The sequence below is a fragment of the Equus quagga genome, chromosome 3, assembly GCF_021613505.1.
Source record: "Equus quagga isolate Etosha38 chromosome 3, UCLA_HA_Equagga_1.0, whole genome shotgun sequence".
In the NCBI taxonomy this organism is placed as follows: Eukaryota; Metazoa; Chordata; class Mammalia; order Perissodactyla; family Equidae; genus Equus; species Equus quagga.
The window spans coordinates 99,543,195-99,615,283 of record NC_060269.1 but is presented as its reverse complement, the minus strand read 5'-3'; the positions used below and the strand labels follow the sequence as shown (position 1 = coordinate 99,615,283).

General features: G+C 37.0%; 1 protein-coding gene across 1 annotated transcript; it reads right to left on the bottom strand.

Moving 5' to 3' along the window:
- Positions 1-31,030: 31,030 nt before the first annotated feature.
- GC (GC vitamin D binding protein) lies at positions 31,031-66,099 on the bottom strand. The gene is made up of 13 exons (XM_046655594.1): positions 65,889-66,099; positions 55,297-55,366; positions 54,364-54,496; positions 51,609-51,820; positions 50,316-50,448; positions 49,911-50,005; positions 46,488-46,617; positions 45,040-45,242; positions 44,154-44,283; positions 43,593-43,690; positions 41,510-41,642; positions 35,376-35,430; positions 31,031-31,199 (listed from the first exon to the last, which is right to left on the bottom strand). Exons 1-12 carry the CDS (start codon positions 65,986-65,988, stop codon positions 35,401-35,403), a joined length of 1,467 nt encoding a protein of 488 aa, XP_046511550.1. The 5' UTR covers positions 65,989-66,099; the 3' UTR covers positions 31,031-31,199; positions 35,376-35,400.
- Positions 66,100-72,089: the final 5,990 nt, after the last annotated feature.

The following is a 72,089-nucleotide window of genomic DNA, read 5'->3' as shown; positions in this document are numbered from 1 at the left end:
CTTAGACAACTATTCAAGATGTATTTGTGACTAAATACTAAGTCTTTAAAAGGCTCTCAGGAAAAGAGGTGTTAGCATTTGGGGTTTTAAAAGATATAGTAAAGGTAGTTTTTCTTGTCCTTTTCTTAAATTTCTTAAATTTGCTTTTTGAGTCTTGCCAACTCTAAGAATAATGTACAGTGGGGGAAATGAAAATGGTGGTACTCAAAATAATGCTTAGATTGTTTGATTCCCAAATTCAAACATTTGAAATTTTATTTTTCTTATCTTGGTTCTTTTTTGTTTAAGAGAACTTTGTCCTCTACCTCTCCTGCCCCTCCCTGCAAACAAACAAAATTTCTACCCTCTCTTCTCTCATCCATACACTTCTATGACACACTCCCTTATTCAGACCTAGACACATCATTCTGGTTTGTCTCCATTATTTCAAAGTGAACCATATAAAAACCCAGGGGGTGAGACAGGAAGCTGGCAAGACAGAAAGCTTCTTCTTGTTGCTGTTACCCAGGAGCTGTACCCAAACTCTGCCCCTGTTATTAACGTCTGCTCCAGACTTTTCTGTTTGCTGTGACCCCTTACATCCTCTGAACTGACTTTTGACCCCTCATAAGCCAATGTCTACTGGAGTTAATTCATGCTCCCACTGCCCATGGTTCACATGATTCCAGATCTACCTTAACTTATAGGCTCTGAGCCCCTTTCTGAGTCTAACGCACTTTTACATCTACTTCTCATGTGGAGTCCTAAACCTTGTTTCAGCTATTCAAGTGATCTTATGTCCGTAACCAGCATCTTTCTTTAAAAGTTTATGAGCAAGCAGCTATGCCATGTCAGAAATTTCAAAAGTTTAGAGAATATATAATAATGTTGTTGTTCCAATGAAAGCTTAACAATAAAATTAAGTCAACACCTTTAATTATATGCATGGTGTTTGTTGTGCTAGGAACATTTTATTATTTATTTATTCATTTATTTTAAATCCTCACATGTATTTTAAACACTTTTTTTTCCTTTTTTTTCCCCAAAGCCCCCAGGTACACAGCTGTATACTTTTATATACATGTTGTGGGTTCTTCTCGTTGTGGCATGTGGGACGCCACCTCAGCATGGCCTGATGAGCGGTGCCATGTCTGTGCCCAGGATCCAAACCGGTGAACCCCAGGCCACCAAAGTGGAGTGTGTGAACTTATCCACTCAGCCATGGGGCCGGCCCTGGAATAACATTTTAAAAGTAAGCTATTCATTTAAATGAAAAGAGTAATATTTCCACACAGCTAAGATAAATAGAATAATCTGGAAATTGGTTTAGAGATGGGGGAATACAAGTCTGTTACTTTAGGCTTCTCTCCTCTTGATCAATTTATTCTTCCCCAAATCCCAAGATATTATTTAGAGACAATTTTTGTCCACACTCAAGCATTTACCTTGAAAACTTAAGATAATATAAGAAATCATTATCCACCTGTTCTAAATTTCCAAAAGTTGGGATAGATAAATGAGTTAACTAAGGACTAAAATATTAAGATTTCAACTATGCTCGGTTTAGTTTTTTAAGAATAAAAGAGAATAGTCACCTTAGAGAAGCTCATTCAGGTGATTAGCAAGCTAAGCTTGTAGCTGATCAAGAAGAAGGAAAAGAAACAGCTTGCCTATTTGAGTATTTTTTTTTTTAAAAAGAATCTACTTTAAAAAGTAATATTTTCATTTTTATTGTAATTCCAAATTATTATAGCAAAATTAGAACATACAAAAACAAAAAGGAAAAATGTCATACAGAGACTACTACTGCTGTGGGGGAGTTTCAATCTTACAATTAAAGGTTAAAGAAGGAGGTGACATTCCACAGGGAAATAAAGATGCAATCCAAAGCTGCAGGGCACAAAATAGCAACATTTTCACAACATTGTAACATTATCATTTCATCAGACTGCTGTCCTAAAACCAGCTTAAAAAAATGGCAATGCGGCTGAGTAAAGAGGTAATCTTGGTATGTGGACAGAGCGCAGGATTAGGAGATTTTATGGAGAGAACCATGAAGGTGCCAAAGAAGGGAGCCTGGAGACCCAAAGCAGCGAAATCAAAATTCCCCTATTTGGGCATGTTGCTTCGTACTGTAGGCTTGCTCTGTAGTCTTGCTTAGACACGTAGACATTTAACTCTTTTCAAGTCAGTTCTTATACTTCCTTCTCTTTCTAGTACCCTCTCCTACCCAACTCTCCCACACCCTTGGCTCTCACAGGAATAATAATAATAACAATAATAATGATAATAAATGCCAAAAGAAACTAAAGTTTATATAGCACATTACAGCTTATAAATGCTTTCATGTATATCATCTCACTTAGTATTTGTATTAGCATTCATTCATTCAGCTAATATTTAATGACGGCTGGCTAACTTTCTAAGTGAACAGAACAGGCCTAGCGAGTTAGGTGTTATAATCCTCCTTTATACATGAAGTAATAGTGCTTAGGAAGTTTAGGAAGCTTTCCCAAGAGGATACTGCTTTTACTGAAATCCAGGATTCAACTCTAAGACTGCTCACTCTAAGCACTGTATTTTTTTCCATGGTACCTTGAATATTGAGCTAAAGGGTCAGTGAGCTTGAGTTTTTGTAACCGGATCCTTAGTGCTCTATAAAAAGAATTTGTCTCCGACAGATTTTAAGATCTGTCTGTTTAGACCTAATTTTTAGCGGATACTATGTCTTTTATTCATTTTCAGAGAAATATCTTATACTGATAGAAAAACACTGAAGAATTTCTTTTATTCAGACATAATATCTTGCTGTATAAAATCCAAGGAGCTTTTTTAAGATTCATGAAAGAAAATAGTAAATATCCTGCAACAAACTTCGCGTCTTAAGTCCTTACTCCTTATTTTTGAATATACTATATGTATATGTAAATTTCATTAGAGTAAAGCTTTTGTGTTTTGCTCAGGCTGTGTTCCCAATATCCAGAATAGTGGTCCATAGAATATGTTCAATAAATATTTGTTGAATGAACGGAAGCACATTGCTCTTGTTGGTAAGGAAGTAAAGATGAATGTAAAGAGTTTTGGATACATCATTCATTCAACAAGTTAAGCACCTGGCTGGCACTATGCTAGGAACTGATGATGAAAGATAGATTATGTCCTGGTCAAATGATTTTGTAAGTCAGGACTTTTAAATTGTAGGTGATGGAAATCCAATAAACTTACTTAAAAAGAAAAATGAAGTACATTGGCTCAGATAACTGGAAAATTTGAGAAATGTGGCCTCAGGCATGGCTAAACCAGGGGGTTCATGAGCTAAAAGAGGCATCTGCTTCCTCTTTACTTCTTTATTCTGATTTTATTTGTGTCACTTTCATTTTTAGGTAGGCTACCCTTAAAGGACAGCAAGGAAGGGACATAGTACCCCTGCACTTTATATCCCTGGCATACTTTCAGCTAGTGACTATAGCCTCTTTCTAGAGAGTTGTTGTAATCTAGATGAAAGGTGATGATCTGAACTAGGTTAGTATCAATGGGAATAATAAGAAGTGAACTAATTTGAACAATATTTATGAAGTAGAACTGACTGGATATAGAGGAATAGGAAAAAGAAGAGCCAAGGATGACTCCAATTTTTCGACCAGGGAAACCAGTGAATGGTAGTGCCATTTACTGAGACTGGGAACACTGATTACGGGCCAAATATTTTGAAGAAGGTAAGTTTAGTTTGATATATGTTGAGTTTGAGGTTTCAATAAAAATCTTATAAAGGAGTGGGCATTCTGATCTGAAAACTAGGAAAGAAGGTGAGGATGGAGACATCTAGTTGGAAGCCATCAGCATGAAGATGGTAATCAATGCCATGGGAGTAGATGAATTCACACGGCAAAGGTTAAGAGAGTGTGAGCAGAAAAAGTCTTAGTACAGAACCTTGAAGAACACTTATGAATAAGGGAGGAGGAGTTCACAAAGGAGACTGAGGAAGAATAACCAAAAACTTAGAATGCAGTGTTATAAAACTCAGGGGAGAAAGAATCGAGAAGGACAGCATTACCAATATTATCAAATGTTGTTGAGAGTTTAAGAAATGTAAGGACTAAAACATATTTGAAATAGGAGTGGAGGTCTTGTTGAGAGCATTGGGGATCTTGCCAAAAGCACTTCAGTGGCAAGGTGGGTGTGAAAAGCAGATTGCAGTGTGCAGAGGTGCAGTCAGAAACGAGGAAACAAGTGGAAAACTTCCAAAGTATTTTTCTGTAAAGGAGAAGCAAAAAGTAGGATAATGACTGGAGCAGGACATGGGATAGAGGAAAGACTTGTTTTTAATTAGGAGAGATTAAAGAATATTTGAATGCTGATGAAAAGGAGCCAGTAGGGAGAGGGAAGTTGGAGAGACAGGAGAGAGGGAATAACAAGGCAAAGTTGAAAAGTGGAGAGGGCGAGAGGAAATGGGTCCACAGCATAAGCAGAGGGATTTGCCACTGATGGAAGGGGCAATACCTTTTTCACTCTAACAGGAGGCAAGGAAGAAAGAATGGGTGCAGATATGTGTGGGCTTATTTCAGCTTGGCGATTGGAAACTGAGGGATTTTCTATATGACTAAAGTAACTATACATCCTAATTTTCCTGGGAAAATCTTGGTTGATACCTATTGTCCTGGTGTAATTATAACAGTATCCCCCTTCACTCTCAAAATTGTCTCAGTCTAGATGAGAAATTATATAGTCACCCTACTTAGGACGACTTTTTTTCAGTAGCATTGGAGGTGCGATGTAAACACAGGTTTGAGGGGAATGAAAAGGTATGAAATAGTAGCTTTGGAGAATGAGACAGCAAGTTGATTAGAGCAAAAGAGGCTGTAAGATGATATTTCAGGTCCAACTGAGTTGGGATTTTGATTTTCTAGAAGCACCACTTTATAGCTGTCACCACAAAGATTCTCTAAGACCTGTATTAATGTGCTTATTTACAGGTAAGGAAACTGACTCAGAGAGGTCATATAACTTGCTCAAGGTCACAGTAACGAGGTAGAGCTTGGATTTGAACCCAAGTTCTTCTGATTCCAAAATCTGTACACTTAACTACTACTTTGTGTTGCATGAAAGCTCTTGGAATTTTAGGTAGTACAAAGCACTACCAGTGCTCTTGACTGCCATGCTGTATTATATAACCTTTCCTCATTTATGATTAGAGTTGTTATTGCTTTGATTATATACATATATGTGCCTTATATTCCAAATCTGTAAATTACACTTTTGGGAAATACTCCTTTCACTCTCCTGTCAGTTTGAAAATAACGCTAGGAGAGTGAAGACCTTAGGTTATAATTATTGTTTTGTGCTCTCAGCTGAAGTGTCACAACACACTGGTATGGACCACTGGATGTGAGGAGAGATCACCCTCAATACGTCACTAATAACAGTCATCACAGGGAAGTTTGCATATGACTTTTTAAAAACTAAGAAGAATTAGAGAATATTCAAAGTCATCTTTGCATGTGTATGGCGGGGCGGGGGCTGGGGAGGCATGACCTTTGTGATTCCACAAACATAAATTTTCTTCTTCTCACCTTCTGTTAATGGTGGGTTGGGAAACACTTTCCACTTTTAAGGCTGCTGTGCGTATGCAAGGCAGAAAGTGGATGAGGAAGGCGGAGAACTGATCTGAATTCTTTGAAATGTTTAAGGAAAAAAACCTGGAACTTCAAAATTTTGCTGGCACTTTGTGTTGCTAAAGATGATTTCCCTATCACCTTTGAGATAGAAGGAGTTTTGATTTTTGGAAGTAAACATTTGCATGAACCTTTGTTTATGCAAAGGTAAAGTAAAATCCTATTCTGGAATGCAGCATTTGGAATAAAAGAAATCCAAGCGCTCTACAAAGCAATGTAAACAACTGTGTTTTCTGTGGTCAGAACAGCTAGGAGAACAGTTATGAGTTAACTGGTTTGATTTCTTCTAGGCAGCTAGAGCAAAGTAAAGATGGGGTTTTCTCAGTGGGAAGAGTGAAAGGGTCCTAGGAATTTAGTTGAGAGCTGAGGAATGACTGATGATTTTAGGAGTAGGATTTCCTACTTTTTTTGCCCTGTAATTACCTTATGTTTCCATAAACTTTCCATTTATTCAAAGGCCCTTACTGAGCAGTACTATGTGCCAGGCAATACTTGAGGTATTTGAGATACATCAGTGACAAAACAGACAAATATCCCTAACTGAGCATAGCTTATATTATAGCAGAATTCCTTTAGTGACATCTTTTGAAGAATAAACCCTTCTATCAGCTGTATTTTGGAGAAAGGAAGGTGGTGTCTAGTTTTGGAATGAGGCCGAGCAGAGACAATGTCACCAGCATGGAGAGTTGTTATGAGATAGCAGCGGTGGGAAAAAATGGCGGGAAGCCTGACATAGCCACACCCAGGAGAACATAAGCTCTGTTTGCAGATTCCCAGGACTTGTGAAGGGGTCTGGACTTTGTGTTGTCACACATATGGAGAGCCAGATAGTAATTATTTGCGTATTAAAGGGAAGGAAAATCCCAGAAGTTAGTAGGCTCTTGTATTGTGCCCAGTATTTGCAGCTTCCCCCGAAAGCAGTTTCCCTCCACAGCTAAGTGGCAGTAAAGGCAATTTTGCCTAAAAGATAAAATAATTGATTGATTGACAGTTCTGTTTTCATTTGGTTACAAATGGTTTTCATTGGGTTCATATGATTTTCATTTGGTTGCAAATATGCATCTTAGTATTTGGATGAAACTGATACCTCTCTTAATGAAGAAATTTTAGTGAAAAAAAGAAAAAAATTGCAATACCAAATGAGGAGACACTCAACAAGCAAAACAAACAAACAAAACGTATAATACTACGAATGAAAGATTTGGAAGACAAAGTGCTTAGGTGACAATCGACAAAATGAAATCAGTTCTTCACACAGTATTGCTGTGAATCTAACCACATTTAAATATTCGAATATTTGTATTCAAATATTTTGTATTTTCGTTTTTCGCAGTCCTTTTAACATTGTTGTTAACTTTTCATGTTTCACTATGTCGTTTTTAATGTCCCTCTTTTTATTTTTCAAGATTTTATCTTTTATGGCAAAATTCTCTTACAGCCAGTTAGTTGTGAGGCAAAAATGTTTGTGGCGAAACTGCTTGCAGCAAAGATGTAGGGAAAACACCCAGAACCTCTTGTGTTATGCCTGTAATAACATGAATTAAAGTCTCAAACTGTCCACTGCATTACGTGGAGTGGGAGAAAAAGAAGTGGCATCAGAAATACTCTACAGGGAATTGAGTTTAAATCTCATTTATGTCCATTGCGTATTTGAATGCCATCATCTCTCTTAAGCGCCCACTGTGGAAGAAAGGTTGAGAATCATTAGTCCAGCTGTTCACCAGGAATACACATAGTAACATGGAGTAAAAGTGACTTGTCAATGTAGTTTATTGAAAAGCAACATAGACATCCTCTAACAGAATCTTCGATTATATTTTTCATTAGCTATTGCCAGATGGAGATGTTTTTATTTTCAACCCAAAGGTATTGTCCTTGTAAATATTTCTTCCATCCACCCTATATGGTTATAATTATATAAGTAATCAAATGATTACTTGAAAAACACAAATTGTGTAAGAATAATTTTGGTTATTATGGTATTTTTCTATCCATTATTCTATTTTCTTTCCAGAGTTTTTCTCCACTAATAAAATTATATTCATTTTATTCCAGGTACATCAATAAGTAATGCCTTTTTGTGTTCTCTGATTACATTTATCACATTAAGATGCACTTCCAAATTCAATTTAGGCTTATATTTTATAGTATGTGAAGCACTCGTTGGTTTCCTGACCACACAGAACACCAAATGGACTTCTAATCCAACCTCATGCTTATGGAGTTATTGACCTAAAACAGTTATTGACATTCTGGGTAATATTAATGAGATATGGAAAATTTATAAGAACAAAATAAAAACATTTCAACTTTCAATTATATATAAATAAGTTTTCTCTGGCCTATGTGTGAAACCCTTCTTGAGCTTCAGCTTTGTCTTAAACATCTCAATATCTTTTTCGATTCCACGTCAGATTCTTAAAATTCATCAGTTTGTAAGGTCTGCCATGCTAGGCACGAAAATGCCCCATTCTCTCAAAGATGTCCACATCTTAATCCCCAGAACCTTTGAATATGTTGTTATATAGCAAAGGAGAATTAAAGTTGCAAATCAGCTGGATTTAAAATAGGGAGATTATCCTGTATTATCTGTGTGGGCCCAATATGATCACAGGGCTCCTTAAAAATGGAAGAAGGAAGCAGAAGAAAAGTCAGAGGGAACTACAATTAAGAACAAAAGGCACATGGAGATGCAATGTTGCTGGCCTTGATGATGCAGGAAGAGGGTCATGTGGCAAAAAATGTGGGAATCCACTAAAAGCTGGACAGGACAAAGAAAAGGATTCTTCTCTGGAGCTTTCAGAAAGGAAGGCAAACTTGCCAACCCCTTGATTTTAGCTTCTGACCTCCAGAATGGTGAGGGAACACATTGCATCATTTTAAGCCACTAAGTTTGTGCTAATTTGTTATGGCAGCTGTGGAATACTAATATACCTGCCACTTGCAAGATTGTGATGTTCACGTTTTGGATGCCTTATCTTTCTCTTTGAACCCTTTCTGCTACTCTAATGACGTCTCCCGTGAGAGGCATAGACAAGTCTCAGTAGATCAATCTGGGAGAATTAACATCTTTACTACATTGAGTTCTTCCAATTAGTGAACATGTTATGTCTTGCCATTTTTCTTTTTAGGTCTTCTTTGCTTTCTTTCATTAGCATTTATACTTTTCAGCATACAGATCCTGTATATCTTTTGTTAGACTTATAGCTAGTATTTCATCTTTTTGGTTATTGTAAATGGTGTTTTAAAAAAATTGCTTTCCAATTGTTCATTGCTAGTATATAGAGAAATGATTGATATTTGTGCATTGACCCTGTATACTGAAACTTTGCTAAAATCACTTATTTGTACTAGGAGATCCACCCCCTTTTGATAGATCACTAGAGATTTTCTACATGGACAATCATATTATCTTCAAATATAAAAGGTTTTATTTCTTACTTTCCAATCTTCATGTATTCTATTTCTTTTTCTTGCCTGATTGCACTGGCTAGGACTCCTAGTAATGATAATGAATAGGAGTGGTGAGCATCATTTCTTTGCCTTGTTTTTGTTCTCAGGAAAAGGTTCAATCTTTTACAGTTAAGTAGTGATACTTAACTGTACATACAGTCAGTGGTATTACTTTGAGGGAGCTGCCTACCAAGTCCTAGTTTGCTGAGTTGTTTTTTTTTTTTTTTTTATCATGAATGGGCATTGAATTTTGTCAAATGCTTTTTCTGCATCAATTGATATAATTTTGTGTATTTTTTTCTGTAGACCATTAACATGGTGGATTACATTTGTTGAATTTTTAATATTGAGCCAGCCTTGCATTCCTGGGATAAACTCCACTTGGTTATGGTATATTATTCTTTTTATACATTGCTGCATTCGGTTTGCTAATATTTTATTGAGGATTTTTGCATCTATATTCATGAGGGATATTTGTTTGTAGTTTTCTTGTATTGTCTTTGCCTGGTTTTGGTGTGGGAATAATTCTGGCCCCAAAATCAGTTGGAAAGTGTGCTCTTTTCTTCTAATTTTTGGGAGATTGTACAGAATTTGTGTTATTCTTTCAATGTTTTTGTAAAATCCACCAGTGAAACAATCTGGGCCAAGGGATTTCTTGTTTATAACATTTTTATCTATAAATTTTATTTTCTTAATACTTGTTTCATCTCGGATGAATTTAAATAGTTTGTGGTTTTTGAGCAATTAGTCTATTTCATCTATGTTGTTGGATTTATGCGTGTAGACCTCGGCATAGTATCCCCTAATTTTCCTTTCAGTGTCTGCAGAGTCTGTCTTGATATCTCCTCTTTCATTCTTATTTTCAAAGTCTTTGCAGTCCTTTTTTGGATCTGACCTGTGTGTGTATTATTCAGTGGCAAGTCTGAGACCTAGGCAATGATCAAACTCTTAGTTTGGTTCCTGTGCTGATTAGGGTCAGATCTGTGCATGCACAGCTTGAAGGTGAGCCCAGAAGTTCACAGCCAACTTCACAGGATTGCTTTCCTGAGCTCCTCCCTCTCTGTGATCTCCCTATTACTCTCCACTTCCCTGAGGCTCCTCTTTTCAGTCCAGCTGTCAGAAAGCTGGAACTTGATTTACTCTGCTCTGCCAGGCATTTCTCATGACTCCACTAGTGTCTGTGGCTCAGTGGTTGAAAGATAGAGAAAAAAGAAACAGTGAGAGTTCACTCCACTCTGTTAGGTCTTAGGACCATAGATCCTCAAATTGAGGAGGAAGTTTCCCCTCCTTCAGAGTTTTAGGCACCTGTAGGCCCTCCTGCACTGTGCTGCCAAGTGACCCCTTACACTCTCCTCAGGCCTAAACTAGAGAACTTTTCCTGGAACATTTTCTGTCTTCACTGATGCTTACTTCTGGGTTTTGGGCTGCTTGGAGTTTAGGCCAGGGGATACCAGCAGTAAAGAAGGTAAACACACTGCTGTTTCCTTGGTACTGCAAATCTTGTCTTCTTTCCTAATTTATCTACTCTGAGTCTTCAAATAGTTGCTCTATGCATTCTGTCTAGATTTTTAGCTACATTCAGTGGGAGAGACAGGATGGAATGTGTTTATTTTATCTTACTCCAAAGTGGAACTAAATAGAAAATTTTTATTAGGTTGGAAGGTAATGCACTTTGAACTCATGAGTGTTTGCAATTGTAAATTTGATGGAGGACACTAGTGCTCTGATGGGATGTCATAATGGGAGGATTATATGAAGATTAAGCAGCTTCTTCTTCGTAACTTCACCCAGAGCTGCCTCAGCTCCCAAACTCATTATCCTCTGTCTCTATCCCTCCCTGGCCTCCTTGAAGGCCCTATATTAAAGGGTTGAAGTCCTTTTCAACTCAGGGACACCATTTGCCATAAGGCTTAGTGTCACAAGAGTGCTAGATGAGCATCACAGAATTCACTTCTGTTGCCCTGTTTTTCTGGTTGACTACTGATGGCTTCCTTTGTTAACCTTTGCTAATTTCTTCATCATTTTCATGTGATATCTGTAGTAAACTTAAAGAACATTGAATATAAAATTTCTTGGATAAAGTATAAGGATCTTTATATTTTTCTGACTTCACTTTAAGCTATTTTAATATACTTTTAGGCTGTTAGTTAACCAATTCAGCAGTGCAGGAGTGTGTTGAAATGGTGAGAGTTCACACTGCTCTAAAGCACTCAGAAAGATGATTACATATAATTTGCTGGAATCCTCCTTGTGTTTATGTCACCAGTAAATCTCCTGTAAGCAGTTTAGTTGTTCACACACTGAAAAGTATGTGGATTAGGGAGAGTGAAAGACTGTGTGGGAATTTATAAAGATCGAGAACTCTGGCTGGCCCTGTTGAATCCAATTTTCTCTTCTTTATGATCAGCTTATAATGAGAAATATTATTGCTGAAATCAGATGGTTAGTCTAACTTATGAAAAAACAAAATTAAATGACTTAAACCAGGTTACACAGCTAGTAGATGCCAAGACCAGGCCTAGGCTATAGGTCTTCCGACTTCCAGCCTGTTGTTGTACTATGTTTATGAAGAAATTCTAAAGAAATTGACATTAGCCAAGATGGTGTTCAGTGTGCCAGGGGCCACCAAATGTAATGGGCATGAAAGGAGTTTACATCCTTTTGAAGCCTATATCCTGGCTTTAGTTCTTGTTTGGCGTGGTTGAATTCTTTGTATGCTTGTGTATGCATCCAGCTTAAAGGTCAGGAGAGGGCTTAAAGGTCAGGGGGTTTATGACCCTGCACTTTGGTCACTCAATAAGACACTATCACAAGCTTTTGCTTTTGGTATTCTGTTATCCACAACAGTAATGAAGGAAAACATTCATTGAGAGCATGTGTATGCCAGGCACCAGACTGGTCACTGGTGATAAAGGAAGTAGGCCCAGGTTCCATCTCTGCCCTCAATGAGCTCACAGTGTAGTGTAGGGTGGTTGATCTGTGTCTGTAGAATTTTTCCTGAGCTAAAAAATATATAATTGGAGGTCAGCCTTTTTTTTCCCCCCTTTTCTTCTATTTTGCATTCATTATGCTTTCTAAATATGGATATACATTTAACAACTATTTTTATCTTCTGTGCCTTTTTGAAGGCCCTGAGGCATCTCTGAGCCAGTGGTGTAAGCAGAAAGATTCTTAATAGTGACTCATTAAAGGGGTAACCACACTCTTTTTTGGTTTCTTCAACACCCCTGGCAGCCTCAGATCTTGGAGAGCTCCTAAGTCTCTAGGTTCATATTCTTAGCCTGCTAGCATCTAAAGAGTGCTAGATATTTCTAGCCCCAGCTCATCCCTAGTTCTGCTTTCTCATCACCTGCTCTGATCTCGAGTGGTTGGACTATATCCTCTAGTGCATTTGCCCTGGGCTGGACCGCGTTCTCTGATTCGCCACTCCTGGTCAGCACTGATATCTTGACAGGACTCACCCTGTTACCCAGAACAAGTTATCAGCACACATCTATATTAATGCTAAATAAATTACATGCTAAACACTGAATTACAAAAAAACAAAAAGAAAAAATAGAGAAATTTGTTGTGGTATAATTCTTTGGAAAAAGAGGTGGAGTGAATAAAGGGATGGTTCCTGGTAGTAATTATAGCTAATTTTTGCTCTGCTTTGCACCTTAATTCTTCTAGGTTATAATATCAAATATTTTCAAAGTGATGTTAGCTAATGAGATCAAAGTAGCATAGTGGCTCCAGGGAAGTTTATTTGTTTCAATGACTTGATGCCTTTGGCCTCCTCAGTCTTATAAGTCTTCAAGGCTTTAAACTAAAACCTAAGAGGACGTGGCAACTCTTGTCAGACCATACGTAACACAATATTTTTATTTAGAAGTAATACAATTGATGATTGGGGTAAATAAATAGAGCAATTTGAGGAGAAAGGATAGGTTGTCTTCTGCCGTCTAGGTTAGGTTTCTGTCGGAGTTACTAGTCTTTGCACTGTTTGCTAAGGTTGGAAACCCACTGTATCTACCTGGAGGGCTTCAGACTTACTCCCCATTCCTTAAGGGGGAATCCAAGAGACCACAGTCTGCAACCCAGATCAGAGGCCTTCTGAAAAGTTTTAGTGAGAATTGATTAAGGCAGAACACCTAGACTCCTTCAGGACTTACAGATCCAAGGCCTGGAACTTTCTGTAGCAACTTAGACTGGAGAGGATTCCTTGAAGACCTATGTGCTGTTCTGTGCAGACTCTGAACCAATAAGTGAGAGTCAGCCTAGAGCCACAGGTTTATACCTTCAAATATTAGGAGAGAGGGGTGGTAGGAATAATGATCTGAGGGAGTCCAAATGCCATGTGGAACAAAACCATAATAATTAGGAAAAAAACCAATAATGGATACTGACATTTATTAACTGCTTTAGTTGTCATATCTATTTACTCATTGCAATACTCCTTAGAGACACTACTATTTTTCCCATTATACAGTTGAGCAAACTGAAAACTATTGTTAATTGCCCAAGGACTCATAGATAGAAAGTGGAATTTTTTTTGTGCCATTTGTAGACTGTTTGAATGCTCTGAAGTAGAAAAAGAGGGTGTTACTGTACTATGTAAACGTATTTTGTTATTGCTGTGGTAACAATATTCAATCAGAGTTTTAGATCTGGAAGATGCTCTTTGATTTTTATGGTAGGTAATCAGAAACCCTGAAAGGTTCATTTGCCCAAGGTCATACAAGTAGTAAACGTCAGAGCTGAGAGTAAGTCTGAAGTCTTTTGATGACTGAGGCAAAGTCCTTCCATTAACTTTTTGATAGTAGAATTCAGAATGTTATGAAAGTTGGTTTCCTGCCATCATACAGTAACCAGGGATCTGCTACCATCTAGTGGGTTAACTAAGTAATTAATATTTTCAAAAAGTTTCAGATACTGGGCATACAGCAGCATGAAATACACACAGTATACTGTTGTCAGAGAATATGACGTGAACAAGGAATGGCAGAGGTCATCTAGCCAGCAAGATCTGTTGCTCTCATGGCCAGGGCCTGTGTTTGTTTCCCTGTCAGGGGACCACACTATCTGTTGTCCCTTGTCATACTCTGGCGGCTGCGTGTTGCTGTGATGCTGAAAGCCATGACACTGGGATTTCAAATTCTAGCAGGGCTACCCTTGGTGGGCAGATTTTAGCAGACCTTCCAGACTAAGACAGACAAGGAAGAAGGACCTGACCACCCACTTCCAAAAATATTGGCCATGAAAACCCTATAAATAGCAGTGGAACATTGTCTGAAATAGCGCTGGAAGGTGAGAGGATGGTGCAAAACGACTGGGCAGGGTTCCACTCTGCTGTGCACAGGGTCAGCAGGAGTTGGAATCCACTCCACGGCACTAAAAACAGCAAGTCTATCTAGTCTACTGCCAACATTTTACAGACGGGAGAATGGGAGATTGAATGAAATCTCCAAGGTCACACAATATGATGGTGGCAAAACTGAGATAAAACTCTGTCATCTTTACTGTCAGTTCAGTCCTCTTTTCCTCTGGTTCTCCACCAATGGGAAAGAAAATGTCCTTTCAACTCACAAATCGAAGAATTTGCCTGAAGTATTGTGAAGCTTTCAGTGCTTATAATATCACTCAGCTTTCTCTTGTGGCTGTCAGTTCTTAGTTATGTTAATTGAAGGGAAAACTGGTGTATGGACATATGTCTGTATCTCCGTATCTCTATATTTTGTGGCTATGTCCATACCTGCATCTATATCTACAATTTTTTTCTTAGGCTATCGCTAAGTTTCCATTTCTTGGGCACTTGATAACTTAGCCTAGAAACAGACTGGATGGTGGTAGACTGCTGGACAGTATTTACAAAAAGGTTAATAAAAATGACTAATAGAGTCATTAATAGAGTATATTAATAGAGTACATAGTATACATTATATAAAATATACTTTATGCCCTATAGCCATAGCAGTAGAGGAGTTTTGTAACAAGTTTCAAAGATGCTTATTTCAAAAACAGATTTTAATTTCTACTTTTGATAAATTTATTTTGCATATCAAGTAGTATACAAGGTCTGCTACGATCAACTTTCAGATATTCTCTAAGAACTGATTTGCTGAATCTGTATAATTAAATCAATAATAATTTAAAATGGTGAATCCCTTTCTCTTTGTTGTGTTTGCTAGTTTCTTCTTTTGCCTAAAACAGTGTACTGAGTATCTGGGGGAGTTAGAGCTGTTGGCTTGGTGGTGTTCTTTTGAAAAACAGCAGGGAAGCTGGGACAGAGAGAGAAAGAGGCTTCTCTTAGGAAAAAGCAGTTCTTGTCTGTTTTTTGGATGATCTCGACTATACGGGAGATTTTGGAGAGTTTCTTGATCTTCACCCCTTTCCTATATGCTTTAGATAAGCTTCTCCAAGCCATTCTCATAGGTGGGAGGCATCATCAAGTGTCTTATCATTTGTGGTCATTAATTTTGCAGGATGCAGGACACATTTAAAAAATTCCACCATATTTTCAGTGATTTTATAACAATGTCAGAAAGGAAGGAAGGAAGGAAGAAAAGAAAATTTTAAAAACTTTGGACCCAGATAAAAATATATAAAATGAACCTGGCTGTTAGAATATATATGTAGAAAATGCCTTTCTGACCAAACCATGAAAAATTTCTTCCATCATAAATTTGGGCTTAATTTAGAGGAGCTGCTCTTTCTTAACTACCATGCTCAATCTACAGAGAGAATAGTGTGTACAAGCTGAGTACACGGGTTCTGAGCTCAGACTGCCCAGCTTTGAATCCCAGCTCTACCATCACTTACTAATGGGTAACTTTCAGCCAGTCACTTAATCTCCTCATTTGTCAGTTTTCTGATTTATAAAATTGGCATAATTATCATAGCTATCTCATAAAGGGTTTTGTGTGTATGTAAATATGAGATACTGTAGTTAAAGCATTTTGAAAAATGCTTGGCACCTTGTAAACAATAATTTTCATCTATTCAAATAATTGTTATTGATGGGCTGTAGTTAGAGATCTTGAAGTGATCGAAGTTTAGGTTTAGCTCAGTGGGTCCATGGATTAGATAACATCTCTCTTGAACCAACCTCTATTCTAACCACTTACAACTAACTCTGTTCCTTGGAGAATAGTTTTTCAGTGTCTTGGAAAGAGCATGGTTTCCTCTGGGTGTATTGAATCTGGCTCTGCTCTGTACTATGTGAGGGTTATACTAAACAGCAGGACCCAAATTTGTCTAATGTTGGGGTGAGCCATTTCCCTTTTTCCTCTGCAACAATTGTTAGAATTGGTTGATACCACAAAGGTAAATGATGATCTAGGCTATTCTTCAACAGTACATGGACAATGCTAAGTTCTGGCCTAGTCCTTGGTTTACTGGTCCCTGGGCAGAAGACTATAGGCAAAACTGGTCTCTGAGAGTGATGTCTTTATGGCAGGTTGGGTGTAGGCCAAGGAGATATGGGCACTGGACCCCTAGAGGGTTTACATTGGAGCATTCCTTGGGATACCACATAATGTCCTCCTTACCTCCCTCAACTATGGGAGAAATCTTGGAAAAATTCATGGACAGTGTGGATGCCTCGTGTCTATGAGGACAGGTCTATGCCTCATGTGTAGGAATGAAATCATAAACCGTAGCACAGCATTTTGAGATTTCAGACCCCATTTCCGTATCTGAATTAGGATATTTTTTCTTTCTTTTTGGATCTCAGTTGCAGAAGGTTAGCTAATGATGTTCATCATGCTGTTCAGTTAATGCACATTATCATCTTTGGTTCATGTAAGGTCCAGCTCTTGTTATTTTTCACCCCATTCCTCATAAACCGTTTCCCCCTGCCTGTAAGTAACCATTCTATGTGCTTCCTATGTATACTTTCATTGCATGTGTTCTTGTTAAATATAAAATTTTGTTTTGCATGCATGCATTCTAAATTTATGTAGATGGTATTGCGCAAAACATGTCATTGTGTTTCTTGTATTTTTTTGTCAGTACTATGATTTTAAAATCCATTCATGTTGCTATGTTGCATCTTCTTGTGTTTTTAACCTCTGTGTAATATTCCACAGTGTTCATCCATCACAGTCTACTGCTTATTCTTTTAGACTAGAGCTGGATATCCAGTTTTTCTTTGACTCTCTGCCTCTACAAACAGCACTAAAAAAGCATCCTCTTGCATGTTCTTTCTGGACTCTTGTGAGAATTATACAAATACATATAAAATAATATATCCACTTAATATAACCCAGAATGTGGGTTCAGAGTTTATGCATATGTGTAATTGACTAAGGGGCTCTAGATTCCTCTCCAGAACATCTACACCAGGCTGTACTCCAATCTGTGGTGCATGAGGGTTATCCTCAAACCACCAGCAACACTTGGCATTGTCCAGCTTTCCAAGTTTATTCGGTCTCACAGAGGTAAAGTGGTGTCTCATTATTGTTTAAATTAGCATTTCTTTGACAACTAATGAGTTTCTCTCTTTATACGCTTATAAACCTTTTGGCTTTCCTCATCTATAAATTGCATTTTTTATTAATAGGCTTTATTTTTAGAACAGTTTTAGATTTAGAGAAAAGTTTAGTCAACAGAGTTCCCCTGCTCCCTCTCCTTACCTCTGCATCGGTTTCCCCTATTGGCATCTTATGTCAGCATGACACATTTATTACTATTAATGAGCCATAGTTTATTCAGATTTCTTAGTTTTTGTCTAATATACTTCCCTGGTGCAGGATCCCATTCAGGGCACCCCACTATATTTAGTCTTCCTGTTGCCTTAGCCTCCTCTCAGCTGTGATTCTTTCTCAGAATTTTCTTGTTTTTGATGTCTTCGACAGTTTGGAGACATACTGGTCAAGTATTTTGGAAGAATGTCCCTCTATTGGGATTTGTCTGATATGTTTCTCATGAATAAACTGAGTTTACGGATTTTTGGGAGAAAAACCACAGAGGAAAGTTTCATTGTCCTTACATCATATCAAGGGTACGTACTAGCTACGTGATTTATGACTGTTGATGTTAACTTTGATCACCCGGCTGAAGCAGTGTTTTCCAGGTTTCTCCTTTGTAAAGTTTTATTTTTTTCTCCCTGTCCACACTGTACTCTTTGGAAAGAGAGCACTATGTAAAGCTCACATTTAAGGTGTGGGGAGCTATGCTCCCCCTCTTTCAGGGGGGAACATTTCTGTAATTCATTTTTAATTCTTTTGCAGGGGAGTTTTGTCTCTTCTATCCTGCTTATTAATTTGTACAATAATTTATTTCTATTAATATGGACTAATTTATGGGCATTTGTTTTATACTTTGGGTTATAAAACAATACAACTACATCTATTTTGTTCTGGCTTTGACCACTGGGAGATCTTTAAGTTGGTTCCAGTGTCTCTTTGACATACTTCCATCTTTGTGGGGTTTTTCCCTCCTTTTTTTTAAGCACTTCCATTCTTTCTGGTACTACAAGATTCTCCAGGCACATTTTGAATGTTGCCTCCCCAAGTCCTAGAATCAGCCATTTCTCCAAGGATCTCTAGTTCCTTTTATTGCAGAATGGTATTAGAAACCAAGATCTGGGAGCTAAGTGTATTCATTGCTCCTGGGGTATTGTTTCTATTAGGCCTTCTCAGCTGACAGAGCAAAAAAATATATGTGTGTATACTAACCCCTGTATAGACACATATCTATAAATATTTCTATGTGTAGCCATCTGTGCCTATCTTTAATTAAACATGAGTTCTCACTGTCTCCAACTCGATCCATATAGATCATTTCAGCCTCCTGCCCTTGCTTATTTGTAAATTTCTACTCCAACAGTGAGAAACCTGGCTCCCGCTGTCCTCAATCCACTTACTTGTTTAATTCCGGCATCCATGTATAGCAGTATCAGAATTGTTTACTCATATCTCCATGAGAAACAACCCCATTGGCTAGAGTACAGGTCTTATGTGCAGTTCCTGTTGCCTTTGGTTTTACAAACTCCATTTATCTCTAAAGTTGTGCAGGGAGTTCGCCCCCAGCTCCTTCAGTGAAGTTGTTTCATACGTTTGTGATACAGTTAGCTTCTCTTGTCACAGTCTACATTCTTTCCTGGGATGCTGGACCTGCTTAGTGATATTTTTAAAACTGCATGCATTAAGGTTCACTATTCATGTTGTACAGTTCTACCGGGTTTTGACAAATTCATAAAGTTACTTATCCACCATTATAGTATCATACAGAATGGTTTCACTACCTGAAAAATCCTCTGTGCTACAAATATTCATTTAAATGACGCATTTTTTCATTTTTTCTTTGCGGATTTTGTTTTATTTTCTAAATTTTAGCGCCTTGTTGGTTTTGGAATCGCAAATATATTCTTTATATGCATGTGTCTGTGAGTTTTTTCCATGGTGTCCTTTGTTGCACAGAATTCCTTAACTTTGATGTAATAAAATTAATCAATATTTTGCCTATAATATGTCCTTTTTGAATTTTTTTAAAGAGGGCTATTCCTGCCTTCATGTTACAAATACATTTATCTGCATTTTTTCTATTAATTCCAGAGAATTATCTTTTACTTCAAAGTCCTTAGTCCATTTGTGGTTTACCTTTGGATGTGCTGTTTGACAGTGTTCCAATTTAATTTTTTTATACGTGATAGAAAAATTCTATACCATCTACAAAATAATCCAATCTTTTCACGTTGATTCTGGTGCCATTATGATAGTATTTTAAGTTTTCTTTTATACTTGGGTTTCTATTCTATTCTGTTTGCCTGTTTATATGTTATCATACGGTGTGTCTTACTATCCAGTTATGCACATTCCCACACATTTTTCCTCTTTTTTTAGGCTGACTTTGTTGTACACTTATATTTCTACATACATTTTCAAACAAGGATTTTGAATGACTGAGAAAAATTCATCTGGAATTTTAATGGGGCTTGTATTTAATTTATAAATACATTTGAAGAGAATTGATATTTTTATGATAGTAAGTCATTCACTCCAAGAGTATGGATCGTTTTTAACTTATTCAGTCTATCTTTTATGACTTTATTAGAGTTTTAAATGTTTCTGAAGGCACAAGAAGATTTTAGAAGCTTTCCTCCAGCTTTGTCTACCTGAGGTTGAATCCACTACACTTCAACCTCCCTTCCCTGCTATGTTCCCAAGTGCAATATAGCCTTTAAGGGAGTCTCCAGCCTTCGGACTCTCCAACGTTCTCATAATTATTGTTATTATGTTTTTTATTTCCTCAAGTCATTTTAGTTTCCTTTCACATTTACTGTTTTTCCAGACTTGATTTTGGAGGAGAGAGGGCCAGCAGGTTGTTTTAAGTTGCCATCCTGATAAGCCTGAGTGCAATTTGTTGTTGTTAAACCTTTTGGATGAGGCTGTATATTGCTTTTGTATGGGGGGAGAAAAGAAAGAACTCACCTGATCTATTTCAGTACCTGTAAAATACAGACCTGACCTGAAACTGTAGACCCAGGTGTAAGAAAATGCAGGCCCACATAGCATATGCCTAAATATTTCAAAGTTTTAAATCAAGCTGACAAGCTGTTGTATAAATAAAATATGTTCTATCCTCCTCACTTGGCAAATATACCTTCATAACAACCTGGAAATCCAGGTTTAAGCTTAAAATCCTTAGATTCCTCTGAACTCTGTAACAGAACGTGGCAGAATGCAGAGAGCCAGCTTCCAGCCCATGGCCTGTCCCTTCTTCCTTGCCAGACCCAACTCTGTCCTGCTCCATGATGATCTCATACATATGCATGTGCAGACCTTGGCCCCTTTGTCTATACCTTGTCCATATCCTCTACAAACAATTGCCTCTTGGCCCATCATGGTGTGGTCTGCCTAGAGAGGAGGCCTGTGCAGGTGCTGGAAGTCTGCATGGAATTCTGGCATCCTGGGTACCAGAGTGAGGTCTGGAAGGAGGAAGAGTGGATTCTTGGGTGCGCATGCCCCTCTGGCCCCATGGCGATGGTCTTGGTTGGAGGAAGGCTAGAACAGGGCCTCCTGAAGTGTGGGCTCAGGCTCTTTGTGCCAGGGTCTAAGGGAGGTGTTGGTCAAATGCTACTGTTTCTTTTAGGCCTTGAAAAAAGAAATATAATTCCTTCCTTTTAAAATTCTTTAGACGCAGAGTTATTGTCTAGCATGGTGCAGGGGAGAGCTTTCTGTTTTGGGAGAAAAAATGAACTTCGGATTATGAGAAAATAGACATCTCCCCCCAAATCCCTTTCCTTTCTGTTCTGCTTGCATCATGCAGATACGAATCACTAGTTCCCTCTTTCTCAGCCCAGCTCTTAAATGAGAATGGAGGGACTTAAAACAGAGGCTGGGGTGTGTGGATGGGTGATTGGGGAAACCAGGCCACCTTTTAAAAAACCTCACTCAGTATGGACAGTATAGTTGTTTTAAAGCTGTGTTCTGGTTGGGTTTAAAATCAAATAGTCTGTTTATTTAATTATTTTTTTATGACGAAGGGCCCAATCCTGAAAAGTCCATGTTACTGGTATTCTTAGCATTATAATCAATGGGCAGAATGCATCTTTTATTAAGGAGGTGGTGAAGAGAGCAAGATATAAAACTTGTTCCTATTTGTAAAGACTGTGTTCTGGACTGGCAGTTGCACAGATCAATTCCTGATTGGGAGGGGCCAACAGTACGATATTTCATATCAAGCAGCAGAAAATGCTCAAATCTCATAGATGTGCAAGTCAGAGAGACAGTGGAGTTTAAATGACTCGTCGCTTCCTGTGCCTCAAATCCTGTGAAGTGGATGAACGATGACTAGCTGTGGCCTCGTTGACCATGGATGACAAGCAAAGGCCTGGGTGGGGGCTTGGTCATGTGGTCAGTGTGTTCTGACAGGCTGACTTTCTGGGTAGAGGTCTTGTCCTTTGTCTGCAGTTTCCTCTATACTGCTCCTAAGCTGACGCAGAGGAGTGGAGGCAGTGACAGGTCTCACAGACAGGGGCTCCTGAGAGAGCATTCTCTTCAGTTTAGTGAAGTGTTTAACCTACAGCTCCCTCTGGCTTAATGGCTGTTTTTACATTAATAATTTAGAAATAAAAGAAAGATCTGGAAGATCTATTTTCATGAACAATAATCTACCCTAAATTCATGGCAATAATGTTGTTTAAAAATTTCTTTTGAACCTTGAAATACACTTTTATTTTATTTTATTTATTTTTTGCCAGCTACATAACTATTTATTCCATTTTAGTAAATACATAAATGTTTATTCTATAAATATTTATACGTTTTTCTACTAATTATGCACACAAGCATGCATATTCCTGTGCATTCTATATAAAGTGTACATATGCACTCTGGCCTAGGTTTTATACTAGCTACTGGTATTACAAATTCACAATAACTTTGTGAATATCAATTACTTCACCTACTCATCATTAGATGTACAGTAGGTCTGTTTTATTCCTGAACTCTCCTTGTCGACTTCTCTTCCCTTTAAACCATCAAGGCTAATTTGGACAAGAGTTCAGATTTGTTTTTTCTATTGAGTCTGGAAGAAGAGCTTCAGAAACCAGGCTCTTTGATTAGAATAAGCTAGTGTTCCTTTTTTACCTCCCAGTCTTATTCAGATATAATTGACATTTGACATTAACATTGTATTAGTTTTAGGTGTATAATATGATGATTTGACATATGTATATATCGTGAAATGCTTACCACAATAAGTTTAGTTAATATCCATCAGCCCTCATAGTTAGAATTTTTTGTGTGTTGAGAACTTTTGAGATCTACTCTCTTAACAACTTTCAAATACATGATACAGTATCGTTTGACGATTTTCTTGAACATTGATCTATTCTAAACTTATGTCAATAATGATGCTGTTTTTTTAAAGTCACGCAATTTCCCTCAATGTTTACATTATATAGCCATGGAAATACTTAGAGCAAAAATCATTTTAAAATACAGCTGCGTTAATTAAAATTTAGATAACTGACAGTATGTAATTGCCAGTTGATGAGAGTATTGATTTATTTGAATCAAAACTAATCACAGTTTTCATTATTTAGGGTATCATTGCAATCTTCTGAATTAAAAGCTGATCATCCTTCATAACGTAATTCTCCATTTTTCACACAGAAACAATTTATTGGAAATTATAGTAACGGCTGAGTATAATTATTGGTTTAACTTAAGTATGCTAGACATCAGAATTGGGAACTTATGAATATCAATGAGCCACAAATATGATTAAACTGGGTGAGGAAAACTTGTAGACTAAAAATGGTTTTTTCTCCCTCTAAGTTTGTAGCACTTTTGGCCTTATTTATATTTACATTGTTTGTATTAGTTTCTTATTCTCATTGGTTTCTTATTCTATGAACTACTTCTCAGATCACTGAGACAGAAGGTAATTTTTAAAAAGTGTCAGTGATTTTGCTTCAGCTCAGCAAGTGTGGACTTGAGTTGGTCTGCTAGTCACATTGTTTCCCTGGCCTTGGGAGTGCTTTGTCATATTCTGTATGGCCACTGTCAATGAAAAAATGTTGATCTAAGAACTTTCCAAATGAGTAAAGGTTTTCTTTTACTCTATTTGTTGGTGCTCTTTCTCCTTCTCCAAGGCTTTTTCCCCCCGAACTATCTCAGCTGCTCATTCTCTAATGGCCAAAAAATATTCAGGTGGACCCCCAATGTGGGTGGACCAGTTGCCAGTTGTTCATGGCCATCGTCTATCCTTATTATTCAGTGTCCTGTTCTGATTATCAAGACCCATGCCATTCCAATTGTTAAATATTTTGAATCTCACCTCTGTTGATGGTCTTTGGCCTCATTGCTTTTCTAACAAAACTGGTTTTTAGGAAAGTATCTGTGATATCACTTATTTACATGTTTCTATGAATTTGGGTCAATGTCTTACATTTTCAAGGGTATTGCATTGAAACATAGTTAAGACGGTTTTGTTTAAGGCAGGGGTAATTTGGAAGAATAGGTAAGATTCACTACAGGGTTGGCTGGCCTCACAAATAGGCAGAGAGCACATGTCCACATGCTGTGATCTGGTCTCTTGGAGAGTCTACTGTTCTAAAATATTTTCTCCTGCCCATGTGCTTTTAAAATTTGAGTTGTATATTGAGTCCTTTGGCTTCCACTTTCATCCGATATATTTTTTAAGAAAACAAGTATTTCTGGGAAAGAGAATAGTACATTAAATTAACTTAAAGTATTAGCTCAATTTGGATAAACATATCAAATGTAATAATAAAAACACAAATGCATTGAAAAGAGTTGAAAAAATATATAAATACAAGCCATTATTATCACTATTATCAGAACACTGGAAACCTTGAGAGTTTGAGTAAAAAGGGGGATTAAGTAAAAAGTACCAAAGGGAGTCCAGAGCTGGTTGTTGAGGGCCTTGGAAGACGTTCTGTCTCCTCCTTATTTGCCCAGGTAGGTGGTCCAGAGCCTGACTGTGTAGAGGTGGCAGCATGATTTATTTTCATTACTACTATTTGGTGTGTCATCTTCCCACCTGTCACTAAAGTAAAATATATACATATATAAAACCGAACAACTTATGGTGACTTGTCAACTAAAGGCTAATGATTGATGTGTCATTCTCATTGTCCTCCTGAACTTCAACTCCCAGATGGAATTTCGGGAGAGCTGACTTGGCTGGTGAGATGCAGGAGGAGAAATGACAGTTGGTGTGCTCCTTGCTTGGGGAAAGAGGCTTTACAAGGTAACCTGCCCTGGAGTTGACTTAATAGCAGAGAGCACCATTTCACCTTAAGGAGCCGGTGCTGATATTCAAATTTGGGAACTTGCCACTGACTAGTGTTCTTCTCCACTTCGCCTCAGTGATTCCCTTCTCTCTGCTTGCATCTTTCACTCCCTAGTTTATCAGTCTACATGTCTGTCTTTCATGCTAGAGTGGAAGTTCCTCTGAGAATAGGGACTGAGCTTTGTAAATGCTGACTAGATGCTCAATAAATGTTTATTTAAAAGGTAATATATTCTACAAAACATAGCGTGGTTAGATCTGATTGTCTTGTGGAAATGGGATAAAGGGAAATATAAAAATAGGCTTCTCTAGGTTTTTTAGACTGATAATTACTGTCGTTAGTAAAATAACCTTTAGAATTGCCAGTGTATATCCAGCTACCAATTTCGTTATCAATGGAGTATGTATAAAGGTTAAGAGCATACAGTACATTTATACCACATCTTTTATATCCATTCATCTGTTAATAGGCACTTGGGTTGCTTCCAAGTCTTGGCTATTGTGAATAATGCTGTGATGAACATAGGGGTGCATATGTCTTTTTGAATTAGTGTTTTCATGTTCTTTGGATAAATACCCAGAAGTGGAATAGCTGGATTATATGGTATTTCTATTTTTATTTTTTTTTGAGAAATCTCCATACTCTTTTCCATAGTGGTTGCACAAGTTTGCATTCCCACCAGCAGTGTTTGAGATTTCCTTATTCTCCACATCCTCTACAACGCTTATTTCTTGCTTTTTTAATAATAGCCATTCTGATGGGTATGAATGAGACCTCACTGTAGCTTTCATTTGCATTTCCCTAACAATTAGTGATTTTGAACATCTTTTCATGTGCCTGTTGGCTATCTGTATGTCTTCTTTGGAAAAATGTCTGCTCAGCTCCTCTGCCCATTTTTTGACCAAGTTGTTCATTTCTTTGTTGTTGGGTTGTATGAGTGTGTATGTACACAATGGAATACTACTCAGCCATAAAAAAGACAAAATCGTACCATTTGTGACAACGTGGATGGACCTTGGGGGTATTAGGCTAAGTGAAATAAGTCAGACAGAGAAAGACAAATAACATATGATTTCACTGATACATAGAAGACAAACAAACAAACACATAGATAAAGAGAACAGATTGGTGATTACCAGAGGGTAAGAGGAGGGCAGAAGGGGTAAAGTGGCACATATGTATGGTGGTGGATAAAAACTAGACTATTGGTAGTGAACATGATGCAATCTATACAGAAGCTGAAATATAATAATGTACACCTGAAATTTACACAATGTTACGAACCAATATAACCTTAATAAAATAATTTTAAAAAAGAGAGGAAAGAATACAGAGTCTGGAGTCAAACTATCTGGATACAAATCCTAATACTGTAAACTACTTGTCGACCTTGGGAGGGTTATTTAACCACACTGTGCCTTAACTTCCCTAAAGTGTGGATATTAGTAGTACCTACCTCATGGAGCTTAATGAAGCTAGTATATAGATGGTCATTTTAAAATGTCTGCAAATTATTTGAGACTACATTCATCACAAAACACAGTCTATTTCACTTTCCCTTTAATGTGGATGGGTCTTTGCATTGCCTTGTTCAATAGAATATGGTGAAAAGGATGCTGCCTGACTTCTAAGTGCCTGTTAGAAATGGCAACTTCTGCCATTATATCTTGGGAACTCACTCTGGAAAACTTCAGCCATCATGCAAAAAGTCTGCATGCCCTGCAGTTGCCATGTGGAGACCACAGGAACAGACCACTTAAGGAGAGATGCCCAAGGAACCCCAACTATTCCAGAACCCAGCTGTTTGATTCCTTCCAGCTCAGGCCAGTAGGTGAATGAAAAAGCTTTCAAGATGGCCCCAGCCCCAGACACTGCCTGACTGCAGCTGAATGATAAACCCCAAGCCCAGTCAATCCCCAGATTGGTGAGCGAATTTAATGATTGTTACTGTTTTGAGCTGCTCTTGCAGGGTGGTGTGTTACTAAGCAATAGAGAAGTGGCATAATTACAGTAGTAAGTAGAAAGTGCTGTACTTGACTTAGGGAAGTGCTCAGTAAATGTCCCCTATTGTGAGATCAGTCTTTGCTATTAGCTTATTACTGATGTGTTCATCTTAATGAAGCCATTTAATCTGTAAATTGGATGTATTAGGACTTGGAATATCTGCCTTATGTGATTGTGATGAAGATTAGGTGAGATAATGTAGGAAACTCCTTTGAAAACTAGTAAAGTGAGTAAAAAGTGAAGTATTTTACTATTTTTTACACTTTTCCTTACCTCATCTTGGTAGGTGTTTAATATTGGGAAGCTATTCATACTCTGTCACTAATGCTATATTTTAAGAGGTAAAACGGGTTGAATTTTTTTCAATTTTTTAAGCATTCTCAGAAGCTAAGTTAAAAATTTAGATAGATCTTTTGATCTGTGTGTACAGTGTTGCCAAACTGACACAGCTGTTAAAATCTCTGGGAATAAAAGTTGAAAATTCTGTATGTTCTTAACTTGGCTGCAAGATTTTCTTAATAGAGATGTAGCACAAAGTAAGCATATTCGATATGATTATGTATTATCAATTATATGAAAATCTAATTTCAGAATCGATTTCTGCACAGCCATCTGCATTTAGACCTGCCATCCACAAGGTGGAGGCAAAGATTTTTATTTGAAATAGGCATCTCCTCCTGAGGCTTCTCAGGTTGCAGCATACATGGGATGCAGAGATCCGTATTTGTGATATTGGAGAGCGAGGACACATACACCTAATTCATTGTTAGAAACTTTCTTACTGAGGTAGAAGCAAAATAGTAATCCTGACCTCCTGATCTGTGGATGGGTGAGCAGGTACTATCATTAATTGAAAACTAGAATTTGCCCAAAAGCACAAGTTATAAAACTAGGAGCCTTGTGGTGATGGGGGTGGTGGAAACAACAATGAGGTACTTTCTTGACATAATGGGAAAAAGAATGTTTCAGATCCTGGTAGAAATGGACACGGATGAAATAGGCTCTGGGAAAGGCCATCTTTCGACTTGAATAACTATGACTGGGTTTTCTTTAATGGAGACAAAAATTTCATTTTGTAATTGACAAAATTCTTGCAGAGCCAGATTGACGTAAAGCAGTGTTAGAAATTCACCCTTGCTATGGCATAATCACCACTTAGCCAACAAGTGCCTAATTGGTTGATCTCAACAACTTTCCTTTTTCTAATTTGGGTGAGGGTACCAAGCTTCTAAAGCATTGATTCCCAGCCTTGGTTACACAGCAGCTTCCACTCAAGACTGATTAAATCCGAGTCTCTGAGGAGGGGATCTGGCACTCTTCTGTTTTGTTTTCCTCCCTTCAAAATTCTTCAGATGATTCTACTGTGCAGCTAGCGTTGAGAATCACTGGTCTACAGGTTGGATGGGGGTGAGAACTCTGTGAGGACAGCTAGACTGGAGACCAGAAGCATAAAAAAAGACAACCTTCTAAGCCTTCTTGTTTATTTTTAGCTATTTATCTCCAAATAGAAATTGGGTAAACTGTCAAGTTGATCAAATTCTTGCTTCATTAAAGCCTATTGCTATTGAATCAAATGATATAATAGAAAGGCTTTTCCCTTCTTCTGTTCTTAAATTAAAATCGCCATAAAAAGGAGCTTTGTTTTTCAAAAATTTCCAGGTGAGGTGTTAACACACTAATCTTGTGAAGACCATTTAAGGTGATGGTTCCCAGGCACCATCCTCTGTGGAATAACTTAGGAATTCAGAAAAACACAGGAAGTTAGTACTGCAACTTGAAATACTTTAAATCTTGTAAAGGACAACAAAAATAACAGGTCTGTGTAATGGTTAAATTTTATGTATCCACTTGGCTAGGCCATGCTGCTCATTTGTTTGGTCAATCATTAGCCTAGTGGTTGCTCTAAAAACATTTCGTAGGTGTGATTAACATCTACCATCAGCTGACTTTAAGTAAAGGAGATTACCCTTAATGATGCGTGTGGATCTCATCCAATCAGTTGAAGGCCTTAAAAGCAAAAGCTGAGGTTTCCCAGGGAAGAAGAGTTCTACCTTAAAACAGTAGCATACAAACCCTGTGTGAGTTTCCAGACTGTTGGCCTGCCTTACGGCCTTCGGACTTGCCAGCTCCACAATCGTGTAAGACAATTTCTTAAAATAAATCTCTCCATCTCTTTCTCTTTCTTAATAATTCTATTTCCTTGGAGAACCCTGACTGGTACAGTTTGTAAGTGTCAATCTTGGAAACAAAGTAGAGTTTTGTTTGTTTCTATCATGGTGAGGACCCAGGTTTTTGGTCGAAGGAGACATGGAAGGTATGGAAAATTGAAGACTACTTATACAAGAGATATTAACTAGTAAAATCAGCTATGGTTGAGAGTACATGAAAATTCAAAAGCATCTCAAATGTTGGGAAGAACTTAGGAAGTAAGCACAAATTTTGGCAATATCTTCTCAAAAGATCTCTGCTTCCTATAAAATGGAACACATATGCACAATTATGCATATAAAATTTAAAGCTCTTATACTAAAATGGCAGAGTATTTGGGTCAGCAATTCTTAATATAAAAAAGTGGTGAAAGGTGTTAAGAGTTTGCAGGAAAACATATTTAGGGGAACCGTGAAAACACTGCTTCAACCAATCATGTATTTATTGAATGTTTAGTGACAAAAAACATCGGTTCTTCCTAGTCAGGCATAAAAATACTTGACCAAAATGGATCAGTTTGTAGTAGTTAGTGAACAATTTGTAAATGTAATTTCTCAAGAACAGAGCAGAATTTTCCAAAACTAATTTCACAGAGCAATAATTCTGGGCAATATCCAGAGGAAAAGGGGGTAGTGGTTAAATTCAGGAAACACTAAATTGTGTACAGTAAATTGCAGCTCTGCAAGGGAGATATACTATATTGTGTCTCCAAGACTAATTTGATCAGGAAACACATTCTTTAAACATGCCCATTCATCTTGCACGACAGGCTGGGAATGAAAGCGAAGTCTCTGTTTTGCTCTTTACTGACTCTGTCAACCCTGGGCCACTCGTTTGCCTTTACGGAATCTCCTTTTCCTCATATTTTTGTCAGTGATATTTATGTCTCAGAGGTGGTTTTGAAGCTTTGGCAAGGTAATTTTGGAGGGGAAAAAGAGCTTTAAAAAACCTAAAATGCTGTCTAAATATGTAGTGGATAGCTGCTTGTTTCTTTACTTCACAGCATCTGAAGAACTTCCCTATTTAAGGTGAGTTTCCCATTTTGGAATCTCTGTGGGAGGTCAGACTGCATCTTCTACTACAGAAGCTGCAAGGCGGCAGGCATTTTATTTCCCAATTCCTGGCAGCTGAAGTCTTGGGCTCTTGACCTTGATTTAGTTAATAAAATGCTGGGACTTGGAATCTTAAGGAATAACTAGGGATGATTTTGCTTAATGTGGCCCCAGTTACATTTGCTGTAAAACGTGCCTCATCTCTACCTTATAACTCTACCTCTGCTTTGTGATGAATTCAAATTCCTTAAGGCAATTGACAATAAATATAGAAGGTTTCCCTTGGCTTGTATTGGCTTGAGAGGTATTTAATCTGAAAATACGATCTTTCTTTCAAAGCAAAACATGTTGAGTTAAAATACCTTTATTTTCCCTGGGAAAAGAAAGCACAGAGAGAGACTATCCTACATAGTGTATATAGGGGTAAATTTAATTAAGCTAAAATCGTGATGTTTTCAGAACTTTGACTCAAAGTGCTCTGAAGAGTCATCTTTAGCAAAAATAAACTTGTTCAGGTCACAAAGATTTTCTTTTTGCAAGGCAGATATTATCTAATTAATGCCATATGACTTGTAGCTGGGAGCAAGAATTTATTCTTAGGAGGTTCCTTTTCTCTCTCTCTCTCTTTTTTTTTTTTTTAAGAAGTGAGCTATCTTAGGCTCTTTGTGGTGGAAGCTGGCTAACTTTTCCTTAATGGCACCTATTAAGCCAGAGAAGCAATCAAGGAATGGAGCTTAGTGTGCTGGGAATTGTAGAGTGGATGCTTAATGTTGTGAATCTTTTAGACACAGCAGAGTTCTAGAAAAAAGCAGAGGCTTGTGAGGTTGAAACTGCCTACTGTAGTATCTTTGTGAAAAATCACAGGAACAGGGCTGAAGAGCAACATTGTAAATCATCCTCAGTAGCATTTATGGTTTGCATTATATTTCAGTTTATTTCGATACCAAATCATCATACTTATCATTGTATTAAGATATTGTAGGTGATAAAAAGCAGGAGTATCTTAGTTGTCTCCCCAGGAGTTCTGAGTTTACTCAGGTTAAGTCATCAGATGTCATTCCCAGGGTGATTCCAGGTCTAGTTCTATGAGAATAATGGAAATAGGTGTTAGAAAAGTAGAGTTCATGGATAACAATCATAATACTGCTCAACAGATTCATATAAGATCAAGTTATTTTTATGTTTAAAGATTAAGGGGCTGGCCCCGTGGCCGAGTGGTTAAGTTCGCGCGCTCCGCTGCAGGCGGCCCAGTGTTTCATTGGTTCGAATCCTGGGTGCGGACGTGGCACTGCTCATCAAACCACGCTGAGGCAGCGTCCCACATGCCACAACTAGAAGGACCCACAACGAAGAATATACAACTATGTACCGGGGGGCTTTGAAAAAGGAAAAAAATAAAATCTTTAAAAAAAAAAAAAGATCAATCTGTCTAGGGCTAGCCCCGGTGGCCTAGTGGTTAAGTTTGGTGTGCTCCGCTTCAGTGGCCTGGGTTTGGTTCCCAGGTGCCGACCTACATCACTGGTCTGTCAGTGGCCGTGCCGTGGTGGCAGCTCACATACAAAAAGAGGAAGATTGGCGGCAGATGTTAGCTCAGGGTGAACCTTCCTCAGTAAAAAAAAAAAAAAAAAAAAAAAAAGATAAACCTGTGTAACATGACCTATACATCCACTATGGCTCACCTGACGGGTCCAAAATAAAAAACACAAGAAATTCCCCAAACCTGCATATAAAGTCATCGCTGTTGTTATGCCAAGGTGCATCCTACAGTTTTTTTTTTTTCTTTGAACTGATGTATGTAACTTTCTGAGAATTGTAGAATGTGAGAATGAACAATCACTGCCAGAGCAAAAGTAGCAACCAATTACACGTGAGACTCCCAGCCGTGGGATGGAGATAATAGCTCAGTAGTTGTTATTTTAGTGAAACACAGAGTGGGTTTTTTTTTCCTAGTGAGGAAGATTGTCGCTGAGCTAACATCTGTGCCAATCTTCCTCTATTTTGTATGTGGGATGCCACCACAGCGTGGCTTGATGAGCAGTGTGTAGGTCTGCATCCAGGATCTGAGCCCACAGACCCTGGACTGCTGAAGCAGAGTGTGCAAACCTAAACACCACGCCACAGGGCTGGCCCCAGCACTGTTTATATGAAGTCATCTTCTACTTGGTAATGAAGCAAATGTGTCTCCTCTTTGACGTTTTTTTCCTCTCTTTTCCAAAACACTACAGCAGAATTATATTTGCACAATTCTCTTTGCACAGTGTAAGAAATTCCATCTTTCATTGTCTTCAGTGCATTTATGCCTTGGAATGAGGATGAGATGGGGGACACGTCTGTGCTTCCCTACTCGTGTTTCTCTTGTAGTATAAGCACCTGGCTGTGCTGAGTGTGATTCTAGTAGTATTTTCCATCCAACTTGATTCTGCAGGCTGAGCCAACATCTTTATCTGTTAGCCACCCAGGGAACACTAATTCTTTCAAAAGCTGAAGGAAGAAAAGACAGCTGGCTTTGTGAGATTATTAAGAGACAGTAATTTCCTCTCCAATGGGGCATGCAAATGTGGCCATGATCCATTTTGGTGCTTGAAGAAAGAAATGGATCAAGGAGACCAATAACTGTCAAGACGACAACTCAGATTTATAATAAGACTTCAGTTAAGAATGAAATACCATCAAACTGTTGATGGAAGACATGAATTGTAGGGGTACCTAAGGATGGGAACACCTTGAGACAAAGGCTTCAGCTTCTACAACTTGTTCAAATTTCTTTGAAAATAAATACATAGCAAGCCAAAGTTGTTTTAATAGTTCTAGGAACTGCTTCACAGTAAACGGTATGTGCCACTTCTGCCACTGGAGAGCTTACCTTTTAGAGTAAGAGAAAAATAATAGAAGAAAATGGATATATTCTAGAGAAATTTAAAATATGATAAAAAGACTAGCCTATCTTGGGAAAAAGTTCTCACTACGTAGACTGGAATCATTAAATCAAGTCCTGGATCCAGAGCAGCTCCTGACTGGGACTGTGTTGTTATTGGGCAATGCTGCTGACAATGGAATGAATCCAGAGTTGTCCTATAGAGGTACAGAATTCTCCCTGGAACCCAAGAACCACAATCTGCTAGCTGTGTTCTGGAAACCTAATAAAACATTTAGGTTGTGGCATCCTTTCTGGATATCAAGTGTCCTAGTCCTATAATCTTGTGAGCAAGGTATAACTTGCTCTTTCAAAGCCACATGACTATTCATAATATAACAGTGTTGGTAGCCCTTTATCATTGCAGATTGTGATTATAATAAAGAGGCAGTGGATAAAATTGAGATCCAAAGAGTAAATGCATGGTGTTGAAATCTGTGGAAGGAATATGTGAGTGATTTTTTAGGGCTTCCTTCCAGACAATCAAAATGTTTGGGTGGCTAATTAGGTGACGGAGAAATTGAAGGACTAATTAAAGGCCAAAGACAAATGTTGACTAATACAGGAGAAATGATAAAAATTTCTATAGAAGATGAAGATAATGACTATGAACCAGAAAATGTCAGTATATTGGAATCTTCATTAATCTGTCACTGAAAAAAACTGAGTTCACCTATTAACTTAGCATTAGAAGTATTTCTGAAAATTGTTAGGTTAAAAAAAAGCTTACTCCATCAAATTAGTATTGCTTCCCCCTTTATTAGGATAACCCTCTTCTAATTCAATTTGTGCTCCCAGAGCCTGAAAGAATCTACGTGAGACACCCAGAAAATGCACTCTGAGTTGCTAAAGAGTAACATAGTCCAGTGAAAACAAACTCGAAGGCAAAGTTATCACATAGCTTTCCAAACAACCTTAATTCTAATTAAAGTTTAAGGTATCTTGAAGGATGGGAGGTGAGGTAACTGCTGTGTATTGGAATTTTACCTATATGGAGATTACATGACAGTTGAGATATAGGAAGACTAGATTAATTTAAATAAGGAAATAGGAATAGCTTAGCAGAGACCAGATATTATTTTTAACTCTAGAATACTTACATTGCAAGTAACTTGGCTTTTAATTTTTTTTGAAGTGTAATTGACATATTAGTTTCAGGTGTGACAATTTTTTTCCCCAGAAATTATTCAAAGAACTTACTTTCCCTTTAGGACATAATAGCTACATGCCAAAGCATGAGAATATATAGGCAAGGAAACTTGCTTTAGTTTAGGCTCATGTTATTAGTAGTAGTTGAAGCAGCAGCAACGTTACAAGTATTACTGCTACTGTGTTCTAGGCATTTTATATACACCATCATCTCACTTTATCATTACAACAAAGCTGAGAGGTAGACATTGTAACTTTCTTGTTATGAAACTAACTGAACTCTAGGGATAAATAACTTGCTCAAATTCACAAAGATAGCTGGAGTGGGTGCTCTAATCCAGATTGGGTGATTCCAAAAATGAGTTTCCTTGACCCACCCCCATTGTTCTGCCTCTCAGTGCTAGTTTTCTTTCTTCCTGTTTCAGTTAATTCAAATAGTTGATAGTTGAAAGCTTGAATATAGGGAAATGATTTAATTTCACTAGTCAATGGCTTTTGCTTCCATATTATTTTGCGGAGAGTTGTCAATAAATCAGAAAAATAAAAATTTTACATCACTGAAAAGCCTCAGTTCAATTAAGATCTGAGATAAACCAAAATCATTGTTTTTGTCACTTTTAAATCTTAGAAGTAATATCTTTAAAATGAATACAATTAAATCTGGAGAGAAAATGTTTTTGAAATGTGCAGAGTTGAGGTCACCTTAAGTTTAAGTTCTGTCTAAACTATTTCATGTTCTTAATATCTTCCTCAGGCATTCTGAAATGGGTGAAAAGGTAATATCTGAAAGAAGCAAATGGTAATATTTCAATAGTTTTGCTTCAATTTGAAGAATGACTCTTTCCTCCTAAGAACACTGCTGGGGTCTCTTTAAGACTTGATGGATTCTGTCTTTAAACTCATTTCTTTTTTCTATTGTATGCATCAGAAGCCCTGAAATGGTCTCTATCTCAGATGTGAGGTTATAATGAATACAGTACCAGGCTGGGGACTTGGATTCTAAGCCTAGATGTGTTAGAAGTTGGTTGTGTATACTTGTGTAAACTCCTTGACTTTTCCAGATACTTAATATTCTAATCTGTAAAATGAGTTTCCATAGACAATGTTAGAATAAATAATTTGGAAGTCTCCTTTCCATTCTATGATTTTTAAAATATATTGTACAAATCTTTGCTGCCTTTAAAAACAATACTTACCTAAGACAATACACATGCATCAAGACTACGGAGAATTTTTCATTTCAGCATCAATCTGAAATGAAAAAAGACTGTTATTTAGTTCACAAAGTATTTTATTTGTAGACTACTATCATGCAGAAGTTACATCAAAATCTGAACCCTGTTTAGAGGAAATGATTTTTGTCAAAATGCAGTTCTGTATTAAACTTTTTATTGGCCATCCTTCATATTTGTTTTCACTATCCCTGCCCTTGAGGAGTTTACAGTGTTCTAGCAAAAGCAGACAAGGAAAAAAAATGACAGTAGTTAATGTGTTAATTATTGGGTGTACATAGACTATAAAGGGACAACAGAAGAGCCTGAGTGCCAGGGAAGGATTCCCAGAGGTGATGTCTAAATTGAATCCTGAAGCTTGATGAAAGATATAGCCAGATTACGGAGTGAGGATACGGCAATCCAGGATGAGTCATTATGTGCAAAAACCTTGAGGTAAGAGCAAGTTTAATGTACTTGAAAAACTGCAAGTAGTTTGGGAGAACCAAAGCAGGAGGAACAAGTAGAGATCAGACTGGAGAGGAAATCAAAGGTCCAAATTCTCTTTTGATTTGAAAAAAAAAGAAAAAACAAAAAAAAGGACTTCAATTTAGAAGCAATGGAGAAGAATTAGAAGAATATGTTAACCATTTTGTCTTTTACAAAGGTTATTTTGACATCAGTGTAGAGACAGGATTGGATGTGAGGCACTGGATGATGACTGGAGACCAATTGAGAGGTAACAACCCAGGTAAAAGATTGCCTAAATTTAAGTACCACTAATGTAGAAGAAGGTAGATGGGGAAATTGAGAGGTATTGAGGAGTTAGAATTGATAGTATCTGGAACTTGAATGTGTATGGAAAAAGGAGAAATCAAGGATCACTGTTTTTATCTTGGACAATGGGTTAATGGTAGTGATGTTCGTAAATTTAGGAAATACAAAAGGAGGTTTTAAGGGGAAGATTTTGGGCATGTTGTTTGAATTTCTTGTGGAACAAGAGAGCCCCATAAACAGCTGGATAAAAAGTTTGGGACTGAGGGAAGAGATCCTGGCTGGAGATAGAGATTTGGAGATTAAAAGCATGTCCATGGATGAGAACACTTGGAGAAAATGTAGTGTCATGAAAAGTGAAAAAGACCCAGGAGAAAACTCTGGAAAACAAAGAGATCTAAGGAATGGCTGGAGGAAGAGAACAATGTGAAACAGCACAAGAAGGGAAGAATCATTGAAGGACAAAAAGTAGAATATAATACCACAGATAACAAAGAAATTGTTTCAAGAAGGAAGGAATGATTGTGGGTATGAGGTGTTTTGTGGAGAATGCTGGTAAGATAAGGACTGAAAAATATTTATTAGATTTAGCAAGAAGGAAATTGTCAGTGTGACCTTGTTATTAGTGGTATGGTACCACCAGAAGCCTTACTGCAAAGAGTTGAGGAATTAACAGTAGGTGTGAGGAAGGAGAGTGCATACTACTCTTTCAAGAATCTTGGCTGTAAGGGGAGAAGAAAGAAAAATAGCTAGAGAAAAATAGCTGATAAGCAAAAGTGTCTTATTTTTTTAAGGTAAGGAGATAAGTATCTTTAAATTAGACAGAGCTAGTAAAAAGGAAATGTTGAAGCAAAAGAAGAGTATAAATAAGGGAGGAAGATTCCAAGGAAGCAGGATGAAGGGAATTCAGGGTGACACTACTGACCTGGTATCATTTTTGCTATCTGAACAATAATTTTGGATTTTCAACCAATAGTTAACAGTCTTTTGCTATCAATACTTTGCTTTTGTTATTAGCTAAATTAGGGCTGAATTCTGACAATGAGATGGAGTGAGAATGACAGATTCATACGGACTAAATTTATACAGAGGTCACATGATGTTAGGAAAATCATCTCATTCAACTCGTCTGTAAAAGGAGAATTAAAATGGTACTTAACATTTAGAATTGCTTTAGTTTATTCTATAAACACATACATATAAGGGTGTTAATATTCTACTTAACATATAGTAATGGCTTAATAAATGCTGGTTATGATATTAAGAATCATAAAATCCAGTTATATTGAGAGAGATAAAAACTACAGTGGAGATGCCAGTTTTTCTTGAAGTATGAGAGACAAAGAAAGAAGGGGAGGGACGAGGTGATAAAAGAGGAGGAGAGAGAGTCAGTCTCCTTTTTGCCCAGCTCCCTCTTGGCTATTTGCATTCATCTCTATGTTTTCAAGATTTTAATGATCAACTCCAGCATATAACAGTGGCTTTCTGAATACTTGGGGAAATTATAGTTGATGCCCACTCCCACTCTGTTAGGACATCTTAGAGGAAGCATAGTAAGGAGTTCTCAGAAGAGTGAATAGGGATGCCCGGCCTGAATGATGATGAAGAGAAAAAAAATTTCAAGTCAAACTTTGCAACTGTAAGTTTTTCTGCAGTCACCAAGCCTCTATGGAATTGAAAAAACCAAACCAGTTCTGAGAGTGCCATGGTAAAGCCAAAAGAAAATTATTGGTTATTCTATTTCCTGGTCATTTCAAGATCAGGGTGAGAGTGAGGGTAGATCACCACATAATGAAATGCTAGCATGGTTCAGAAGCTTTGCCACTCTTCCAGCAGCTGTGCCAAGTATATTTAGAATGACAGAGAGAGACAGAGAGATCCTTGGATGTAAATGACTTGGAGTGAATATAATGGATGGGCATTACTTTTTAAGGTAAAAGCTGTTAGATCTCCTTGTCCTATATTTGCTTGATGATAAATTATAATCCAGATTTTATAGGATAAGTGGGACAAATATTCATACTAAGCATTGAGAATGAAAGTGAATGCAGTTCTACCAGATTTTGCCCTAACATGAAGTCAGAAAGTAGAGGTGAGCTGGTTTACCTCGCTATGAAATCAATGTAGAAAGACAATCAAAAAGGCTAATAGAATCAGCAGAGGGTCTAATCTCCGAGTGCCCTAAAGAATCAAATGTGCACAAGTATCTCGACAACTCCATTCCTCTCCCGCTGTAGCAATTACTGGAAGATTGGCTACTCAGCAGCAGCACGGCTGTGAATTTACTGGTTGTAAAGCAAGAAAATAGAAAGTTACAAACCTGCCTTCTCACCATTGTAGTTGAAAATAACAAAGTTTTTAAATGGTGATATGTTATAATGAAAAATATACTGCAAAGCAACTCAAAGAAATGAAAAGCAACAGGCTTGAAGGTAGCAGGGGTTTTTGTGCATAAAACTGTTTGTCTTGTATGATGTCAAAAGGAAAGGGTGTAGCTGGAGAAACATAACAAAGGGGTTGTGGAACTGTTTTACAAAAGTGATATTTTTGAGAGGATGTAAAAAAAAAGTTAGACTTTTTTTCTTAATGACTAAATTAGACCCGCAAAGCAAATGCTGCTGGCAGAAAATAATTTCTGGATAAGATGATTTTATTTTTGTGGGATCAAGCAACCTAAATTCAGCTGTTATATTACCAAAAGCAAATTGGTAGTAAAGGGAGGAACTACTCAGTTGAATTGTTTTATGTTAAATGTTTTAATCCTGATAATGACCCAAATACCCTAATACTTCAGCTCTTCCAGTTTTTATGTTTAGAACTTTAGCTGGTTTGAATTTTGATAAAAGATAAACATGATATATTTCTCAGCAGAATTTAAACAATAGCCATTTATTTTATTGAACTCATTTCATCTGGAATTCTGACTTTATAAATTGTTACAAACAAGATTAGCAAATAGGTATGGAACTAGAGTATAAATGTAGAAATTGGCAGAGGAATCAGAATAAAGAAAAATGAACTAAATGGTATGGCTCAGTTTCTCAAACTGATTAAAACTTTGTTTTTTAGGCAGTGCACTATACAGTAAAAAATAATCCAAACTTCACTGAATGATTAAGAGAATTGATACTCACAGCCAAAAACTTTAAAAAATACTCTATATAGCCTAATTTAAAAAGTCACTTCAAGTATAAAAGAGCTGCTATTGAGAACAGAGAATAGACATTTTCTATTTGGAAAAAACCAGACTAGACTCAGCAGAAATTATGAGGGGGAATATCGTGGCTTAATTTGTAGGAAAGTATTCTCATAAGTGAAGCTACCTGGCAATGAAATAGGCTACCTCTAGAAGAAAATAAATTGACTACAGGTATTTATATGGAGGCTGAAAGATCTCTGGAAGGAATTAACTGAGTGAAAAATTACATTAGATGATCTTTATAGTCTTTTTACCACATTTAAATTTTTGTGATTTTTTTTAAAGTTAGGTTCTTGGATATTTTCAAATATGCTGTAGTAGGATAATAAATAATAGAAATAGAATAGAAAAATAATAGACTAATAAAATGAAACAAGGCTTTGTTGCTTTCGTGGTTTAATGGATAAAAACTCATGTGAATTCTTAGAGGGCGGGGGAGGTTCTTTAACTTATAGAAAAGGACTTCTAAATTAGCATTTAATTATTAGCCTAAGTGGTATTACCTTTTATATTACAGTTCTTTTATATACAAAAAATTATGGATCAAAAATGTATCATAAATGCTTCTTCCCCAACACATGACAAAATAAACAATAATAAAATCCAGTCAAAGAAGTCTCGGCCACCACCAGCATAGGGAAAGGATACAACTTAATATCAGAAAGAAGTGGGCAAAGGAAGAAAATATTTTGATATGGCATAGAGTTGTTCTTAACCCTGACTCACTATTCCAGAAATGGAATGGGTAAGACAACAAAATTCTTGGAATTGCATTAATATCTCCAAATAAGCAGTAAGGTAGAATGAAGAATTGACCTTATGTTTGACTCTTCTAAATAATTGTGATGATGGCTGGAGAGTTGCAGGTCAGATGGAGGATCTGAACAAATGGGCTTAATATATCCCCAAAAGGCCCAGCAAAACATCTCCCCATTGGGTAGGATAGATACTGACTGGGTGGACAAAATTCTGATATGGGATATATAACAAAATCATAGAGACAGCAGAGATCAAGTCTACTAATGATGGACCCACACAGTCTAAACTAGGCTCTCCTCCCCTCCTTCACACCTTCAGTCTACACAAAGATAGAACATGAAGTACCAGCCTCATACTGTGGTTTATAAGAGAAAACCAATAGGCTCAGATGTGGTAAAAGGGATACACTAATTCACCTACTATCAGAAAATAAAAGGTCTGGCTGGAACTGCCTGTCTTATGCACAAGGTAAAAAAATAAATTATCTGGCAACTATGCAATACACTTAAGGGAGAGAGAGTAAGATAGGAGGAGGGGGGATGGGGAAGAGAAATGGGAGAGGAGGACGGAGAAGTTGGGGAGCAGGGAGGTGGGAAACAGAATGAGGGGAAGATGGGACCTGGAGAGAAGGGAGAATCACATTTAAAGAAAGATGAACCCAAGAACCAACAAATTAAAAGAAGTGGTGGGGGAAATTGGAAAATATGAATTCTAATTTCTTTATCTTTCAGAGTTGGAAACCAATTGATATCGTCTAAAAGGGAAACTTGCAATTAAAAATGACTCCAACATTTTAATATTAATCTTTTTTTAACTTTTAGAAAATAACTGTTATCATAAAGAAACATTTGTGTGAGCTTTAGTAATGAAGTTGCATTTCTTTTTATGTTAAAACAAAACTTAATTTAATAATTTTTACAATTAAGATAGAAGATATGGTATTCACTTTTCTAAAAGTATCTATCAATCTACCTACTAATACCCATATACACACATATGCATATATGAAATAAAATTTTCACAAAATATTTACTCACTATGTGAGATGAACTAATATTTCTAATATATTCTTATTTTTCTCTTTCATTTAAAACTGTAAATAGGTTACAATCTGCAGTTTGAAAAACACTGCACTATACTTTGCTGCCTGTATTCACAGTTGTGTTTCTTAAAAGTGTAAAGTTTCGTAAGTTTTGTAACTGTCTTAATTTGCTTTTAAATTAGCATAACATGGAAACAGTCATTTTTCTTACTTTCATTGTAAAGACAACAAAGTTATTAATAACACCAGGAAGTCTGCCACATGCTGGCATTTCAATAACAAGAAAGAAATGAGTAAGTTCTTGAAACATCGAGCAGTGATAAGTGGAGGGTCAAATTTTCTCACCTCAGAATCACAGTAGAGTGGAGGTGAGTTTATGGAACAGCACTTGGAGGCAAAGTCTGAGCGCTTGCCAACTAGCTCTTCGAGTTTCGTGTCTGCAGCATCAGGCAATTTTGCTCGTAATCGCTCTGCCAGTCTGAAAGAGAATTTTTTAAAATAAGATTTTACTAAATGTATTTTATAAACATTTGTAATGCAACATGAGAGTTGCTTCAGATCTTTTACAATAAAAAATGAGAACAGAAATATTTGCCCCTCAAGAAAATTCCATATCTGCGGAATGATTTTTCGTGACTCAATTTGCGATTAGGAAGTAAAATCTACGCCTCTTTTAAGATGGTGGAAGCAAACGTACAAATTGCTGCTGATTTTTATTCCAGTCTTTCTCCTTTCATTCACTCAGTTATATCAACTCGAATGACTTCTATTTTCTCTGACGTTTCATCTTCCCTCGAGTTGTAGATTTCAAGCTCCTTAATGCAGATTTCCATTAGAGGACTTCACATCGCCATAATGCTTTTTTTCTTCTCTCATATTTTATACAGTTTTCCCCCTCAGTTTTCCTACTCCTCAGCTAGATGGGCTGGAAAACACTGAAACAAGGTCAGGAATCTTTGGCTCTTGTTTTTAGCTTTACTCTTAACCAGCTCTCCATCTCACTTTCAAGATGGTGCTAGGACTTGAATTCTCTTGATTCTTTCCAAGTTTGAATTATGATCTTGGTAACTCTCTACCCTCATAGTGGACAACTCAGCCTGGTTTTATGACTTTCTCCAAGAATACTTGCCAGCCCAGTAATAGGCAATGGGTGGTAGAAGAGACCCAAATTTAACTAGAGTTGGAGTTGGCAAAGGTAGATGCTGGGAAGTGACAAGCGGGAAAGGGGAACCAGTTTGCTCATAAAGGCGTTAATGAAATGAGTGGGTCCGGAGGGGAGAGAAAGCTAGTCATACCGGAAGGAACTCAGAGGATGGGGCGGGGGAAGGGGGGATGAGATTTAAGATACCTGGACTCAATAATCTCAATCTTCTCTAATTTTATAACCCTAAATGTCAATTCTACTACATTGACATTTTTAATGTATTGAGATTATATAAATTATCACTCAACTGCCCCCTGCGATCCTGGAGTTCAAAACTGTTGGCAGAGAACTTAATCTTGCATTATCTGTTTAATATTATTCTATACTGCCTCCGTAATAGCCTATTAATTATACAATTAATTTTCTAATAACCGGAAAATAACTATTTTGAACTTAGGCTTTCACAGTTTTTCATTTTCTTTTAGAGCTTTGTTAAGGTAGACTCCATGAGGGTCATTGAAAGAGATGTCCTGGTTTGGGGATTCTTTAGAATCGTCTTTTTGTGCAGTTCTATTTGTGATTACTTGAGGCTTATATTGTTCAAGATCATTTGAAATGGGTCTAAGAAATTCACTTAGCGAAGTTGAGAATGACATGGTCTTCTCAACATTTTCCAGGAACCTGGTAAGACTTCTTTCATTATTATGGCCTATTACTTTAGTGTTAACACCTATTTATAAAGAAATGCTTTCTTCTCTTACTTGAGAAAAATGACCATTGTACAACACGATTGATTTAACCTTTCTATTTCCAATTTATAGAGAATACGTGTTGGTGATAGGTGATACTACACTTTTCTGGAAGTTTGGGTTGTCTTGTTAGATAATATGTTGTGAAGTTAGAGAACATTTTTTGGCAGTTTTATGATTTCTCAGTTATGTACAGTGACATCTACAGATAGCTTTGGGGTAAGAATGTTGATAAAGTATGAGCTAATTTTGTCTTTTTGAATCAAGTCCCCGCAGATGTTGTAATTTATATTTTTGTGGCTGTATTCTAATTGACCTCTTATCAGATATACATGACATTTTTTTCCCCAGAAAAGAACTATTTCTTCTCACACAGATATTAGATTCTGACTACTTTTAAAAACTTGCTTAATTACACCTTCTTTTTTTATTACCCCCTTAGCACATCTTAAGTTTTCAATTATGCTTTCAAATCACAATACCAGGCTGAAATTATTGATACATTTGGAGGAAACAACCAGAATAAGTCCCTTACTTTTTCTTGTACTCAGTAAATGTGTTTTCTGAATAATCTGCACATAGTTCTTGTCCCTTGCCGATGAAAGAGGATAGTTCCTTCTTCAGTTGAGGGCCCTGTAAGAAAACATAATTTCATAACAAAATTATTTGTCTTAAAACACTGTTCCAGGAGGTGTTAAATCAGAATTCCTTGTAATGTATCAGCATGAATGTTTATTATCTACACCAGATATTGGCAAACATTTTCTACATAAGGCCGGGTAGTAAATATTTTAGGCTTTGTAAGCTATGTATAGTCTTTGTTGGTACTGTTCAACTCTGCCAATATGGCACAAAAGCTGCCATAAACAATGAGTATGAATGTGTTCCAATGAAATTTTGCGAATACTGAAATGAATTTCCTAATTTTCATGTGTCATGAAATATTCCTTTTTTTAAAAATCAGTTAAAAATGTAAGATCATTCTTAGCCAACAGGCCATGCAAACACAGCCACTGGGCCAGATCTGGCCCGTGAGCTGCAGTTTGCCAACCCTTGATCTACACCAGGTTGGTAAAGAAAATGTAGCAAATTGTACCTTAGCATTAAAACAGGCAGTAGAGTCTTCAGAGTGGCAGCATTCATCAAGGTTTTTCAGGGTTGAGTCAAGTATTTTACTGAGGAATACTTCTGGAATATGAGTCCTCGCACTTAGTTCAAATATGTACCTGGCATGAGAGAGAAGGAAGGTAACACTTTAACCTGCGTAGATTTGTGTATACATGTCATGTTTTGAAATTTGACATCTATTATAAAGGCAGAACACCTGGCTTCTGCATCTTAAGTAAAAATAAAAGATTCAGCTAAAACTGACTCTAAATCAACAGTTTTAGATTGAAAACAAGATTCTCATTGAAATGCAAGTTAATGGTTGCTTTGAAGCTATCGTTACTAGTTAATACTGAATTAAAACTGTGTATTATATATACATCTGTATATATTACACATAAACATGTCAAATGCATATGAAACGGTCCTTTGTGTAACTATAATACAATGAACCCCGTACAAAGCATCAAGTAGGGACCTTAAGTGGCTTTCTGTAAAAGTTGATTTGTGTAAATTCTTCCATCTTATCCCGTTGCTGTCTATGCATTTATAAAAACAATGAGTGTTTAGACAAATGTAAATAAGAATTTCAGTCTAAATTCAGCTCTCTAATATTGGTAATTTACTTTTCTGATCTGTTAATTCAACCTATTTGTGCAATATTTTTACACCACGAGTATGCATATACTTATATTTTACTCGTAATCTATGCATACTCATGGTGTATGCAACCCATGGTATATCTTAGTTCCTTTGTAGTTGGATGAAAACAGATAAAGACTTATCATTTCTTTCCATTTAATTTCTTTGTCGTTTAATGCTAGCAAATATTGATACTGTCAAGAAAAAGATTTACTGGGATCAACTCTACTTACTGATCGATGGGTTTGGTATTTCCTTTATCACAAACATCTTTATTTGTGGGCAACTCAACGTCTGGAAGCTCAGGTGATTGGGCAGCTGGCATGAAGTAAGTGCACACAAAAACATCCATGGGTGTTTTCTCTTGACAACAGTCATGAAACTTAGAATTCTTTGTGGATAACTTGTCACAGATTTTTAGGGAGTATTCAGGTAGCTGCAAAAGCAATCGTGAGTTTGTACATTGTTAGTTTTCTAGTTGGTCTCATTATTAAGCTCACATGTGAGGGGATGGACTGTAATTAGTTTTCGGGTGGTGAACATGATGTAATCTACACAGAATTCAAAATATATTATAATGTACATCCAAAAATAAATAAATGAAGAAAAAAACCCAAAAAAACAAACAACCCCCCCCAACAAAAAAAAATAAGGAAGGCTTACATACGCTTACAAACCCTTGCATGGTGTACATAAAAGTCAGTGGGAACGCTCTTAGAAAGTAAATTGGTAGAATATTTCTGGAGGGCAATTTGTTAAGATGTGCTAATAGCCTTAAAATGTACAATTTGACTTCTAAGAATTTATTCTCAGAAAATAATTATGGGTGAAGGGAAGATTTAGCCATGAGGGCAGCATTGCTTAAAATATTGAAAAACTGAAACAACCTAAATGATAGAGGATTGGTTAAAAATATGGTACATCTGTGTAGGTAGGTGCAGTGCATGCAACAGATATATAATCCTACTTAGCCACTGTAAGTCAGGTTATAGAAAAACACCTATTAACACAGATGTGTATTCTTAATGGAAAAAGACCAGGCAACACAACATATCAGTTTCTAAAGAGGTCCACAGACTTGGAGTGACCCTGATCTAAAGCAACTGCTCAAATTCATGTCTACTTGAAAGGATTATGTAAATGAAAAATGGTTAAAAAGGTTGAGATGACCATTGAGTTATAACAGGTAAGATAAAAAATATTAGTAACTTCTAATAGTATAATGGTTGCAATATTGTCTGATAGAACTTTGTGATGTTGAAATGATTTGTATCTGTACTGTCCAGTGCTATTGAGCATTTGAAATGTGGCTAGTGTTTCTGAAGAACTGAAGTTTAAATTTTATTTATGTTTAACTAATTATTATTAAACTTGACCATATATTGCTAGTGGCTGCTGTATTAGGCTGTGCAGGTAGGGTAAGGTCTTGGGAATCAGATAATCTTGTTCTTGTTTTGTGTGTGGACTTTGCCACTTACTGGTTGTGTGACTTCAAATTATTGATCCCAAATTATCGATCCTCCCAAATTACCTATTTGCTCAACTGTAAAATGGAGCTACCAATATATTTAAATGTCACAGGATACAGGTGAGGATTCGTTGAGATGATGCATGTAAAAAGCAGCATAGAAAGAGTGCCTGCCACTCAGCACATGGCACATGATGGTGATGCTTCCCTTACCTCCTTGGCCATGCAGTCCTCAGAGGTAGACTCACAGCACTTGGAGAGGATTGTGGTAATATCTTCAGCTAGTGGCAAAACATCCTCCAGATCAGCAGTAGGCACTTTTTGGGCTAATTTTATAAGATGGCTAAACAGTTAAAAATGAATTGTTAGCTTACCCTTATTCTCAGTTTTTCTGGTTTCATTATGAAATTACAGTCTGGAGGAATAATACTGTAGTTTCAACTCTTTGTCCTCAACAACTGCCTGTGATGGGTCCTATGCACTGAAGCTACTATTTAAAATTCAGTCATCACTAATGAATCTTTTCATATTTTCTGTACTGGCCAGATCTACATAGTTGAAGGATGCCTTTAAAATCTTAGATCTAAAACAGCAATAAAGACAGCACTAACATCTCTATATTATATGTAACACCAATGTTGTGTTTTTGTGGCCCCTCATAATCTTCTTAAAAATGTTTTTATAAATTCATTTAGAAACTACAGATAAGAGAAATAATGAAGACCAACAGCCCTAGAGCAGAGTTAATAAATTTTGATGTTATATAACCCTGAAGTATTTTATAAGATTTGCGAGTTATTAAGTATTTTATAAGGGATTATGCTCTGCTGTATTATTCACATATTTGCCTTTTTCATTTACTATATCAGGAATATGTTCTGGAGCGTTAAATATTCTTTTTAAATTGTGACAAAGCACATGATATTGTTTGCTGTCTTAACTATTTTTAAGTGTATAGTTCATTAAGGTTAAATATATTCATATGGTTGTAAAACAGGTCTCTAGAATTTTTCATCTCGCAAAACTGAAACACTACACCCATTAAACACTGATTGTCTCCCCCAACCCTCAGCCATTGGCAACCATTTTTACTTTCTGTTTCTATGATTTTGACTACTTTAGGTACTCTGTATGAGTGAAATCATACAGTATTTGTCCTTTTGTGACTGCTTATTTTGCTTAGCACAATGTCTTCAATGTTCATCCATAGTGTAGCATGTGACAGTATTTTTTTAAGGCCAGATAATATTCTATTGTATATATACACCACTTTCTTTACCCATTCATCTTTCAGTGGACATGTGAGTTGATTCCACCTCTTGGCTATTGTGAATAATGCCTTATTTAAGATAAATGTGCAAATATATCTTTGAGATCTTGCTTTGAATTCCTCTGGATATGTATGTATTTAAGTTTTTGAGGAACATCCATACTTTTTTTGTTAATGGCTGCACCATTTTACATTCCCATCAACAGTGCACAAGGATTCCAATTTCTCCACATCCTTGCCAACACTAGTTTTTTCTGTTCTTTTGGTAGTGGCTATCCTAATGGGTGTGAGATGATATCTTGTTATGGTTTTGGTTTGCATTTCTCTTATGATTAGTGATGTTGAGCATCTTTTCATATGCTGCTTGGCCATTTGTGTGTATTTTTTGGAGAACTGTCTATTCAATTCTTTTTAATTGAGTTTTTTTTGTTGTTGTTGAGTTGTAGAACTTCCTTATACAGTCTGGATATTAAACCCTTGTTAGATATATGACTTGCAAATGTTTTATCCCATTCTGTGGGTTGCCCTTTCATTCAGTTGACTGTTTCCTTTAATGCACCAAAATTTAAGTCTGATGTAGTCCCATTTGTCTATTTTTTGCTCTTGTTGTCCATGCTTTGGTGTCATTTCCAAGAAATCATTGCCAAGTCCAGCGTCCTGAAGCTTTTACCCTATGTTTTCTTCTAGGAGTTCATAGTTTTAGGCTTTATGTTTAGGTCTTTAATCCATTTTGAATTAATTAATATGTAAAGTAAGGGCTCAACTTCATTTTTTTGCAGGTGGATATCTAATTTTCCTAGCACCATTTGTTGAAGAGACTGTCCTTTCCCCATTGTGTAGTCTTGGCACTCTTGCCAAAAATCTTTTGGCCAAATACATAAGGGTTTATTTCTGACCTCTTTATTCTGTTCCACTGATCTATCTCTTTTCATGCTAGTGCCACAGTGTCTTGATTACAGTTGCTTTGTAGTATGTTTTGCAATGAGGAAGTGTGAGGCTTATCACTTTGTTCTTTTTTGAGTTTGTTTTGCCTATACAGAGACCCTTGATGTTCCATGTGAATTTTAGGATTTTTTTCTTCTATTTTTGCAAAAAAGTGCCATTGGGCTATTGGTAGAAATTGCATTGAATCTGTAGATTGCTTTGGATAGTCTGGACATTTTAACAGTATTAATTCTTCTAATCCATGAGCATGGAATGTCTTTCTATTTATATGTTCTTTGATTTCTTTTAGCAGTGTTTTGTAGTTTTCATTAAATATTCTTTTACGATATACTTATAACAAACTACATGGCATTGTTTCATATGGATATACCATAATTGATTTAAGTATGCTGTATTCTAGTGACATTTAGGAGTCCCTAACTTTTTCATATTTAAAAACAATATTTTTAGCTAAATCTTTGTTCACACTCAGTGCTATTTCCTTGGATCAAATTCCTGGACACCAACGCCAGTATAAATTAATAATTAAGATATAAAGCCACCTGTAAGATATATATATATGTGTGTGTATATATACATATATATATGTTATAAATTCCTATGTTGTACTTGCCAACTATACTATCTTAATGTAAAAGGAAAACTAAAGGGAAGGTCAACAGAAAATGCATTTAGTATTTGAGCAGTTCTAATGGAAGATTATTTTTAAAGGACTCACGAAAGTAGCTTCTATTCCCATTAGGGAATTTTAGCATGAAATAGATTCTTTCATCACCATTAGAGGAAAAAAGCTTGTGGATCAGTGTAAAAAGAAAAGAGACTGTAAATACTGAAAATATAAAGCTAGCAAATCTAGTTGTCTGAGACATGAGAGAAGTGTAAACCTAGAAACTGTCAAAATTAAAATATAGAGTTAACAGTAGCCATACAAAAATCAAAATGAAGGTTACAAATAAAGTAGCTAAGTAATTAGAATAAATTCATGAAGCTTAAGGGTTATGTACTACATAGCACAAAGCTTCAGATAACAAATAAGAATTCAGGAAGTTTCATCCCAAGAAAAAAGTGGGTAAAGCAAATAAGAGGTGATGAAAAAAAACGGTTTATTTTTGCTTTTGTGTTTGCAGTATATGGTAATATGAATATTGAGGAAACAATTTCTAGTGGTCTACCAGTTTTCCCATATGAGTATATAGAAAATGTCGATTAAAAGCAAATCTCATGTTTTACACATAGCCTTTTTCCTTATTCACATTTTGTGTAGAGAAAAGAAAGAACCGGGCCATATTTTTGAGGATTATTGGAGCCTAAGACTATAGTCTATATCTTCTATTACAAACATTTTCTTAGAGAATCATATTATTGTGGATGGATAATACAGAATCAAACAGCTAAACATGCAGGTGGTGCTTCATCTTTACCTGAGCCTTGATTTCTCCTTCCCGTAAGCAGCATATTGTGAGCAGAGTCTATTTGACATAATGGTGAGAAGTGATAAATGCTTAGTCTGGAGTCTCTAGAAAAAAAGTGAGAATCTCATTAGATAGTCAAGAACCATTGAAAGCAGTGTGCAGGATGGCAGAAAGAGACTGTTATCATGATTTTTATTGTTGATCACTAGAAAATTGAATTCTGACTAAAGGAACTTATTGATATTTCTTTCCCAGAGGTGATTATGTTTATTTTTCCAATTGACAAAATGCAAAAGAGGCATTTTAGAAACTTTTACTGATTCCACAATCTCAACTTCTACCATTATTTAAAAGGAATGGCATTAATAGAAGAAAAAAAAATAGAACATGGCTATGTAATAAAATGACACCTACCTCTTTCAAAAAGCACACTGTTGGGCTTGGTGAGGTACAGCAGGACCCTACCATAGAGAGATAACTCTTGGTGTAACCGACTAAAAGTGGCAGAGGAGCTTGTCCATAATTAATGGAGTATTCATACATAAATCTGTGGGGGGAAAAAGCAGGATTGGTCAAAACATTTGTGGGAAACAATCTACTTTTTCCTGAGGATTTTGATGGAGAAAGGATGCATGTTACATTAGTTTATGGTTTTAATATCTGAAAAGCACTAGGGATTTAGAGAAAGGGTTATAATACTAGTCACTTTTAATCAATACTTTTGTTAAAAAAAATAGGTTGTTTCCTAAATTTCCATGTGGATTACATGAGAAGAGAGTCCATTTGTCCCTTTATTCATTTAGGTACATAGCCATGGTAGCTGCTTATTAATGTTGATAGAACAAATTAGAATGAATGTAATGGATTTACTTTTCATTATGTATCTCAGTTTACTATTCTAGACAATTGCTATGTATAGGCTTACTTATTTGTTGAAATATTTTTAATTTTGGGGAGCACAAGCCCCCTAGGGCCTAAAAGATACTCTGAAATCTTGGGCAAAATCCTCTCTGAAAATATATAGGGAAAGGCAAACTAACCACTTTTTATAAAATCCTGACCTTGATTTCATGCTTCTAAAGCCAGTTCGAATGACATTGCTTTTGACTTGTGTGTGTGTATTGCCTTATTATAAATAGGTTTTTAAATTTTGTTCATTTTTTATGATCTTCCAAGACTAATATAATCAATATATAATCTGACTTCTCATGAATGTTAAACAACAAGAAGGTCAAAGTAATATGTTTACTTATATGGTATAATGTATCACATTGACAACTGTTTCTGGGGATATACCGTAGGAACAAAAACTATCTTTTATACTTTACTGGAATTAAAATGTGCACAGCAGTAAAACAATTTCTATCAGATGGAGTAGGCAAGGATCCCTAACATACGGGGAATCACAAATCTGTCAAATATTTGAAAATGTCGTGTGGACAGGGATCCAACTGATTCTGCTTCAGATAATAGAACGAGGATGAGTAGGTGGAGTTTAGGAAAGTTGATTTCATCTGTCTGAGAAAGGCTTTTACAACAATCAGCACTGACAGAGAGGTGGGCTGTCTTGGGTGACAGTCAAATTCTTGTTATTGGAAATTGTCCACGTTGCTGTAGAAGAGGAGTTTGTGTATAGTAGGAAGGTAGGTTAGGCATGTTTCTGATAATTTATGTCCTGACGTTTTACTTATGATGAAAGCAGCTTACTGCTCAGCAAATCCCTTGGGATCTTTCCTGAATGCCTCACAGATTTCTTCATTTGTTGGCTCTACATAGGTTGGAAATTCTTGTGGCTGGTGCTTCAGGGCAGCCATACAGAGTTTCCTTTCGAGGCCCTCTTTGGTACAGCACTCAGGAGTTCCTGGGTGCACTGGAAATGGGGAGTCACTTTCACAGGACTTCACAGACAATGCTGAGGTCTAGAATGAGAGAAGAAAAACAAGTAAACTCATATATATGCACCTTTCCAGGCTGTAGTTCTCCATTCAGTAGAACATCTTAGTCTTAAATTTTAAAATTCTCATTAGTAACAAACTGTCCTTGCCAAAAGCTCCGAGAGATGAGATGATTTGTCAACATGACAAGTTGCATAATTATAGTTATAGGCAAGTACAGGGTCTTACGTTAACAAATGACTCAGTAGGACTAAAATAGAACCTTCATTAACAACTGGACTGTGTTTGATTACAGCTATTAGAGGTTTTATTTTCCAGCTCAATGTTTCTCCATGAGGGTATTAACATCTCTGAGGATGAGGGACGTCATTTGAAAAAGCTCCACTGGTGATTCTAATATGATCTCCCACCTGTTTTCTGCTGCAGATACTCCATTGAGAATGAAGACTTCCCTCTGCCCTCTTTTGCTCCCTTTGTTAAATGAGCAGACTCTTAGTTCTTGACTGCTTTGGTCTTCTGCTTTGGTTTGCGTTCTCTTGCCCAATGGTTCTTGAGCCTGCTTTTGCATCAGAATCATAGTGTGTAAAAATAGGAAATACCTGGACTGCAGCATAGAAATTCTGATTCAGTAGATCAAAGATGAGGCTTAAGGCCCTGTTTTTTCTTTTTTTTTTAAAAAAAGATTGGCACCTGAGCTAACAACTGTTGCCAACCCTTTTTTTTTCTGCTTTTTTACTCCCCAGATCCCCCCAGTATATAGTTGTATATTTTAGTTGTGGGTCCTTCCAGTTATGGCATGTAGGACGCCGCCTCACCGTGGCCTGATGAGCGGTGCCATCTCCATGCCCAGGATCTGAAGCGGCAAAACTCTGGGCCTCCGAAGTGGAGCATGCGAACTTAACCACTCGGCCACGGGGCCGGCCCCAAGGCCCTGTTTTTTCCAAAGCCCAAAGGTTTATTCTCATGTGCAACACGAGTTGAAAACCACTGGTGCAACTTAATTTACTGCCCATGTGTGGGTAGACCAAGCCCATGGTAAGGGCACCACCGAAGCAATTGTAGCAACAAAATGTTCTTTTTGGAAAGGATTTGATATTTGGAATAAAAATGTAGAATAGAAATAATCATCATGGAAAAAATTATTTTGGAATTTACATGGGAAAAAGTACTTTGACATCCTTACACTTATTTTACAAGTTGGTCATCTTTTTAAGGCCAAACTTCTAAAGGCCTTTGCTATCAGTGAAGGAAAGCAACATGATGAATTAACTGTTTATGTAAACCGAAAGTAAACGTCTTCTCATCCTCTCCCACGTCTACCTTCCGTCAGACTTTCAGAACTCAGGGATTCTTAGGAACTTTCTTTTTATCCTCCTCTCTCTTTTCATTGAATCTTCTTTGTCTCTCTATTTCTTTCCCTGGCAGCTTTCCTGTTTTTCCCTTTTTATTACCTTCTTTCAAATAAAGAGGTTTAGAAATAAAAACTGTCAACACATTTTTTTTTTCTTTTTCTGCTTTATCTCCCCAAACCCCCCCTGTACACAGTTGTATATCTTAGTTGCAGGTCCTTCTAGTTGTCAACACAATTTTAAAAAATGCTTTGAACAAGCAGGGAAAAGAGGAAGGTGTTACGTAAGAAATGTCAACGCCATCTCTGTTCTCATGATCTGTCTCTACTATCCTGGAGCTTATCTCTGGTCAAGGGATGGGTTAGCAAATATATGAAGTACAATGGAAATAAAACAAAAATGTGTTCTGTTATTTTGATTGTGGTTGGTAGTTTGCTTGTTAAGGTGGTGCAGAAGTTCAGGTTGAAATAATGGCTATTTATGGAGTTGGTGGTGGGAGAAAATGATTATAAAATTTTTAGAAAGTAGATAAGGGCTAGATATAGCAATTAATGGGTAAGAATAGTCATTACATAGAATATACGCTGATCAGATCTTTGGAGCATTGTTTCTACAGGCTAACTGCTCCAGGCTTGAGCAGGGAGACGTTGATCTGTAGTGGCCTTTGTCAAAGCTTCTAAATGTTATTTGCATCAGACCTGATGACTGCATTAGAAAATTGCTAGAAACACCTGTGGTTTTTACCTCTTTCAACTACTTTTTATATTTTGAACCCTGTCATTTCAGCATTCTAATTTCATCATAGATACTGTGGGGGAGAAAACCCAGAACCTATTAAATGTATTTAGGGCAACGTTTGAACCCCAAATAGTTTGAGGCCAACACTAAATTATTCTGGGGCAGTCAGTACCAGTCTTGGTATGATAAAGGTATGGTACGGGTAGGCTTTTAAGATATGCAGAATATATTAGAATTGTTTCAAGAGGTTTGTAATTCAATGTACACCAAAGTTTTCTCATCTGAACCTTTAGGACTAATGGGCAAAATTGATTTATTATGCTAGAATAAATCTGGGCTCTAGGGATAATAGACTTCATATTTCTCCCAAACCTGTAGTAAATGGAGTTGCTGTCTCAGATTTCCCCAACATATGCATAAAGGCCTATCTTGGCTTCCCTGTATAGGCTACCATAGATGCGGCCAGCGACACAAACCTACCCTGTTGTCGTAGCAGCCAGGGTCGGCCCCTTCAGCACAGCAGGCTTCCGTCAAGGAGACCACTTCATTCACGAGATTACTGATCTGTTCAAATGTGCCACTGGGAAATTTTCGGCTGTACAGGACCATTGATCTGAGGGGAAGAATAAGTCAGCATATTTAGAATTAAAAAAAATAATAATATTGGGGCTGGCCCCATGGCCGAGTGGTTAAGTTTGCACGCTCCGCTGCAGGCAGCCCAGTGTTTTGTTGGTTCGAATCCTGGGCGCGGACATGGCACTGCTCATCAAACCACGCTGAGGCAGCGTCCCACATGCCACAACTAGAAGGACCCACAACGAAGAAGATACAACTATGTACTGGGGGGGCTTTGGGGAGAAAAAGGAAAAAATAAAATCTTAAAAAAAAAAAATTTTCACATATTAAAATACAAAATCTGTTCAATTTTTAAAAGGAATATTGCACACATTTTCTTGATAAATGAAAAGAACATGAGGTTGACTTTAAAAATTAGTTTTTGTCCTAGGTAAGCTAATCTTGTAAAGCAGAAGTTGGATTTGGGGATTTCATCAAATCAGCCTCATGTTCTCTTTCCTCTCGAGACTCCCCAAATGAACGTGTTCTGTACCATGTTGCCTTCTTTACCAGAGTCCTAGCATGTACTATTTGCATTTTAATTTACCTCAGAAAACTATGCTTACTTATTCTAATTCATTAATAAACGTAACAAATTTTTAGACCATCATAATGATAGTTCAACTGGAATCCTTGGATGTCCCCCGTTTGCCTGACTTCTCTGACCACATTGACCCCGGGGATCTATCTTAATCTTAGCAGAGATCAAGTCAGAGCATATGCCAAATTGAAGTTACTTGACATGTAGTTTCATCCAAGGTCAAGTAACCAAGAGAATGAGTAATGCCTCGTACTTACAGAGATGTGAAGTCATCTTTTCCCAGACTGGTGAACTCCTTGCAGACTTTATCCTTCTCGTAATCTCGGCCTAGGAACCAGAAATAGAAAAATTTCTGTCTTTTCCTTTTTAATGAATTTTACGCTAAATGTGTCTGTATAAAGGAATCCTCCACATGATTCATCTGTAGTGAAAGTAACATTTTTCTTAATATCTATATGCAATTTCATGTTTTGGTGCCTTTCTAGTTGTCTTCTCACAAATGGGCCAGAATTTTATGACACGCTATAAAATTTTGATCAGTAGCAGAAAAAGAGGGAGTGAACTAATACTGAAAGTGATAAGTCAAATGATGTACGCCAACTAGTGAGTCAGAACCTATTGATACTACAATCATTCTCTTAGGTCCCATCTTTAGAATAACGCTAAAATGGGACTTTCTAACCCTCCCTTCTTTCTTTGTCTGTTTTACCTAGTGCCTGGAAAGAAACAAGAACAAAAAATAAATGGAGAGTATCTACATTCCAAAGTAAAGAGAGAGCCCCACTAACGCAGGACTGTGAAGGAAATGTGGGAGAGCTGGGGTTGCCACCCTTGTTCCATTATCCATCTCAAGACTCTATAAAAAAAAGGCTAGGAATTCAGCTGAGGGAAAAGATGGAAATTAGGCAAAATATTTTTTGGAGAAAGTTGTCAGTGTGCTGGGTTTGGAGGAGTGATTGGGAGTCTTTTACCTCGTGTCAAGCATAGTGAGAGGGGCTTCAAAGAAAACACTCAGAGACCTTGATAGGTGACCCTTGACATTTGGGGTACAAAGGACAGGTGTCTGATTCAGACTGGAGAAATCTAAAGGATGAAAGGGTCTGGTTAATTGGCCTTGGGCAACAAAGGAGAAAGCTGAGAGTGGGAAGCTCTCCTGTGGCCATTGGACCTGATATAAATGTCCCCTCACTCCCTAAAAAGGCCTATCCAGAGGGTAGTGGGCTTCCAACAGTGGGCCACCTTTGTTGCAGAGGCAATTTGGAAATCAGAAGGCCAAAAGGGAAGTCTTAAGGTGCCAGGTGCATGTGAAAGATCCCCAGGGATAATGAGAAAGAGATCTCCAAAGAACCCACAAAGAGAAAACGTCAACTTTGAACATCACCCATAACCAGAGGAAACAACACTGTCTCACAAAGCTGCCCATTGAATTAGTTTTCCTGCTGCTTACCTCTCCTGCTAGCTTCTCCATTCTGAGTTAACCCTAGAAGGGCTAAAAGCAGCCCAGAGAGTGAGAGGAAGGAGAAAAGAACAGGCCGAGAGAAAAGAAGAAAGTGTACATGTCTCCCTTTGCCACCACAGGAAGCAGAACTGAAACAGGCCTGTTCTGGGGTTTAGCTTCAACTTTAAATGAGCTGACAAATTTTTGACTATTAAACCAGACATTCCCATGACTGTGATGAGGTGGTTATTTCGAATTTTGAAAGGACCAGAGGATGTGTTTATTATTTGAGCAAACAGAAAAATCGCAGAAGCTACTTTTAAGTCAATTCAAGCAGTTGGGAAGAGCTAGTTCCCACAGGAGGAGATGAGTTCTTTATTGAGCGTGAGACCCACTCGTTCCACATACCTATTATATATACGATACGGTGGACACGCGATAGGCAGCTGATGATTTTCTTCCCTGATTCATCCTTTATGCAAGTAAGTCTAGGAAATTTCCCAACACTTTGTGTCTTTCAAAAAATTGTAAGAACTAAATAAATGACCCAGTTTCTGTTCTAAGTGTTTTAAATGTTTAATTTATCCTCCTGGGTTTAAATATTGGGAAACCCATCTCAAGTGAAATGGTGGCAACTGCTGTCATGCATTTTATCCCCAAATGTCCTCACTTCTCTAACAGTTTCAGCTCTGTGCAAGAGTGAATATACATAAGCCAGGGTAGAAATGTTTGTTTTATGCCTTGGAGTGGGGGTGGTGGTGGTTGGATACAGGCTGGGAAAGTTTCTTTTTTTTTTATCCCTTTTTAAAAGGTTCTCTTTAGGATTTGTTAGATTTAATGGTGAAAATGCCTGATACTGGAGAAAATTGCCTATAGAAGAAGGTCAAACCCTCTATCTTTCAGGTGGACTACTCAGAGTATACTACTGAGGTGAGAACAGTCAGAATTGAGAGACAAAGACATTCTTAGGCAGCACTTTGTAATAAGAAATCAATTCAAAGAAATGCCATCAAAATCACATAGAAGGTGGAAAAGAACCTACATGTTCAAATGTCATGTTGTCTTGGAAACTAGGACAAGACAGTAGGATTGATAAAGCTAACAGTCAATGGAGTATAAAAAGCCACTTGCAACAAACCTCTGTTATATCTGAGAACCTTCACATCTAGTCATTTTCTGGAATTTATTGATTAGTTTACAGATTAGATACTGTCACAGTTTCAAAAGGTCAAAATAAGGAAGAAAATTTCAGTTAATCATTAATAGTATTCAGTGGGACTGAACTTAGGGCACAGAGGGCAAGAATTTAGGGTAGAGCTGTCCTCCTCTAGTGAAGAGATGTGACATTACGATGTCAAGAGAGTTGTTTTATGTTGCTCCTATGAAAGAACTAGGAAAAATGGTTGGCAGTAGATTTTATTTCAATGTGAGAGAACTTTATTATAGCTGTGGTTAATTAATACCTGAAACAAACAGCTTTTTGAAGAAATGAGTTTGTTTTGCCCTGGAAATATTCAAATGGAGTTTAAATAACCATATGCATTAAAGATCCCTGAGTTTAGTACAGGACTGTATCCTCATGATCTTTAAGATCACTTCCAAGAGATTATAAAATAATCTCTTAGAAATAGTAAGAAATCATATGGAATCTTTTTTCCCCAAAGCTTATTGTCTTTTAAGCTACAAAATAATAGCTCTAAGAACTTTTTCTTTTTCATGCAAAGGAGCTACCTTTGTTTAATAAACTCTCCATGTAAAACTACAGAGGTCATTTTATTGATACTCTTATTGTGACCAAGCAATAACATGCAAAGCAAGAGCCTGTATTCAGAAGGGACACCTCCCATGAACATTTAAGGAAATATTTTGTTTCTAGTCTCCCAGATTCGGATTTCTCACCTCACCAAAAAAATGTGTCATTCAGTGTGTTATGGGAAAGTGCTGGTTCATGTGAATGTAGTGTAAGTGAACACTACAGATTGTTCCGTGTTAAAGAGCTTTAATTAAATCAACTACTTGTGTTTGCACAGAAATACATTCGAATCCGTGTGTGTTATGTACTGCTTTAGTTAGAATGCAAAATGATGACAGAACAGTGGGGAAACAGATCAACTATGTAAGACGTAAAATGGTTTTGAAACCGTTTTTGCTGGAACATTCAGTCTTGGGCATGACAGAAGCAAGGGAGGAAGCCCAAAAGGAGGGCATTGAGAAAGTTCAGAATTGGAAATATTAGGGTAAAACCGCTCTTTCAAAAATAACCTGTAGAGGAAGCTGTTGCACCATCTATCTTTCAAGTGAAGTACTTGAAGTATATTTGATTTAAAAAAAAAAATTCATTTATTTATCCAAAGAGAAGATCTATAGCTTACAAGGCTAAGCAAATATGTTAATCATTTTCTCATCTTCCAAGAAACAACAAATACTGAAGTCAATTTAAAATGTGATTTTACAAATTGATTCTTCATTCCATGGAGTACTGCTTAATGTTTTCACACCAGTTGAACTCACTTTGATTCACATAATTAAATCCTATCTCAAATGGATTGGAAATGACACACTCTCTTCTTTAATGTGCCGTGTGGTTATAAAGAAGGAGATCCGGACTTTGATACGGCCCCTGTAAATATTGGCATAATCTTAGTGATACTGGTGAAATCATTTTCACATCAAGTGACCCTTAGTGCTAAATGTTTACAAATTTCATTAACAGAACTTTTACCTTTTGCAGTAGCATGTCCCATTTCTATCTATGTTGTGAAATATTCTTGTATGTCTTGTCTAATTCTGGACTTTTGAAAACAAATTTGATTTACTTTCGGGAAACTTTTCTGCTTCCTGTACCTCACCCCTCTCAACACAGCTGACGTTCAGACATACAAAGGATGTGTTTTGAAGACTTTCTCTGTGCCAGGCATTGGGTTCAGTATTTAACCTACAATGGAGAGAAAATTAGACACATCCTTGCCCTGATGGGATTTTCAATCTGGTGGAGATAGAAAATAAGATATTCACTGTCTTGGTACAAACTTGGCTAAAAAGAGTATTTTGACTGCTTTAACTACTGTTGTTATAATCTTTCTCTAAAACTAATTACCCCTGGAAAAGCTGTTTGTATACCAGGAGCAATGGATGGACCCTAAATAACATTGAACTGAAGAAATGCTCATACATGGTGCTAGGAACTGTCTTAGGTTGCTATTTTCCTATTGTGTTCTGGACAATCATGAGTTTTTAAAGCTTGGTTGTGCATTTTATATTTTTGCAATTTTATTCTTCTGGCGTTTTTATCTCTATTCTGCACTGACAGACTCATCTTTGACAGAAAATTTCAGTATTTTTGTTGGTGTGTGTTTTTTAAAACTTTTTAAGAATATAGTTGGTAGTGTTTATTCAAACTAGTCAGGCTACATATTGATTTCAGAGTCGCAGTTTTACTTGAGAAATTACGCATCACAGTGCTGGTTTAGGAAGCTGCTCTGATTACGGAAGATAAAGAAAACAAGTAATTATATCCCTAGAAACACTGTCAATGAAGAAGTGGCAATTTAATTAATACTCTCATTTTGTTTTTCAGGCTTTTTTGGGGTCTCATTTCCATTGACATTTTTAATCATTATTATATAAAGCATTGATCTGGTTTTTCATATTGATATTGATGTTTGTGGGCCAGGTGTACAATTTTCTGGGTTTGAGTCAGTGGAAAGAAATTCAACCCTTTTAATACTAAACCTAGAGCTCTACGTGACTTCTATAGATTAATTAATCTAGAAGAAATTAAATGTATCTTTTAGGATGCCATCAGTGGAACAAATGGAGTTTCATTTCAGATTTTGAAAATTCAAAAACAGTAGAAGATATAGGGTGAGTGGGTCAGTTGCCCAGAAGCTACAGTTGCTCTAGAGAGTGGCCTCCTAGACTCACCCAAATTTCCTGTCCTTGGGTTCCCCACAGGTGGTAGCGTATATGGATGCCATGTTCACCAAAGTCCCAGAGGAGGCATTCTCTCTCCATGCATCTCTTTCCACTTCCTCTTCCCTTCACAGGCTGGGTACCTTGTCATCTGCAAATGCTTTTTGATAGGGTAGATAGGGGAGCAGGTTTCCCTCTCCCACCTTTGGGATGAGTGAGGGCAATATCTTCTGCATCCTAACTTGTAAAATTTGGAGGCATTGCAGGGTTTAGTTTTTAAAGCAATATATGAATGAATAATACCATAAGGTATCATGCAAAAGAAAACTCTAAAGCCACCAATATTTAAGGAACTGAAGTCTGATAGTAGAAATAAGCATACAACAGCAATAGTGATCATTGCCATAGAAGAGATTGAAACAAAGCATTATGAAACTTTAGAATGGAAGAGGGCTTTTAGAAAGCCTCATAAAAGGAGCTATTACTTGATGGTGGTCATGAATGATGGGTAGGATTTTAACAGGTTTAGATAAATTGGGAGAGGAATTTTAAGTGGCGAGGAGAACATGAAGACATGTCTGACGTTAGAAAATCACAAGTCATATTTGGAGAATAATAAGTAGTTCAATACGGAAAATGAAGTATGGAATGTAAAGACAGAAGGACTTGATAGCCAGTTTTACTTCTTATTTTTTAAGGTGATCGTGTATCTATTGATATATATTCTTGTAGTGGAATGACCAAATCATAGGCGTATTCAAGGAAGAGTAATCTGGAATTTAAGACAAATGATACCTTCTTCATAAGGCTGTTCTATGAAGTATGTTAACCTATATTAAAATGCTTAGGACATCTCCTGCCTAACATGAGGTAAACAATAAGTGCTAACTATTTTTGTAGTAAAATCCAGTGATAATATACATTATCAGACATTATATACCCCTGTGATATGAATATCATGTGACTTACTCCAGTCCTTATCTGAGGTGGTGGGCTAAATTTCTGATCAGAGGAAAATGGAAGAGAAGGTGAAGGTAGAAAACACCCAGGAAGCAGGGAAAATGGATCCGGCCAATAAAATGGTGGTCAATCAGCAGTGAGATCCCTTGACGTACCGCTCCTTTCCTTCAGGAAGTCCCAGCTTGTCACAGGACCCAGAAACCTGGATGAAATTTCTATTGCCATTGTATAGCACAAATTTAGTGGCTTAACCAACGCAAACTTACTACCTTACAGTTATATCGTGTAGTCTGACACTGATCTCTCAGGGCTAAAATCAAGGTATTTGCAGGGCTGTGTTCTTCCTGGAGGCTCGAGAGGAGAATTCATTTCCTTGCCTTATTCCAGCTTCTAGAAACAGGCTACATTTCTTGACTCCAGGTCCCCTTCCTCCATCTTCAAAGCCAGTAACTTTGCATCTTTCTAAGACTTTTTTCCTTTAGTCACATCTTCCCCTGACTGACTCTCTTCTGCTTCCGTCTTCTACCTTAAAGCCCTTTGTGATTATATTGGGCCCCCAGGTAATCTGGCATTATTTTTCTATTTTAAGGTCAACTGATTGCAACCTTTATTCCATCTGCAGCCTTAACTCCCCTCTGTGAGGTAACCTAACATAAATTTATCCAAAAGATTTTAAGCATGCTGGCACATTATAAATAAAATATTAGCTATAATATCAGCGCATAAAATCTAGTGCCAATGCTTCACAGTGGATACTTTATATAATTACAATAAAAATAGTGAAAGACTTACAGAGTTTACTCCTTCCAGGCTATTTATTATGTGTCCTAGTTGACCTTTAATTTTCCTTAAATACTCAAACTACCTAATGAGGTAGGTACTCTAATAATCCTAATTTTGTAATTTTACACAAATCTATGGAACACTTTGTATGGCAAATAGTATTCTAAAAGGAATTACAGCAAGAAACAAATATAAAGTCCTGACTTCATGGAGCTTACATTCTATATTCTACATTTGTTATAATAAAGAAATGACTAGCTGGTGATAGGGTAAGGTGATGAGTGCTAAAAAAAAAAAGTGCAGAACAAAGGGATAGAGGTAAGTGGAGTGGTAGGTTCTCTTTGAGGTTGGGTGGTCAGGGAGGCCTTCTCTATACACGATCTTGGAGCAGACATGTGGAGGAGGAGAGAAAGGGAGCATGTGGATCTTAGGGGGATCAGTGTTCTAAGAGGAGGGATGAGCTAGTACAACCCCCTGTGGTGCAGAGTAGATAGTGAAGGAGAGTGTGGCTGAAGCAGAGTGAACTAGGCGAAAGGAGGAGAGAGGGGGTAGCAGTGGACAGTGTAAAGTTAAGTGACCATAGATACCCGGGGAGAAGGTAATCAATTCCTTTGAAGGATTTCTTCATCTCCTTCCTGTGTAGCTTAATTTCCTGGCCTTTTAAAATGTACGTACTTGTCCCTACACCACACACATGATGGTATTGCACCTTGCAATAGGGAAGCATAACATTGCTAGTGATTTCCAGGGAGGTTAACATTGCTGTTATGATGAAGTTAAGCTGCCTCTCTGACTTCAGCTCTTCCTCCTTTCCCTTCTTGGCTAAACCTCTTTTATACATTTATTCTGGCTGCTTTGTGAACTTGAATCAGGCCATGCTTGTTCCTAGCTCAGAACTTGTGCACCTGAGTTCCTTCAGGTTGAAACACATTTCTAGATCTTTGCACAGCCATCTTCCTTTCATTGTAGATCTCAATTCCTATGTCACTTCCTCAATAACCATTAAGTAGGTTTTGCAGAGAGGATATAAAGACGTATCTGGGAAAATAGAACAGCTGTCTACTTATCTTAAATTGTTTCTCTCTGGCATTTTTTGTAGCTATGTTCCTGAATCAAACTTAGGACAATTTTTTTTTTTTTTTTAAACGTGGCTACTGATGAAAGGGCAACTTGTAGAAAAGAAAAACAGTGATTCAGTGGTGGTTAGGGAGACTGGGATAACCAGGGATGTTTTGACAGGCAGGTGGGAGAAGGAAAAATATAGTTCACCCACGAAGCCAAAGGAGATTTACTTTCTTCTTGCTATTTGATATCATGTTTAGTAAAAATGTATGTGCTTAGAATGAAATGCTTAAAGCAAAACGGCAAATGTTCATAATAAATAGCCTGTTCTTGCCAACGGCCCTTATAAACTGCAGTGGTTTGTCTCCTAGGGCGTTATTTCCTTGGTAATTTTGTGGCTGTGTCAGCAGCCTTCTTGCTTGTTTCTTGGGAAGAGGGAAAGATTAGTGTCATATCCATTTCAGTCCTGAGGAGAGAAGCCACGTAGAGGCAGTTGGCAAACAATTGAGAATTGTTGTCTCTCATGGAGTAGCTAAAGTGGATATTTTCTTATGATACCATCCAGATTTGGCATATTTGGTAAGCCCTTCTCTTCCAAGATGTATGCAAGAGCTTGTAAACTGAATCTTCAATGCTGTTTCATGGAAGAGTACTGGCTTGATGTTCATGTTGAGCTACAGCAGTATCCATTTTCAACCTGAGGTTTCCCAAAGAATATTTCCATGGGGTAGAGGCATTTTAGGAAAGAGGCCACATGTTTGGGAAACCCTAGGTTAAATAAGATTTCTTACTGGTATGGCTTCTCGGGACCTTTAGAACAACAAAAGGCATTGATTGTGAACCAGCCAAGAAGGACTAATACGTGGCTTAATTCTTACATGTGTTTGCCCATAGAAACTCTTTTTCAAGATGAGTCTTGAGTGAAATACACTTTGGAAAATGTGTTCTAGATAAATGCTGTGGGTGGTCGGTCAGCTCTCTAGAACTATAACAGGCAGAGAGAACTGCCACCCAAACCTATCCCCCACCATCCAACGCTCCTCTCAACTTCTTTAGTCTGTAGACTTTGTAATCTCCTGCCAGGAGAGAACATACCTAGCTTCCAGGTAAATCACTGACTTGGTATTTGGGTCATGCTCAGGGAATAGAGAACAGAGGATGGGTCAGGACTGCTGTCCCCAAGTACTGGACGTTTAGTACTTACTTTATGTATCAGGATATGCCTCTATGGCACCTGGGTAATTTGACTGAGGCTCATTGTGAAATTCAGAACTTCAAGGGAGCTGATGAGATTTTTAGCCTCCATTTCATCAGAATCTGAGAGAATGCTGAAGGATGTTGAAATAGAGGTTGTAGAATACTGTTATTCTCGAAAGGACACTGTTGTTCTTTGGAGTGAAGCCAGTGTACACTTACTAAGCCAGCAATCCAAAATGGTGACTCATGTCCCATGTTATGATGTCCACATATAATTCCAGCAGCTAGCCATTTCTGGACCCTCTGCGTTTTGAATATCTTGATTTGAAGCTACTTGAGTGAAATTTTTCAGGTTCAGATCTGCCCCAGGGAAACCTTGGATGATGGAGTAAGCTTTCAGAGTCTTTTGGAACTTGTCCTATTCAGAGGTTTTATAAGGGACACAGTTTATTTTACTTATTTATACCCCAATTTATCTCAGATTTTTGTAGTCTTACATAAAGATCCACAGCTTAGATCTTTAAGATCTATGGATGAATAAGGCAAAATTCAAAATAATTTGAATAGCAAAAGTAAGATCACGGAAAAGTGAGTGTAAAAAGAATAAGAAAGTCAGGAGTTTTTATGTCACAATTAATAACTGATAATTTCTGGGATCCACCTATCTTATTCCACTGGTTAAATGTGTTATTAATATGAAAACCAATGTATACTTGGATGAGGTTCTTAACTGACAACACTAAATAAGCAGGATGAATGCAGATTCCCCAATAAGCATTAAAGAATCAGCCAGAAAAGTAAACTGAAACTGATTATAAGTTTTGCAACTTGGGAACTTTTCATAAAGTTGTCTACTTCACATAATTTCAGTTTGTGTCATTGAAAGAGTTTTAAACATTGATCAGAGATGAAGACACCATTTGAGGAATAATTTTAATGAAAAACAGAGCTCAATTATCTTAATAGTCATGTTTTATAGCTATTAAGTTCTTATTTTCTGTAGGATATTTTAGCAACTGTAGTGCATTTTCAAACATTGCGTGTACAGGATTCCTTGAAGAGGATCAAGGAAATCTCTCAGTTGACTTCGTGCATTATTGATGTGATGGTGTTCTCAACGGCAATAAATATTTGAAGTCTGAAAAAATGGTCAGTGGTGGGTCACAACATCCATTTACATTATCTTTTGAACAGTTAAAAAATTTCTAACTTCAAACCGTTTTCTCCAGATCTCAATTATCAAAAGAGCAGGGAAGGATAATTGACAAATTACAAATTTGTTTTGTCTTTCATGAAATTTTTTCTTGAGTTTTTAGCTATTCCAATTGAATGCTATATGGCACATTAGAACTCAAATTAATCTCTCTTTGCTTCCCTTTCTCCCCAACATATTCACCAATTCTTCTGTTTTCCCCCTTTTTGTATAGCTTTAAAAATGGTAACAGAAAATTAGACTAGTAAGAGTTCTTGTAATGGTCACACCACTGGAAGTCTTACCTCTTTCTAGAGCATGCATAAATGCTACAGCAAGCAGGACAACCGGGATCCTCTTCATCTTCCTGCCAGCAAGTCCTGAAGCCCCCTGTCGGCTGTACATTACCCAGTGAAAAATGGCAGCCCAAAGTAACCAATTCCCTTTTACTAAGATTCTTGACTATGGACTAATCAATTATTAATCTCTACACCGAAGCAAGAGCAGTCATCCTTGGCCCACAAGAGATAAAATAATACCATCAATCAAGGCAAATAGACACCTTTGGGAAAATGTAATGGAAAATCTAGGAGATTTTAATCATTAACTGAGTGAAACTTCAAAAGAGTCAGGGTACACGTAGATGTTTTTCCCACTGCTGCTTTTTACTGAAACTTGTTTAGTATATTAGTGGGCACATTTTGCCCCTTTCCTTATAGGGTTGTGTGCCTTCTTTGGACATTCCCTACCCTTCTCATGTATAAATGGAAACTTAGGAGTTCTCTCTCTCTCTCTGTTGGTCTGCCTCTCTCTCTCTTCTTTTAAACCTACTACAAATAAGGATTATCTTAGAATGTTGCAGACTAGATATTTTTAAGTAACAAGGGGGAAAAAAGAAGGGTAAGAAGCCAACTTATCACAATTGCTCAAATCCGTAGATCCATAAATTCAAATTAAATCCATAAATTCAATACTATAAAATAATTTTATTGAAGATGATGGGACAGTACTTTATATTTATGTATATTACATTGTACTTTTTGAAGCACTGATGTACATATTAAAAATAACTCTTGAAGTAGGACAAATGATAACTGTGGAGGTTAAATGACTTGACCCAAATCACAAAAGTCAGTGGCAAATCTTGGCCTCTCTAAAGCTAATTTAAAGTTCTTGCTACTATTACCATACAACTAGTGTATTTTAGGATAATATCACTTGAGAGCTCACGATGGCCTTGCAGAATGTGGAATCCAGCATCTTCATTTTACAGAAGAGGGAACAGAGCTCCAGATGGACTCTTTGACTTGCCCAGAGAGGCACAGGTAGTTATAACTCATTCTATCCATGGAATTGGCTCAGCTCCTGGTTCTTGCGGTGACTCGCTTTTCAGGAAACAGGGTCAGGTAATGGTTGAGTACACGGGCTCTGGAATTAAATCCCTACTCAGCTCTTATTGGCTGTGCAACTTTGTGAAATTATTTTGACTCTCTAAGCCTTGTTTCTCTCATTTGAAGTAGTGATACTCAGTACTTTTGTCACAAGATCGTTGTGAGTAAGATAATCCATGTGCATGATTTACTGTAATATCAAACACATGGTAACATGCATTAATGTTAGCTGTTACTCTTATTCTAGTTATTGCCAACTTCCTCTCCAAATTTTTTGCTCCCCAAATTTATGATATCTGAGAAGGTCATTGGAACCAATGAGGCCTGGAACTCAGTGGAAAATTTTAAAGCCAGCTATGTATCTTGGGTTTAGTACCATAATAAATAAGTGATCTAGAATTCTGATATCCATTTAGTTGCTAAGGATTAACTGCATGAGCAGATTCCATCAAAATCTTAAACCACACCAGACAGTTACATTTTTAGTCAGATCCTCCATCTATATTAAAAATAGTTGATTGTTAGGGTCAGAAAGTAGAGTCTACCTAGTTGGAAAAACGTAAGCAAGCAAGATCAAAGCAGAGATATCTCTGTAAGGCCAATGGAAATCCACATGGTAAAGGAGATTAGAAGATACTGTAAACACTGCTAGAGGCAGTGTGGGAAGATAGTCTTGCTGTTCAAGGACCAACTATTTGTTCAAAGATCGACTTCCTGCCTACTACAGATTTTCTAAACTTTTCCTTTGGCTAAACTCCTAGTTTACTTTGCAAGTTAATTAAAAAATGTGTTTTAGTCTTACTGTAAATTATTTGAAAATAAAGAAACTCTAAACAAGTGCCAAAGAGTTTAAAAATAACCAAGAAACCCAGAATTCAGAGAACAACTGTTAACACATTATAGTTTCCATTTTTAAGATAATACAACATACACACTCTCATATAGTTTATTGAACAGTGTTTCAGTCATCTTCTGATCAGTTCACTTAAGATACTCTTGATTGTTTCCCATTAATTTTGCTAGAGAGTTTAAGATTAGCCTGTTCTTTCACTTTTAAAAAACTTTATAACTTTATCTCTGTTTTTGCAACATCTGCCACTTTTGTTTAATGATAAACTACATGTAGCAAGAATTGCAACATCTCGTTTAGGTGGCTTCTTGAGAAATCTCTACACAAGCTGCCAAATGCATTCTCTTGGCTGAGTTTGTCTTTTTCTAACTGAAAACTGGCACTCACATGCTAGTAGCTAAATATATGAACCTTTTCTCAGTCTTATTTATGTAACTCTTCTTAATCTTTCAAATGTTGATTGCTCACAATGGTTTTAAAACTGGGAAGAAATAATCATAATGGGCTTAAATGTGAAGTCACATGTTGCAATGGCTATTTTGGTGAGTCAGATGGGGTAAAAGGATGAAAAAGTCCAAGTCAAATTTTCTGACACTCTCCGTTACAGCAGCAGTTACAGCCACTCTGGAATTTATTACGGAAATAGATTTGTGAAAAGAATTATTCATCAAATATTTAAGCACTGAAATTTTACAGGAATTGTTTTGCCCATAAACAATTGATTTAAAGTTGTCTCCCTCCTCTTTCTCTATTTCACCACTGAGTTCAGAAGAAATGAAGGTTTTCCCCTAAACAAGGCTAGTTGTGGGCAAAATTGTAAGACAGACCAAACCCATCTTTAGTTCTTTCCCTATCACATTCTCTTTTGGTAAGTCTTAGATCTTACACTCTTTACCAAAGCGTATCTTTAACATTTTTATGCTGCTACAGGCTACTTAGAAACTGTTCCATTATAGTATTCCAGGAAGGATGAACTTCTTCAAAATGATTTCATTTTTCAAAGTGTTATTTTCATTCAAATTCTCTCTATACTATTAAAGTGCAATATCACTATCTTTCCCTGATAAATGGTCTGATGAAATAGATGTTAGTAGCTTAAAGTAAGGGGTAAAGAGCAGAAACAGCACAATCTAGATTGCAGGGTATTCACACAGCCCAACAATTTCCCTGTTCTTGATTCCCATGAGAAATTCCAATATCCTTATGATAAATCTTTTTACTTAAGCTTATTCCAGCTGCATTTCTGTCATTTGCAATTACAGTTGTCCCCTCTTATCCATGGCTTTGCTTTCTGTGATTTCAGTTACCTGTGGTCAACCACAGTCCAAAAATATTAACTGGAAAATTCCAGAAATAAACAATTCACAAGCTTTAAATTGGGTGCCATTCTGAATACTGTGATGAAATCTTTCACCATCCTGCCTGGGACATGAATCATCCCGTTGTCCAGCGTAGCCACACTGTATATGCTACCTGCCCATTAGTCACTTTGTAGCTGTCTGGGTTATCAGATTGACTGTCATGGAATCACAGTGCTTGTGTTCAAGTAGCCCTTGTTTTACTTACTAATAGCCCCAAAGTGCAAGAGTAGTAATGCTGGCAATTCAGATATGCCAAAGAGAAGTTATCATTGTTAATCTCTTATTGTGCCTAACTTATAAATCAAACTTTATCATAGGTATGTATGTATAAGAAAAAATATAGTATATACAGGATTTGGTACTATGTGCAGTTTCAGGCATCCACTGGAGGTCTTAGAACATATCCCCTGTGGATAAGGGGGGACTACTGTGAAAGCATCCTAACTGATGTACCTTTAGACTCATCTTCCCTCTGTTGCTGTCATTATTTATCTAAAATACAAATAAGACCTTGATATTGCCTCCCTACTTAGTACCCTTCAGTTAAATGGCTATGCTTAAAGTTCGAGACTTCATCCTACCTGCCTCTGTGAGGTATTCTTTGCCTTGCATATTAAAACTTAGTACAGGTGAACTGCTTGTGTGGTTCACTGAACGCATTGCACTGTTGGGCCTCCAAAGGTCTTTGTGCACACTCTTCTCCTTGGAAGACCCCAACCTTCATTTTGTGTTTGTTCTCTTATCCTTCAGTACAAGGCTTTCACTTATTTATTTAACGTTTATTTAATTCATACCATTTTATGGCAGGTATCATGTAAAGCTCTTGATGCTACAATGGCACACAAACCTCCACGGTCCTCATGGACCTTCTAATCCAGTTAGGAAGGCATATGATGAAAACAAGAACAAATGTGCTGAGAGGTGAGTGTGTGGAGAATGGAGGGGGGATAAGAATGGATGCAGAGAGACAAGTTTGAAGGCTGTTTTAGAAGTCTAGGCAAGGAATGACAGTGGCTTGGACTGTGGAACTGGCATTGGGATGAGGAGACTGTTTAGAAGACTGAATCAGAGGGTGATAATTGACTAGATGTTGGGAGGGAGAAGGAGTCAGTGGTAATCCCCCAGGTTTTTGGCTTAAGCAAGTGGGTGAGTTTTAATGTTGTTTTTTGGGATAGAACACATAAGAGGAGACAAATACTTTGGGGAATTACGTATTGAGGGGGAGTTTCAAGTAGGCACATAAATGCACTACTCCAGAGGGAAGAAGAGACCTGAGTTTCCAGGCTGTGCTGTGTCTTCCTTCTCTGTGCTCTGCTCTTACTCTGGCTCAAACTTTTTCATCTAGGTATTCCCAATGGCTAGCACAGAAACTCAACATGCTAAATCCTCAGTAACAATCAGTTTAATGGAGGGGTTTAAATAGCTAGAAAATTTTTCAACCTGTGTTTATAATTAAAGATGGTGATAGAAGTCTATAATTTGTTTTTGCTCATTGAAATCCAGGTAAAATTTGAATAAATCACTGTTTTGATGAACAAGTCAATTCACTTTTAACTTTACTTGGATTTTGTTGCAAATCTGCAAATGCTTCATTTGTATCTAAAACAAAAGAGGCTATTATATAAATATATTCAACAGTGCAGGAGTTAGAAAATCTCACCAACGTAAATAGGTTAATTAAGTAAGATGGCTTCACTTATTTTAAAAGGAAAATTTGAGCTAAAACTGGAGGTGAATTGGTTTTTACCATGGCTCCATCTACCAAGCCTGTAGTAGTTTAAGAAGTCTTATGTGATAGACTGGAAAATAATCATAACTTTCCCAAGAACACTTCCATGAAGAAATAGACATCACGCAAGAGAACCATAGATATTTAAGAGAAATGCTTGTTCAGACTAGAAGCAAACAATTTTATCTTCTGCTTGGAAAAACAAAGGGAGAGAGAAAGAAAATAGAATAAAAAAAGAATTCAGGAACAAAGTTTATATGAGATTTCATCAATAACCTTAGACAAGCAGCTGTATCTCTTTCTGCCTCTACGGTTCGATGGAATGGGGAATTCCATTGCTACCCCATTACAGGTATAGTCATAACTAGTCAACTGTCAGCTAACTATTCTTAATAAAAAAGATTTCTAAGTTCAGTTAATTAAAAAGAACTCACTTTATAGCAATATCTTGATCAACTCTTTTCCAACACCAGAACCAAGTAATTTTCAAAAACAGGTTTGAGTATTAAAACTCTGCAATTACTTTTTTAGAGTATTGCCATTGGTAGTATATTTTTGCATCATTCAGAGAGAAAGAGAGGCAGAGATTGATAAAGAGAAAGTGAAAGAATGGAGGGAAAAAAGCATAAAAGATGTGAGAAAATGAGCCCATTTATAGTGAAATACCTGTTGTGAACAATACAGATTGATGTGACCAAAATATACATATTTCCCTTCCACATTTTTAAATCCTTTCTAAGACTAGAATGGGGTCCTCAAAAATAGAATGTGTTAATATTCCTAGGCTGTGTTAACCTTCACTAAGAGTTTCTAACAATGCTGTTTCCTGTGCATTCTCTAACAAGCGGGACTCCGAGGAGGAAAAGCTGGCAATTTGAATAAATGAAGGTAATATTTAAATTGGATTATATGGGTTTAAAAAACTTTTCATGATCATATTGTAACATTAGTGAAAATATTAGGTAATCTAATAGATTCTGCTTGGGGAAAATGCATTATCTTGGTTTTCATGAATTTCTTTTTAGGAGGGTCTGGAAAGTCAAGAAATAGAAAATTTTGTGAATCTTAATTGTCATCCGCAGAATAAACTCCCCTTACCCCCCAAAGATCCCTACATCCTAATCACTGGAACCTACAAATGTTATGCTAACTGGCAAGGGGGAATTAAGGTTGCT

What these genes read in the sequence shown, in the direction of transcription:
- GC (XM_046655594.1), bottom strand. Translation starts at nt 65,988, where the DNA reads ATGTACAGCCGACAGGGGGCTTCAGGACTTGCTGGCAGGAAGATGAAG. An exon ending in AATACCAAACCCATCGATCA is followed by an intron (nt 44,284 to 45,039) that starts GTAAGTAGAGTT and finishes CTCTCATGCCAG; the next exon opens with GTACATATTTGAACTAAGTG. An exon ending in TTTACTGAGTACAAGAAAAA is followed by an intron (nt 41,643 to 43,592) that starts GTAAGGGACTTA and finishes ATTCTCTTTCAG; the next exon opens with ACTGGCAGAGCGATTACGAG.